Source organism: Saimiri boliviensis, chromosome 5 (genome assembly GCF_048565385.1).
Source record: "Saimiri boliviensis isolate mSaiBol1 chromosome 5, mSaiBol1.pri, whole genome shotgun sequence".
NCBI lineage: Eukaryota > Metazoa > Chordata > Mammalia > Primates > Cebidae > Saimiri > Saimiri boliviensis.
Window position 1 is genome coordinate 32413048 of NC_133453.1, and position 70897 is coordinate 32483944.

At 42.4% G+C, this 70897-nt stretch overlaps 5 protein-coding genes and 1 pseudogene across 6 annotated transcripts in view; 5 read left to right on the forward strand and 1 right to left on the reverse strand.

Moving 5' to 3' along the window:
• Nucleotides 1-16792: 16792 nt before the first annotated feature.
• Nucleotides 16793-17289, reverse strand: LOC104651010 (glutathione peroxidase 1-like; annotated as a pseudogene).
• A 2940-nt stretch (nt 17290-20229) lies between these two features.
• On the forward strand, nt 20230-41182 carry C5H2orf80 (chromosome 5 C2orf80 homolog). Its single transcript, XM_003925598.3, has 8 exons — nt 20230-20360; nt 22542-22623; nt 24754-24836; nt 26854-26941; nt 27466-27537; nt 34850-34937; nt 35866-35984; nt 40392-41182. The coding sequence occupies exons 1-8, from the start codon at nt 20320-20322 to the stop codon at nt 40398-40400; spliced, it is 582 nt and encodes a 193-aa protein (XP_003925647.1). The 5' UTR covers nt 20230-20319; the 3' UTR covers nt 40401-41182.
• A 2321-nt stretch (nt 41183-43503) lies between these two features.
• LOC101029658 (gamma-crystallin A) lies at nt 43504-47025 on the forward strand (the record flags this gene model as incomplete). Its single annotated transcript, XM_074400169.1, has 3 exons — nt 43504-43770; nt 44668-44670; nt 46631-47025. Coding segments are annotated over 3 exons (543 nt in total), but the record flags the coding sequence as incomplete, so codon positions are not given.
• A 7880-nt stretch (nt 47026-54905) lies between these two features.
• Nucleotides 54906-58338, forward strand: LOC101030918 (gamma-crystallin B). Of its 2 annotated transcripts, XM_003925602.1 has the most exons (4): nt 54944-54952; nt 55046-55288; nt 56710-56723; nt 58014-58269. In XM_003925602.1, exons 1-4 carry the CDS (start codon nt 54944-54946, stop codon nt 58267-58269), a joined length of 522 nt encoding a protein of 173 aa, XP_003925651.1. The 2 variants fall into 2 exon arrangements, with proteins under 2 accessions (XP_003925650.1, XP_003925651.1); XM_003925601.4 differs by lacking the exon at nt 56710-56723 and having other exon boundaries at nt 54906-54952; nt 57997-58338.
• Nucleotides 58339-66004: 7666 nt separating this feature from the next.
• On the forward strand, nt 66005-68228 carry LOC101035439 (replication factor C subunit 2-like). The gene is made up of 3 exons (XM_003925732.1): nt 66005-66098; nt 66158-66556; nt 68113-68228. The coding sequence occupies exons 1-3, from the start codon at nt 66005-66007 to the stop codon at nt 68226-68228; spliced, it is 609 nt and encodes a 202-aa protein (XP_003925781.1).
• Nucleotides 68229-69319: 1091 nt separating this feature from the next.
• Nucleotides 69320-70897, forward strand: part of CRYGC (crystallin gamma C) — a 1707-nt gene continuing 129 nt past the window's right edge. Inside the window, exons 1-3 of the mRNA XM_003925600.2 lie at nt 69320-69364; nt 69458-69700; nt 70687-70897. The exon at nt 70687-70897 is cut by the window's right edge and continues 129 nt beyond it. Coding sequence (XP_003925649.1) covers nt 69356-69364; nt 69458-69700; nt 70687-70897 — 463 coding nt within the window. The 5' untranslated portion in view covers nt 69320-69355. The remainder of the gene's footprint in view (nt 69365-69457; nt 69701-70686) is intronic.

The window sequence follows — 70897 nt, forward strand, 5'->3', positions numbered from 1 at the left end:
TAACTTAAAAGGAGTCTGGGGTAGAAGCCAAGGAAGGTAATAGGGCACTAGGGTTGTCACCACTTCCTGATCTTTTGGAAAGATGGGTATATTGACTTTCAAAGTTCTATTATTGAGACTAAATTATTGAGTCTACATGATGGACATTTAGGTAATAAATAATGGGAAAAGGGAAAGAGTATGATTGGGATACGCACATGAAGGACTTCTAAGGCAATGGCTGTGTTCATTCCTTGATATGGGTAATAATTACAAGAGTAACTTGTAATGGTTTACTACATTATACATTTGTTTTGTGTGGTTTACTGCATCCTTTTTTAATAATAAAAGATTTTTTAAAGTGTATTAGGAAACTTGTTTTTAATCCTTTGGACTAATTGCATAGGATCACATTCTTCTGGAACAAATTCAGAAACTTTCTCTGCAGTATCAGCTTACCCTCCTGACAAAGCCTCTTTGTTTCCCTTCAATAGATGAGACAATTTCAGTCAAACCGTCTTTTTTTTCTTTTCTTTCTTTCTTTCTTTTTTTTTTTTTTTTTTTTTTTTTTTTTGAGATGGAATTTCGCTCTTGTTGCCCAGGTTGGAATGAAATGGTGCAATCTGGCTCATGGCAACCTCCACCTCCCGGGTTCAAACGATTCTCCTGCCTCAGCCTCTCGAGTAGCTGGGATTACAGGCATGTGCCACCACACTCACCTAATTTTGTATTTTTAGTAGAGATGGGGTTTCTCTATGTTGGTCAGGCTGGCCTCAGGTGATCCACCTGCCTCAGACTCCCAAAGTGCTGGGAATACAAGCGTGAGCAGTCCAATCATCTTTTTAACCTTTCCAAATATAAGCTAGGAAGCCTCTCTCCAGGAAGGTGCTCTGCCCTGGAAATTTAATTGGACTATATACTAAGTATTATGAGTAAAGATATTTGAGGGTCTTTAGTGGACTTTTTGGGCCTGCATTCCTTTATCTGGATGAATTCATAACACTTTCTTAGTAGTATTTGGTTTTAAAGCATTTATTTGATTTCTACATGAGAATTATCCTTTTCCTAGTTGGTCTTGCTTTGTTCTATTTGGAAAATAATGCTTTGCACATTCTTTATATGTTCAGAGACTAAGCTCCAAGACATTCTAACCAAATCACATTTTCCTATGTTCAAGTCACTAAATTTTTACCAGTTTCAAATTTTTCTCCTCCTCTTTTTTCCACTTCAGGAGCTTTTCAGTCATTTCCTATAGGGTTTAACTCTGAATTTTTTGAGTAAACTCCAAAATGTTCAAAATATATGATTAAAAACTAACAAGTTAACTTTGACCTTGAAATATTATTCTAATATTCTAGAGCTAGTCTTATCTATTTAAAATGTTCCACACTACCTGGCTACAGCTACTTGCTTTGCTAGAATTACTCAGCAAGTTTACTTTTCTTTTGATCCTGTTTCTATTTTTATTGTTCGAAATAGCCTGCGTGTTGGTGACTTATTTTTTCCTGCAAATTAATTACCATGCTCTTGTACTATTCCATGAAGACTTACAACTTGGAGTTCAGCCAATGTTTTGAATCTGGCCTTTCCATCATCTACTTCCTTATAGAAGGGGTTTTTTCCTTTCTTCAATTTTTGAACCTAATTTATCCAACAAGTAGATTGAAGTATGTCCACTAATCCTGACACTATCTTGGTAAATCAATGTCTTATAGGACCCACAACCTCCAGGTGAGGGTACCTTTTATAGGTCAGGCTACTCCAATTGTATCATTGCTGAGTGTCAGACAGCTTAAGTTTTGAGTCATTGGTTTTGTTACAGTGTTTTAGTATGATTGTTTACTATTATAATGGGAATGCTTTTCAGAACTTATTTGCAGTTAACTTGGGTCTCATTTTCTCTGAGTACATTCTTCAAATATCCTAAAGCTATAGTATGATAAGCAACATCTTGATCTGTACAGTGAGTGTGTTAATTCTTGCTCTTTTCTACAGTTGTGATGTAGTTCAGTGGTATGATTGCCACATCGCTCGCATATACTATTTCCTCTGGCAATTAATGGGAAAGTATCAGGCCTGACGTGACTGCCTCACAAACTCCCTCTGAGCACAGGGGAGAATTTAACGCACATGGCACCTCTAGAATGACAGTATACTAGCTTCCATGTTATCCATTCAGTGGTCAGAGATTTCACTGATAATCTCCAAAATAAAATGAAGGAAATGTATTTTAAAGATCACTCTTTTTCAGTCTGGGTGAATGAATCAAGGGACTACTGTCAAAAATACAGAAGTTCCAAGAAGATTGCTGGTTCCAAAGCAATAAGCTCAGTTACGAACACAATCAGACTGAGATAGGTAGAACCCCCAATTGGAAGATTTCAAGTAGTATTTGAAGATGAAGGATTGAAGCCAGGGCCACAGATATGGACAGCAGTTGAAGTCTGAAAAAAGACAAGCTCTCTGACGAGAATAGCAAAACAAGAACAAAAGGTGTTCAGTGATTGGCTACACTTTAGAAATAGGAAGAATCAGGGAAGGACTCAGAGGGAACAACATGAAAGACAACCAGGGAAGATCAGTGTCAAACGAAGTCAGAGGAAAAGCCAATTCATGTAGGAAGGAGTAAACATCCAGCTTAAATATTAGAAGAGGGCTGAAGATGAAGGCAAACTGAAAAACTATCACCAGCAACTCTGGAGAATCATATTCTAAAAAGCATCTGAAGATATTTAAACAAATGAGGTTTATCACATTCCCATCTTCTGAACTGATTTTCTTTTCTCTTCTTTTTTTTTTTTTTTTTTTTTTTTTTTTTAGACGGAGTTTTGCTCTTGTTGCCCAGGCTGGAGTGCAATGGCGCGATCTCGGCTCACTGCAACCTCCGCCTCCTGGGTTCAGGCAATTCTCCTGCCTCAGCCTCCTGAGTAGCTGGGATTACAGGCACATGCCACCATGCCCAGCTAATTTTTAGTATTTTTAGTAGAGACAGGGTTTCACCATGTTGACCAGGATGGTCTCGATCTCTTGATCTCGTGATCCACCTGCCTCGGCCTCCCAAAGTGCTGGGATTACAGGCTTGAGCCACCGCACCCGGCCTCTTTTTTTTTTTTTTTTTAAGATGGGGTCTCACTCTGTTGCCCAGGCTGGAGTGCAGTGGTGCAGTCTCAGCTCACTGCAACCTCTGCCTCCTGAGTTCAAGCAAACTTCCTGCCTCAGCCTCCCAAGTAGCTGGAATTATAAGCACGTGCCACCATACCTGGCTAATTTTTGTATTTTTAGTAGAGATGGGGTTTCACCATGTTGGTGAAGAGGCTGCTCTCAAAATTCTGACTTCAAGTGATCTGCCCACCTTGGCCTCCCAAAGTGTTGGGATTACAGGCACGAGCCACCGCATCTGGTCTTCTGAACTGATTTTCTTTACCATCTGATCAGCAATCACTTTGAACAAAGGTCGTAAAATAATCAACAGTGAGGTAACAAAATATGGGGTATCACATAAATAATTGAATACACTTCTAAGATAAATTCAGCTCCTACTGAAATTCCAAACCCATGCATTTATTCAACAAATACTTTTTGAGGGTGCACTGTGTGCTAGGGACTGGCCTAGACAATGGACACAGCATGGTAAGTTAGACTTGAAGCTTGATACGGCACCATTTACATACTACCAAAAAGAGAGAGGAACTTATGCATCATTCTACACTGGCATTTGGGGACCATGTATGCAAACTATACAGGCAACTTTTTAAAACAAATATAAAACTTTATTATTTCAATAATTATGTGAATTGCTCATGGAAGATTCAGTTTTGTTGTTTATTCAGATACAAAGTAGGAAGGCAAAGGTACCTGCAGTGGCACATGGTGCATGCCCATAGTTCCAGCTCCTCTGGAGGCTGAGGTGGAAGTATCACTTGAGCCCAGGAGTTTGAGTCCAACCTGGCAACATAGTGAGACACCCTCTCCAAAAAAAACAAAAAGCAAGAAAAAACTTCAAAAGTAGCCATTTTTGAAGTTTAGTCTCAATGGGCAATGTCTAAAATATCGTTTCCTTAATCTGATCTATATAAACCCTATGAAAACATCAATTTCTTAAACAATGTTTTCTTAATCTAATCTGCATAAACCTTACGGAAAATAAATTATTTAATAACGTTTGTGGGGACTGAGTGGACTAGGAAAGCAATACAAAGGGAAAAAAAAGAGAGCCTGGCCAACATGATGAAACCATCTCTACTAAAAATACAAAAATTAGCCAGGCGGTGGTGGCTCACACCTGTAATCCCAGCTACTTAGGAGGCTGAAGCAGGAGAATCACTTCAGCCTGGGAGACAGAGGTTGCAGTGAGTTGAGATCATACCAGTGCACTCCAGCCTGGGCAACAGAGTGAGACCCCAGTGCTGCACTGCTCACGCTCAGGGCTCCTGCTAAGCTAGCCCGGCTATGCCTGGAGGAGGAGGAGAAGATGGCCACTAGGACAGAGAGTAGCATTGGCGACTCTCTCATTAGTGGAAATGCCTCAGCTGAAGGCCCAAAGGGCAACTGTAGGGAAACCACAGTAATCACTGGTGTTAAGGTTGTCATGAACCATCACTTGAAAGAAAGCAGCTTTATAAAAGGAGCATATAAGAAGTACATCCAAGATTACCTGCAATCAATCAAAGGCAAACTTGAAGAACAGAGACCAGAAAGAGTAAAACCTGTTATGACATAGGCTGCAGAACAAATCAAGCACACCCTTTGCAATTTAAATATATATATACCAGTTTTTATTAGTGAAAACATGAATCCAGATGGCGTGGTTGCTCTACCGTAAGGCTGGTGTTGTTACAGTAGGTAGCTAGTTAGGCATAAGCAGGGAAGGAGAGGCTCCCCCAACCCCTACCAGGAATGTCAGGCAACCGTCAGGTGATGGTCAAGCAGTTGTTAACTGTCTCTCTAAAATAATAATTTGTCACTGCCGGACATGATGATTCACACCTGTAACCTCTACCTCCCAGTCTCAAGCGATTCTCCTGCCTCAGCCTCCCAAGTAGCTGGGACTATAAGCACAAGCCACCAAGCCTGACTAATTTTTGTATTTTTTGTAGAGATGAAGTTTTGCTGTGTTGCCCAGGCTGGTCTCAAACTCCTGAGATCAAGCACTCTGTCTACCTTGGCCTCCCAGAGTGCTGGGATTATAGGCGTGAGTCACCATGCCCAGTGACTGTCTTTAAGGATGGCTTAGAAATGGAAAAATGTTAACAAATTTAGCAGTTACTTTGGATCTATCACCTGTTATCATAACTGGCTTCTGCCTGTCATCCACATAACACCAGGACTTCACACAAATGGGATTGATATCATCTTGAGCTCTTCGTTTATTTTGACTATAATTTATTTGGAGTAGAGACATTGTCTTTAAGAAAAGCATGTCATAGCCAGGTGCTCACGCCTGTAATCCCAGCACTTTGGGAGGCTGAGGCGGGTGGATCACGAGGTTAAGAGATCGAGACGATCCTGGTCAATATGGTGAAACCCCATCTCTACTAAAAATACGAAAAATTAGCTGGGCATGGTGGCGCATGCCTGTAATCCCAGCTACTCAGGAGACTGAGGCAGGAGAATTGCCTGAACCCAGGAAGGCGGAGGTTGCAGTGAGCCGAGATCATGCCATTGCACTCCAGCCTGGGTAACAAGAGCGAAACTCCGTCTCAAAAAAAAGAAAAGAAAAGCATGTCATGTAAGTTGTCTAAAAATTAAATGCTTTTAAACTTATTTGAAAAAATGCCTTTTAATTTAATACATATTTAAACTAAGTCCATCTTGTAGTGTTCCTGGAGAAGCTAGGTCTGATTGTAAGCCACTACTAGAAAGAATAAGACTGTCATGTGGTAACTTCTACAGTGGAAACTACTTATGAGACCGGAATATAAGAAGCATGAAACAGGCTGAGTATTGTGGCTCATGCCTGCAATCTTGGCACTTTGGCAGGCTGAGATGGAAGGATCGCTTCCGTTCAGGAGTTTGAGACCAACCTGGGTAACAGAGTGAGACCCCCATCTCTATATATATATATATATGTGTGTGTGTGTGTGTGTGTGTGTGTGTGTGTGTGTGTGTGTGTGTATGTGTGTGTGTGTATGTATATATGTAATAAAAATATATATGTATTTTAAAAGCTCCAAGAATCGAAAATGTTAACTCTGAGTTGCAATAAAGGGAAAGACCATGCTCATAGCAATGCCAGCATCTGAAGTGGAGCCTCATACATTTCATCACTTACAACGGAAGTAGTTAACTCTGAAAGAGACTACCAAGAGGGTAAAAGGAGACCAACTTAGCTGGGACAGAGAGAAAAAGAACTTTCAGTAGAGGGGTCAGGAGAGTGGCAAGGTCACCTGTGGCTCTTTGTAAAGCAGAATTATTTGTTAAGTCAGGATTTCCTGGTTCCATAGCTGCCGGAACATTTGCTCTACTTTACAGGCATCTCTACAATATTTTCCCCGACAATCTCCAGGGTGAAATGCATATTTGCATTACAAGTCACGCTGAATGGGAAAACCTTAATGAAAAAGGCCATTAATCACAGATACATCAGGAAATATACTATAACAATATTGTCACCACTGTAGCAGGAAGGCATGGTGAGCCTTCCTGGTTATTGTTTCCTGGTTATTGTTTAATGCTTTTTTGTGATAAATGAACAGAGTTAAAATTGGTAACGATGAAACTGTTTCATCATATTTCTCTTTCTCGTGTGTGTGTGTGTGTGTGTGTGTGTGTGTGTGTGTGTGTCTAGACCTCTTCTTTCCCCAGCATCCCTCTCTAATTCTCCTCCCATTCAACACATCGGTTTTCTCTCTCATTCATTTCAGTTATTTATTTATTTGTATTTTTAGTAGAGATGGAGTTTAACCATGTTCGTCAAGCTGCCCTTGAATCCTTGACCTCAAATGATTCACCTGCCTTGGCCTCTAAAAGTGCTGGGATTACAGGCATGAGCCACCCTGTCCGGCCTCTCTCATTTATTTCTGTCCAGGGATTAAGTATTACTAATGAGATGAACTAGGCTGAGTCAGCCATAGTGAATCCAGATCCTAAGATAACCTCAAAAAACAAGCAGATCAGGACAAGGACCAGAACCTAAGGGCTAATGATTTGACATTTTCCAAAGTCTGAAGTTCTAAGTATTTTTCCAAATGCTAACAGGATTTCTATTGCAATTGTGCATTGCTGCTCTGCCAGACAGCTGCAGTCAGCACCTTTGGGCTGACTTGGTTTCTGACCTCCCTTGGTTTTGGACCAGGCACTAGCCCTTGAGGAAAATCCAGATTCCTTGAAGGTGGTCTCACAGCCCCACACTCATTCTAATCAATGCTGCCTCCCCTTCTGCCTACTGTTTCTTCCAGACTTTGTCTGCTGTCCTTACCCATAAGGACACTGACAATAACTATGCTTTCAGGAGGAAAGGCTTGGTGGGAATTACAGGGTATTATTATTACACGGTATAGGGTAATTGTTGCTTTTATAACCTGCTTCAAATAATGTTTTTTATTCAACAAATGGCATAGTGAAAGGGGGTCCTTAAAGATACTTTGATTGAGCACACTTTGTGCTCAAACTGGAAGAAAACGGAGCAGCAAGGCCTTTTATAAGGCTGTGTATTATAATAATGGATTTCCAAAATAGCTCAAGTGTTGTTCAAGCAATAGATATTTTCCATGAAAGAGTGTTCTTTGACCCATAGAGGCAGATTAGCACCCACAAATACCTTTGGTTCTGAAGACTTTTATCCACATAGAAGAAAAAAGTTACTACCTCTGAAGTTGAAGGTATGGCGGAGGACAACTTAATAAAACCATCACTTACTTCTATTTGGAATGTATGTTTACCCCACAGGCAAATCAGAGAATAGAGGGCATCTCAGGAGGTACCCAAGATAGAAGCCATTCTATTGCCAAGTTCTAGAGGCTTAGTCTCAATCTCTGGGGATAAGAGGCAGAGTCATTCAGTGTCATTTTGAAATTGATCCCATCTATGTGGGCTATTCCATATCTTCTTTGCCCTTTTATTATAGTTTAGATACACAGTAGCCAACATTTATTTGCCTCATATAAACAGTAGACTTTTTTTTTTTTTTTTTTGAGATGGAGTCTCCCTCTATCACCAGGCTGGCATGCAGTGGCACAATATCGGCTCACTACAACCTCTGCCTCCCAGGTTCAAGCAATTCTCCTGCCTCAGCCTCTTGAGTAGCTGGGATTAGAGGTGTGTGCCACCAAGCCTGGCTAATGTTTTTTTTCTTATTTTAGTAGACAATAGTTTAACTGGTGTATGATATACACATACTGTTTGCTACTTTAGAACACCCCGAGCAGTTTTCTGCTTGTGAGGCCAGCTCGGTTTTCCTCGCTGTTGCTCTCAGCAATATAGTCCATCATACACTCAGCACTAGAAGAAACACCCTTTCACATATTAATATTAGCTGAACTGGCTGAATTAAATTTACTGAATAAAGATTTTTTTGCAAGCACTGGGCTACCTTTCCTACCTATTGTCTAAGGTGATCTGTATCCCCCACAAAACTGTTATTAATATTACACACAATGTGCAGTTTACCTTAAAACATTTAGCATATTGCTTTAATGCCCATGGCTAGAGAATGGCTTGTTACATGCTGCCAAGCATCTTATATCTTTTTTTTTGAGACGGAGTTTTGCTCCCATTACCCAGGCCAGAGTGCAATGGCGTGATCTTGGCTCACCGCAACCTCCGCCTCCTGGGTTCAAGCAATTCTCCTGCCTCAGCCTCCCGAGTAGCTGGGACTACAGGCATGCACCACCACGCCCAGCTAATTTTTGTATTTTTAGTAGAGATAGTGTTTCACCATATTGACCAGGATGGTCTCGATCTCTTAACCTCGCGATCCACCCGCCTCAGCCTCCCAAAGTGCTGGGATTATAGGCGTGAGCCACCACGCCCAGCCGTGTCTTATATTTTTTGTTGCAGTCTGAGTTGAAATGGTGAGTCAGGGAAGATGGCAGCTGGCATCCACCAAGAGAATATCACAAAGAGAGCTCCCACTGGCACCTCTCAAGGTCTGCTTGTTATCACACCTATTGATGATGCCAGGTGCCAAGCTGCTAATGTCTGCCTTCCTCTTCTGCTGCCACGGCTGGTAGCATTGTCTACCATCATGGAAGAAACTGTGGTACTATTGCTGTCAAATTGTCCACCCAGAGTCCCTTGGTGATTATTTCTGGTTTTTATTCACTCTTCTATTGCAGTCCCTTCTAGCAAGAATCCTGGGATGAGTTTTGAGGTTGGATTTAGAAGAGTGTATTACTTAGGGTGCCTTTGACTAAAGTTACCATCCCATCTTCAGCTACAACTGGCTTTTAAAATAATATATATATATTATTTTAAATAATAAAATTCATAAAAGCACATACATGGAATTCCTTGGACTCTGCTCTCCTCTATAAAGTAGCTTCATCTTCAGATAGTTCATTACCATAGCGCTGGGCATCATATCTAGTGTAACAATGGCCAGAGGAAAAAAGTGGTTCACCTCTTCCTCATGTCTTTTTTAGAAAGTGAGGAAAGGGCTGGGCGCAGTGGCTCACACCTGTAATCCCAGCACTTTGGGAGGCAAGGTGGGTGAATCACTTGAGGTCAAGAATTCAAGACCAGCCTGGCCAACATGGCAAAACACTATCTCTACTAAATATACAAAAAGTAGCAGGGTGTGGTCACACATGCCTGTAATCCCAGCTACTTGGGAGGCTGAGGCAGGAGAATTGCTTGAACCTGGGAGGCAGAGGTTGCAGTGAGCCGAGATCACACTATTGCACTCCAGCCTGGCAACAAAGCAAGACTCCATCTCAAAAAAAAAAAAAAGAAAAAAGAAAAGCTGATGCCATGGCTCACACCTGTAATCCCAACACTTTGGGAGGCCAAGATGGGAGGATCACTTGAGGCCAGAAGTTCAAGACCAGGCTAGGCAGTATACCAAGATCTTGTCTCTACAAAAAAACAAAATAAATATTTGCTGGGCATCGTGATGCACACCTGTAGCTCCAGCTACTTGGGAGGCTAAAGTGGGAGGATCCCTTGAGCCAGAGGTCAAGGCTGCAGTGAGCCAGGATCACACCACTGCAGCCCAGCCTGGGCTACAGAGCAAGACCCTGACTCAAAGAAAAAGCAAAGTGAAGAAAACTTTTCCCCAAGCTAGTCAGTGCAACTGCAATAATGGAGCACCACCTGGGATGTTCAGCTTTTCACATGTGTCAGTGGTTATCAACCTTATCTGCATATTAGAGCACCTGAAGAAATTTAAAGGTTAAGGAAGCCTGGGTCCTACTTCCAGATATTCCGAGTTAATTGTTCCAGGGAGTTTTCAAAGTTTCTCCAGTGATTCTAAAGTACAGCCAATGTTGAGAACCACTGATGCAAATAGAATCCTGATAATCTCACAATACCTGGACCTGCAGACTTGCCCAAAGGTCCCCAGACACGCTTAAATCCTAACGTGAGCATAGTCATAACCTCATTACCCTAGAACAGGCATCCCCAAACTACGGCCCGCGGGCCACCTGCGGCCCCCTGAAGCCATTTATCCAGCCCCCTGCCGCACTTCAGGAAAGGGCACCTCTTTCACTGGTGGTCAGTGAGAGGAGCACAGTATGTGGCGGCCCTCCAACGGTCTGAGGGGCAGTGAACTGGCCCCCTGTGTAGAAAGTTTGGGGATGCCTGCCCTAGAAGGTCTGGTCTCTTGTGTTCACAGAGAAGTTTACTAAATCACATCTTTTTTTCATGCAAAAACGCTATATTTATATATGTCGGTTCATTATACACTATCTGTATGTGCATGAAGTTTCATCTCCCCACAACAAATGCAAATGCTGAAGATACTACCATCCAGTTATAGAAGAGGAGAGCTATCTTTTTTTTTTCAGCCCATCATAGGCTCATGGCTGAGGCCCCTCTAACGAAAAGCAGATTAACAAGAGAAAAGCATACAAATTTATTTAATATAAGTTTTATGTGACATGGGAGCCTTAATAAGGAAATGAAGGCTGGGCACAGTGGCTCATGCCTGTAATTCCAGCACTTTGGGAGGCTGAAGCAGGCGGATCATGAGGTCAAGAGATAGAGACCATCCTGACCAACATGGTGAAACCCCATCCCTACTAAAAATACAAAATTAGCTGGATGTGGTGGTGAGTTCCTGTAGTCTCAGCTACTTGGGAGGCTAAGGCAGGAGAATCTCTTGACCCCTGGAGGTGGAGGTTGTAGTGAGAGGAGATTGCGCCACTGCATTCCAGCCTGACGACAAAGCAAGACTCCATTTCAAAAAAAAAAAAGGAAATGAAGACCCAAAAAAAGAGTTAAGTTTGTATAATTTTATGGTATGTTTGATCAATGGACAGTCATGGAGAAATATATTGGGGAAAGGGGGTATAATCTACTGGCAAAATACTGGGGGGAATTTAGCAAGGCCTGTTTGTTCAGATTCTTTTCTGTGACCCGGTGTCTTCAGAGATAAGGATGTTCCTTTCCTCCAGTTATACAGAGGGCACCTGTCACATGAAGGTCATATGATCTGCTTCAGACGTAAGTCAGAAAAATCTTTTCTAGGTTTTATGACCTGCTTCAGGGGAGAAATGGGGGGAAGATGAGAGTGACCTTCCTGCTTCTGCCATTTTCTCAAATTCCTTTATCTTAAAATATTCAGTATGCCAAGGTACCCTATTTTGGGGTAGAGAATTCTGAACCCCATTACGATCAACTCCTGCAGACTCCAATTATTCAACCAATAAGGCTAGAAAACTTCCACAAATGAGAAGGCAGAACTGTTAAGATGTTAAGATGATGATGCTCAGGACAGGACATGCTCACCCAAAATATAGAACTACAGGATCTGAGAAAACAGCAGAAGCAGGAAGTTCTCTCTGGCCTTCTCCTACCCTTCTCCCCAGAAGCAGGTCATGAACCCTAAGACCTTCTTTCTGGAGGAAAGTAGTGAAGACACAAAGAGGCCAGGAAGAATCTGAACAACAGTCCTTGCTGAGGTCCCCCGGTTTGTTACTGGTAGATCATACCCTTTTGTCCTCCAATCATACTTCTGCACAACTCTCCATAAAAATGCACAGCTTTTCCCATTTCTTTGGGTCTTCATTTATCAAAACCCTCACATCACATAAAACTGACATTAAATAAATGTGTTGGCTGTTTTGTTTTCATATTAATATATCATTGTTAGAGAGGTCTCAGCCATGACCCCAGAAGTTCAAGGTCAGCCTGGGCAACGTAGTGGGACCTTATCTCTACAAAAAAAAAAAAATTTAAATAGTAAAAAAATAGAAAATATGTAGTATTTGCCTTCACACTGGAAGGAATTTAAGAGCAAGCCAACAGAGTAAAGTGAAAATAAAGAATAAAAGAGTGGCTATTCCATAGGCAGAGCAGTCCTGAGGGCTGCTGGTTGGCTATTTTTATGTTTTATATTTTTGTGGGTTTTTTATGTTTACTTTTTTAAAAAATCATATGCTAAACAAGGAATAGATTATTCATTAGTTTTCTGGGAAAGGGGTGGGCAATTCCTGGAACTAAGGGAATTCCTCCTGCTTTCAGACCGTATAGGGTAGCTCCAGGAGTTGCTATGACATTTGTAAACTTTCTTGGTCCTGGTGAGCGTGTCTTTTAGCATGCTAATATATCATAATGAGCATATAATGAGCAGTGATGACAACTAGATGTCACTTTTATTGCCGTCTGGTTTGGGTGGGTTTTGACTGGCTTCTTTACTACATCTCATTTTATTAGCGGGGTCTTTGTGACCTGTACCTAGTAAAACCAGTCCTGCCGAACTCCTGACTCACTGGCATTGCAGCAAGGCAACGTCCTCACTACCTCCATCAATGTTGGGTCTTAGCAGTGACCAGCCCCTGATAGATCATTGCACATGTGGAGCTTCTCTTTGCCTCCAAGGACTGAAGAAGGGATGAACACTTGGCTGAGCTGGACCAGCTGTGGCAGCTTCAGCTGGGGACAGGAGTAAGGGAGTTAACAGGGATGAAAAAGCCAAGCAAGGTCAAGGTTAAAGTTCTCCAAGGTTGCCTTTGGGTGAGAAGCTCTCTTGAGCAAGAAACTGTGGAACACCTTTTAATGAAGGCATCAACAATAGGGAGTCAAAAGCTGAAAGATAACTCAGTTTATTTTCTATTTATTCTTTTTTTGAGGCAAGGTTTCATTCTGTCACCCAGGCTGGAGTGCAGGGGTGTAATAATAGCTTACTGCAGCCTCAACCTCCTGGGTTCAAGCGATTCCCCCCACCTCAGCCTCCTGAATACCTTGGACTACAGGCATACATCACCATGCCCAGCTAGTTTTTTTCATTTTTTGTAGAGACAGGGTTTTGCTATTCTGCCCAGGCTGATCTTGAACTCTTAGGTGCAAGCAATCTATCCATCCCGACTTCCTAAAGTGCTGGGATGATAGGCGTGAGCCACCACATCCAGCCTACAGTTTATTTTTAATTATAAACAAAATAATAGAACAAATTGAAAATGGCTGGGCATGGTGGCTTACACCTGCCACCTCAGCACTCTGGGAGGCCAAGGCAGAAGGATCACTTGAGCCCAGGTATTTGAGACCAGCCAGGACAACATAGTAAGACCTCATTGCTACAAAAAAATAAATTAATTAAAAAATAAATAAATTGTAAATAGTCACAGTAGAGGACAGACTGAATTATTTTTTAATTCTCTCTATTGAAAATATTATGAAATCTTGGTCCTATTAAGAGATAATCAAAGAGTATATAAGAAAAAAAGACATTTTAAAGTATGTTAGGCAGTTAGTAATGATAAAAATATTAATACTGATTTTTTGTTTGTGATATTTGTCACCTCTTTAAAATTTGTAACTTGTAATTAATAGTTCTAAATAAATATTCAATTTTGTACTAGTTTTATATTTACAATTCTGCATTCTTTTTATTCTAGAGGGTCCCTATATTGTATAAACTTTAGGCCCACAGAACCTGAAAGCATCTAGATACAATACAAACTAAATATGGAATGGAACAACTAGTTAGGAAAATTCCAAATCTAGAGGGTTTTTTAAGTGTCTTTCATAATCACACCTCAGGTAATCAAGTGCCTTAAATGGCCAGCGGAAAGGAGTGGAAATAAAGATTAAGAGGTGTCAACACCTTACACCAAAATTAACTCCAGATGGATTAAAGACTTAAACATCAGACCTAATACCATAAAAACCTTAGAAGAAAATCTAGGCAAAACCATTCAGGACATAGGTGTAGGCAAGGACTTCATGACCAAAACGCCAAAAGCAATGGCAACAAAAGCCAAAATAGACAAATGGGACCTAATCAAACTCCACAGCTTCTGCACGGCAAAAGAAACAGTCAGTAGAGTGAATCGGCAACCAACAGAATGGGAAAAAATTTTTGCAGTCTACCCATCTGACAAGGGGCTGATATCCAGAATTTACAAAGAACTAAAGCAGATCTACAAGAAAAAAACAAACAAGCCCATTCAAAAATGGGCAAAGGATATGAACAGATACTTTACAAAAGAAGACATACAGGAGGCCAACAAACATATGAAAAAATGCTCATCATCACTGGTCATCAGAGAAATGCAAATCAAAACCACATTGAGATACCATCTCACACCAGTTAGAATGGCGATCATTAAAAAATCGGGAAACAACAGATGCTGGAGAGGATGTGGAGAAATAGGAACACTTTTACACTGTTGGTGGGAATGTAAATTAATTCAACCATTGTGGAAGACAGTGTGGCGATTCCTCAAGGACCTAAAAATAGAAATCCCATTTGACCCAGCAATCCCATTACTGGGTATATATCCAAAGGATTATAAATCATTCTACTACAAGGACACGTGCACACGAATGTTCATTGCAGCACTGTTTACAATAGCAAAGACCTGGAACCAACCCAAATGCCCAACGATGATAGACTGGATAGGGAAAATGTGGTACATATACACCATGGAATATTATGCAGCCATCAAAAACGATGAGTTCACGTCCTTTATAGGGACATGGATGAACCTGGAAACCATCATTCTCAGCAAACTGACACAAGAGCAGAAAATCAAACACCGTATATTCTCGCTCATAGGCGGGTGTTGAACAATGAGAACACATGGACACAGGGAGGGGAGCACTACACACTGGGGTCTGTTGGGGGAAAATGGGGGAGGGGCGGGGGGTGGGGAGGTGGGAAGAGATAGCATGGGGAGAAATGACAGATACAGGTGAGGGGACGGAAGGCAGCAAAGCACACTGCCATGTGTGTACCTATGCAACAATCTTGCATGTTCATCACATGTACCCCAAAACCTAAAATGCAATAAAAAAAAAAAAAAAAAAAAAAAAAAAAAAGGTGTCAACAACAGACACCAAGCCGTAGATGGGCCAGAAGAACAAACTCTGCCCCCAGCCCAGTGGTATAGAGGAGACACAGACAAAAGCCTTAGCAATCTGGAGACAACAGATGCTGGAGAGGATGTGGAGAAATAGGAACACTTTCACACTGTTGGTGGGAGAGTAAATTAGTTCAACCATTGTGGAAGACAGTGCAGCGATTCCTCAAGGACCTAGAAATGGAAATTCCATTTGACCCAGCAATCCCATTACTGGGTATATATCCAAAGGATTATAGATCGTTCTACTATAAGGACACATGCACACAAATGTTCACTGCAGCACTGTTTACAATAGCAAAGACCTGGAACCAACCCAAATGCCCATCGATGCTAGACTGGACAGGGAAAATGTGGTACATATACACCACGGAATATTATGCAGCCATCACAAACTATGAGTTCGTGTCCTTTGTAGGGACATGGATGAACCTGGAAACCATCGTTCCCAGCAAACTGACACAAGAGCAGAAAATCAAACACTGCATGTTCTCACTCATAGGCGGATATTGAACAATGAGAACACATGGACACAGGGAGGGGAGCATCACACACTGGGATCTGTCCAGGGGACATAGGGGAGGGACAATGGGAGGTGGGGAGTTGGGGAGAGATAGCATGCGGAGAAATGCCAGATATAGGTGATGTGGAGGAAGGCAGCAAATCACATTGCCATGTGTGTACCTATGCAACAATCTTGCATGTTCTTCACATGTACCCCAAAACCTAAAATGCAATTTTAAAAAAAACCATTAGCAAGCTTTAAGCAAAGGAGCAAGTGTTTAAGACAAGGAGGCAGGTGTGTGAGCAGGGATATCACTTATCATTAGAGAGATGGTGACGGCTTGAACCCAGGTGATGCTTCTTCATGATTGCCACTGTTTTGTGTTGACATTCACCAAGCAGAATGACCTTCAGGTCTTTGAGGCACTCGAAGTACGTAGGAGCCAGAGTTTCACTAGCTTCCCCAGCAATCCTTGCTTGGTCAATTGATTCCTATGTCTGCAGCCAAATACTATAAAAAACTCTGGGGAAGTAAACTCCTCCCATCCTCTTGGCTTTTCAATGAATCATTTAGATGGGAAAAAGACACATGAACTTCAGGCCAGGATCACAGTCCTGTCCCAAATATATGACTTTCTGCCCTCCTTCAAATAACGGGGGTGGGCGTGCGGGAGTGTAATTTTTTTTTTCCTGCTAACACCTGGCACTTTATTAGTGGGGAAACTCGCCTTGGTCTGGCAGAGAGATGGGGATGGACAGGACCAGAGCCCATTCTCGAGGGGGTATTTTCTGGAAGATTAGGTGTTCCTCCTTGCAGGTTTAGAGGAAACACCCTCATAGATGAAAATCTCCCAGAGAGCAGCGCTGCAACTGCCAGGCAGCCAGGGTAGGAGGGGCGCCCTAGGCACATCTGGGCCCTTGGGACAGCAGGGCTTTGATGTCAGGCTCTTTGTCAATGGTCTGGAAGCGGCGGCTGTACCTGCGCACAGGAACACCGTCAGGGCCCACGAGGAACTTCTCGAAGTTCCATGCAACATCATTTCGGCATACCGGAGATCAGGTGATGAGCTTGGGGTCGGTCATGAGCGCAGTGGCATCGTCGCTGGGCGCTGGCAGGGCCTCCCGCAGGAAGGCGAAGAGAGGGTGCGACCCCGCACCCTTCACCTCGCACTTCTCGAAGAGCATGAAGTTGGGCTCGAACCCACCACCAGGTCAGACGTACTTGAGGGAATTCAAAATCTCTTCGTTCTTGGCGTTCTCCTGAGGTCCAAACGGGTTGCCCGGGAAGCTGAGCACCACCAGGCCCCGGGGCCCAAGGCGCCGCTGCAGCTCGTTCATCTGGGTGTAGGCCCGGACCGTGGGGCCTCAGAGGGACGCCACATTCTCGATAAGCAGCCCCTTGCCCCGCAGAGAACCGGGCTCACAGGCTCCCCGCCGGCCAGGGGCGCGCCGAGGAGGCGTACACCCACTGGGCAGCCGCGGCCGCCGCTAGCCAAGCAGCACACGTGGCGCAGCTATTCGAGAAGCTAAGGGAGCGCCCCGAACCAGCCGCGGGAGTGTATTTTTAAAACAAATGATTTTAATTCATTCACAGTTTCCTAGCAACAGGAAAAAGCAAGTTTTCCTGATGTCTGTGAGCACCAGCCTGAGATGCGCAGATGCTCCAGCATGCCTCCAGAAGCAAAGACCAAAAGCACTGGAATCGGTCTCCGGTAGGTGAGCGGTTCTCAAAGGGGAATTTGTTAAGGGCAGGCACCTGATAGTGCAGCCCCAGAGACCTGTACCACAACTGCAGGGGTGCAGCAGGGAACCTGCATGGAATGTGCAGATATTCTCCAGGGAATAATATTCCTATAGAATTTGGGGGCTCTGACTTCTAGGGAATTGTTTCTAGGAAACGGCTATAGCCTGAGACATGACATCTTTCCAGTACCTCTTTTGTGTGTGCTTTCAGCCAGCGGTCTTGTTTTCTTTAAAGCTTTATAGACAGAGAAGAGGGGTAACTGTCAGAATTCAAATCTACCTGAATTAGAGTCTGTGCTAATGGCCTTCTTTAAAACACGCATAGCTACTAAACGCATATAAATCACTGACTTCTACAGCTGTAAGGAACCTCTCTAATCATTCGATGCTTGTTTTACAGTGGAAGAAAGGAAACTAGAGAGGCGAATTAATTTGTTCAAGGTGCACAACTAGTTGGTGACCTCACAGGCTCTTCTGGCCTACAGCCTAGTAGTTTGGGAGTGGGACATACTCATATTTTAAAGATTTAAACCTTTGCATATTATACCACATTGAATGGCGGTGGTGGAGGCAGGGGATGGGGAGGATGAGGGATGATCTAAGAGGAAGCTGTTACAACAACTGAGCAATGCAGATATTATAACTTGTAAGTCTGAAGCTCAAAGGGCTTACTCAGAATTACAAGACAAGAATGGATTAAAGCACATGCTAAGTGTGCCCACTCCCTGTCAAGGAATTGAGCTAGGTCAAATAATCTAGCACCAAGTGTTTTTCCAAATTATTGAATCAGGAGCATTGTAATGCATGCCAGACCACATAGAGTCACAGAATGTTGGGGTAACAAGTGCTCTGGGCAGTGTTAACCAGGCCCGTCCTTTTTTGGATAACACCTGAGGCTGGGAAGCAGAAGATGCACAGCCACATCCATGAGTGTGGCTTTCCTGGGTCCAGGGCTCGCGCCTCTCCAGGCAATGGGGCTACCTCTATGGCTTGCTGTATCCTCTCCCAGTTGACCCTGTAGGGAGCAGTATCATTGTCTTGATACTTATTCAATTTCCTGTGAAATGCTCTTACTTTCTTCCCCACTTTCACCTTATCCACATCTCGTCCACTCCCCCAAAACTAAAGCAGATGTAGCAGCAGCAAGAATGATCCAAAATAATGAAGTTAGCCTAGGGAAGAATTCATTTGGATAAGTGGCATCCTGTTTGCTCTTTGCTTACTGTTAGTAGAGCTGAATCAAGTGAGGCTTAGTATTTATATGGTACCATTTTCAAAAAACCATGTCTAAAGTTTGTTTTCCAATCATCTTTAGAGTAGTGATTTTAAAACATACACAATTTTAAAAGTACAAAGGATAGTATAATGAATATCCATGGACTTAGAATTCCAGAGTCAACAGCTATTAACATTTTGATAGATTTGTCCACACAGAAACTGAACAGACAGGATGTATGGATACACACACACACACACACACACACACACACACACACACACACATACACACATTAGGTGCAGTACAGGCTTAACTCTCTTTCTCACTCAAATATTTTGATTTTACAGAGTTGGCTGACATGATTGTGGAGTCTCGGCCAGTCGAGAATCTGATAGTGGAGGCTGGCTAGCCGAGGATCAGGGAAGAGCTGCAATTTGAATCCAAAGGCTGCCTACCGGCAAATTCCTTCTTGCATGGAGGAGGTCAGTCTTTTGTTTTATTAAGGATTTTGACTGATGGAACAAGGCTCACTCAGATGGAGGGCAATCGGCTTTCAAAGTCCACTGATTTAAATGATAATCTCATCAAAAAACACCTTCTACAGAAACGTCCAGGATAATGTTTGAACAACTAGGGCATAGTGGTCCAGCCAGAAAATAAATTTAAAAATAAATAAAACGTCACAGATAGAGTTGATATCCTATTTATACCTCTCCCTGAGTACCTCATTCAATAGTGATGATTTTTGATAGCCTCCTTTTTGGTGACTTCAGACCCCTTGTGACCTCATCACCTGATCTTCAATTTCTGATTCAACGTCAGGGCGGGAATTGAAGACATATTTGCCATAACCACATGTTCTTTCAGGGACCTCCTGGCCGTCGGAGGTTATAGATGGATTCTATGGAAAACTCGATTATGAGCCACTGAACCAGGGTGAACTCATTGGGAGTTGAATGGTCACAAAAAAACCCAAATGCATTCAGATCTAGATGAATCACATCAATCTAGCTTAGATGGTTATTCCCGAATAGACTCATCAGCTATTACACGAACCATTTTGGTTTTACTTGCTAAATTATTGCAAGGAAGTGTAAATTAAGTAAATAAGTGTTGGAAAAATTTGGAAGGAACAAAAGGTGTCAAATAAACACAAAGTACAGTGCATGGGCCTCCAATCAGCTTTCTGACCCCGAACCTGCTGAATAAGAGGCCTGAATGAGGTGTTCCCTCGGATCCCTTCCAAAGCCTAGGACTCCATGACTGGTATTTGGAGTGATAGCATTCCTAACTCAAATTCTCTCTGATTTGCTGCTGCAGCCTCTAGGCTCAGAGAAGCTGGGTCTTCCCACAGGATATCAAGTGTAGTGTTAGCTGCGGATACCTGCTCAGCTGGCTAAGCCTTTAAGCATGGAAAGAAGGCTCATAAAGAAGGAGATGAAAAAGCTCTTGTAAGTATGATTGAGAATAACTTTCATTTATGACACTTGGCATTCAGTGGGTTTCATGTCATAGATGACTTGGGTATTGGCAGCAGGTAAAAATCTAAGGAAAGATCTATTGCTGCACGGTAGGAGAAAGCCAGAGGATGATATGGCCTCTCTTGGTCTCCTGCCAGGGAGGCCTCACATGTAGTGCAAGCCAGGATGCTGAAACTCTTGGGAGGATGTTTCTGCCGGCAGCCTGCACATCCGAGGCATCCCCATCCTAGAGCCCGAGAGCTGGGCCTGTGTCCCAGTCAGCCTGTGTAGGCAGGATGCCATTGAAAGGGGCTGGCCCTGCTGGTAAAAGGTATAGGAGAGATTCCTGAAAGGGCCCAGCATCTAAATTACAGCCTCTGCTCTGCCTCTTTTATTGTCAGCCTTATCAACTAAGAAATTCATCTCCTTTTTCTCGACATCTGAACATTCCTTTGAAAGAAATGTTTTCCTCCCATGGTAGTTTTTCTTTGACTTGTACTTAACAAATGTTGGTGAAAGATCACAAACCATATAGAAAGAAAAAAAATTGCAAACCATATAAAATTTCTGTCTCATATGTGTTATAGACACAACAGTAATACCCTTTTCATCAAAGGCCTTATCACAGTCCCCATCAAATATCTTTTCTCGGCCTATTAAGACCATTTTATTTTAATAAGTCCTTAAGAAATGCCGGAAGAGGCCGGGCGCGGTGGCTCAAGCCTGTAATCCCAGCACTTTGGGAGGCCGAGGCGGGTGGATCACGAGGTCAAGAGATCGAGACCATCCTGGTCAACATAGTGAAACCCCGTCTCTACTAAAAATACAAAAAATTAGCTGGGCATGGTGGCACGTGCCTGTAATCCCAGCTACTCAGGAGGCTGAGGCAGGAGAATTGCCTGAACCCAGGGGGCGGAGGTTGCGGTGAGCCGAGATCGCGCCATTGCACTCCAGCCTGGGTAACAGGAGCGAAACTCCGTCTCAAAAAAAAAAAAAAAAAAAAGAAATGCCGGAAGAAACATATATGTGTGTACACATATATGTAAATTCATATATAGTACCCACATACACATATATGTGTGCACATATATGTGAATTCATATTCATCTCTTGCTTTTAAGCAGATATTTTATTGGCATCAGAGTTCGGGAAAATGAATTTGACCCAAAAGGAAGAAGGCAACTTACTTTTCTAGATAATATGGTAAAAAAGGCATGCTGATGCAAGTCATATTTGTATTATATGTTAGAGGCCAATAGAATAGTAAAGAACAAACCATGATCAGGAATGTCAACTCTTCCACACATCTCACCCAAAGAATTGGAATGTCAAAAGTGATAGAAATACAATTTTATATCCAAAGAATACATTTAGGCTACTTCTAAGTATCCCGAAATTTCACAGCGAAATTTTAAGAATTTTTATCAATCTAGTTAAGCTTAATGACTCAGAAGAAAAGCTTTTAGAAGCCAGAAACAGACTTATTCTCCACTTTATGTAAAACTGTGAGCTGTGCCAAAATCAACCTGGGAGATGCCATAGTCCTTTTCCTGAGCCATTTCCTCTCTCTGACATTCCCAGGGTAGCACCTGTTTCTCTTCTCCCCTCGTGGTGCTCATTTTACCTGCTTTTATTAAAAGTCACTGTTAGGAAATTATCTGCTAAGGATAAACTAAAGTGGAATTGCTAATAAGTTTTTATGCATTCCTCCTCCTAAGGGTATTTGCATTCTAAAGAGAAAATGCCTTATGACTAAAGAATACTTATCTATAGAATTTGATATATCTGGAATTGATCAACTTTGGACATGCTGCATGAATTTAACATGGGAAGTAAATGATTATTTTAAACAGTGTTTCTCAATCCTTTCAGTCTTGTAAAACCATTTCTGTGTGTGGGTATTTGGCAGATTCTTTGCTTTCCTGTAAATTCTGTTCCAATTGAGTTTAATATTTAGATAAATGTGATTTCAGTTAATTATGGTTACACATTTTAAACTGCAGCATTGTTGAATTACCATGTAAACCCAAACTGAGTATTAACTCAGCTACCAGAGAATCAGCAACGTCTCTTGTATTTTGGTGGGGGAGGGAGGGATGGGGAAAAAAGCCTCTTTCTGCAGACTGAGCCCATGTCACTCCAATGGTTCAATGCTGCTCTCTTGCTTTTAAGGGGAGATTATATTGGCATCAGACTTCGGGAAAATGAATTTGACCCAAAAGGAAGAAGGCAACTCACCTTTCTAGATGATATGGTAAAGAAAGCCATGCTGATGCGGATCATATTTGTGGTATATGTGTATTAAAGAGAGAGAAAAAGATCTAATTTATACCATAAACAAAGCTAATTTTGACACCCATCCCCTGAATGTCCCCTTCCTCATCTTCTCCTTACCCTAAGATTGTTCTTATGGTCATTTCAACCCATTATCCAGAAAGCAAAAAGAGAATGAGAAAATAAAAATCATGAGAGTTATTTGCTATTTAGAAGATTTAAAAGCAAAATTAATGCAAGGTAAAATGTTATATCCATGGAGTTAAAATTTTGACAAAATTAGCGATCATGTAGTTCTCAAAATAATTTATCTACCACTTGCATTATTGGGGGAAAACCAAATAAATTAAGTGACCCCCAAAATCCTTGATGTTATTTATTTTGAAACCCAGACTCAGGATCTGAAAGTTCACATCACAGAAATTAAGGAAGAAACCATATAAAGATCGAATTCAAAAGAAATTAGAAAACTCAGTTTCTTCACTGCGCATTTACTATCCCTGCACTAATAAAAAAGACTCTCTCCCTCCACTCCCCTCTCCTCTCCTTCTCTGGCTAAAGTAGAGGGAGACTCACTGACTTTCAAACCACCCTGGAGCTCAGGAAACAGTTAAGCCTTATTCTCTCTGTACACATATTAAACAGAGAATTTAAGTAGATTAGAGCGGTGCTTCTCAAACTTTAATGAGATCGTATTACAAGGCTGTTTTGATTCAGGAGGTGAAGAGGGGGGCAGGAATTTGCATTTCAAATCCAAAAACAAGTGATGCCAAGGCATCAAACTTTGGATCAAGTTGCAACAATTGGTCATGGTCCAATTCTTCCTGTTTATTTATTCATTTAGGCTCACTATTCAGTTTGGTCCAGTCCCTGAAAGAAATAACTTCACTGTTTAGGAAATGTTAAAACTTTAGAACTCCCCTACAATAATTAAAAGCAAAACCAATCTTCCCTTTCCTGTGTGTGGAGACTGAAAGGAGAGAAGGAATATTTTGATAGACAAATGGTATATATGCTTATGGAACAAGAACTCTTAGGATTACTAGGAAAAGGTAGTCACTATGATAAAAATGAGCATCGAATTGGTTCTCAGCTTTTTACTATAGCAAGTCACTTACTCAGGACTACCCCCCTACCGCCCCATCCTTGCCTCATGCTAATTCCTCTACCTGCGATGTCCTTCCACATCTATAGACATTCTCATCCCACAAGCCCTAGCTCCAATGAAGCTTTCCTCTCTGAAGCTTCCTGGGATTCTAGCTATCTCCCAAGGTAGACATAAAACAGCCCATCCCTCCAAATTCCCACCACACTGCCCCTGTACTCCCGGAAGCACATTTCTGACATTCTACTCACAGAATCAGAAATTGTTCCCTGCGGCCCTCTTCCCCCAACCTTACCTCTTTCTATTTTAAAATTTAGAGAAGGCTCACGCCTATAATCCCAGCACTTTGGGAGGCCGAGACGGGTGGATCATGAGGTCAAGAGATTGAGACCATCCTGGTCAACCTGGTGAAACCCCGTCTCTACTAAAAATACAAAAATTAGCTGGGCATGGTGGCGCACGCCTATAGTCCCAGCTACTTGGGAGGCTGGGGCAGAATTGCTTGAACCCAGGAGGCGGAGGTTGTGGTGAGCCAAGATCGTGCCATTGCACTCCATCCTGGATAACAAGAGCGAAACTCCGTCTCAAAAAAAAGAAAAAGAAATTCAGGGAAACCGAGGCTCAGTGAGCATCAATTACTCATCTAAGGATATTCCGTGAGTTTTTGGCAATACCTAGATTTGAGCCAAGATTTCCTGATTCCCAGTTTAGTATTCTTTTCACTGATCTCTCCTTTCTTTTCCAAACCACAGAAACCAGAATAACTGCTCTAGTGGGAGATAAATGTAATATCTGAAAATCCCAAAATACTTCTGGCTGATTCACCCCTGTGAAGTCTGAGAAAAAAAAATTCTGGCTGAGCATCAGGTTATTAGAGCTAACGATCCTTCCCGTTTGGACTTGACAGACTAAAATAGGCTTAGCAGTGCCATCATCACTGTGTCCAGGGAGTACTTCAGCCAATGTCTAAGCCTGTTTCTTTGCTCTCTGGGCTTCTGCTCCCAGGCACACTATGACTTGGCCATCAACGTTGCTTTGCAATGGCTGGATCCCTCAGAAGACTTAGCTCGGCTGGAGTGGGAGGAAGTGTAAGTTGAAATAGGTTTGTGGCTTTCCTCTTAATTTGTGGCTATGATTAACAATAGAAGAAGTTCTAGCCCTAACATCTTCCATTATGAAGCACTCTGATTTGAAAATACTGCAGGGTGGGTGTATCTGCCTTCAACAAGACACCTGAGGAATCTCCACAGTTGCCAACTTGAAGAAGTTATATGTTTCCATGTTTTGCATCTCTGCTAATTGACTTATGTGAGATGAAAGACTTTCTTGCAAAGAATGTTGTGTCTCAAGGGGCCGGGCATGGTGTCTCCCACCTGTAATCACAGCACTCTGGGAGGCCAAGGCAGACTGATTACTTGAGGCCAAGAGTTCAAGACCAGCCTGTCCAATATGGTGAAACCTCATCTTTATTAAAAAATACAAAAATTCCCCCAGCGTGGTGGCACACACTTGTAGTCCCAGCTGAGGTAGAAGGCTGAGGTAGGAGAGGAGGCTGAGGTAGGAGAGGAGAATCACTTGAACCCAGGAGGCGAAGGTTGCAGTGAGCCAGCATTGTGTCACTGCACTCCAGCCTGGGCAACAGAGTGAGGCTCCATCTCAAAAATAAAGAATGCTCTGTCCTCAAAACATGACTGCTTTATTTGTTTTTTTGTTTTTTGTTTTTTGTTGGGAGACGAAGTCACCCTGTCACCCATGCTGGATAGTTGTGGTGTGATCTGGGCTCACTGCAAATGGGTTCAATCAGTTCTTCTGCCTCAGCTTCCTGAGTAGCTGGGATTATAGGCATGTGCCACCACACCCAGTTTTTGTATTTTTAGTAGAGACAGCATTTCACCATGTTGGCCAGGCTGGTCTCAAACTCCTGACCTCAAGTGCTCCGCCTCCCTCGGCCTCCCGGTGTGCTGGGATTACAGATGTGAGCCCCCACACCTGGCCAAAACAGTCAGTTCTATGGGTAAAAGTTGTGATCTCTTCCTAAGGACTACCGAACAAAATTCTTCAGCATTTAGGCAGGTAAGTACCTGAGCTGAGCTGCTCAAAGCACAGAATAATTTTGTTTCTGGGATTACCGGCATTTTCTCTCATGTGTAGGGAGTGTTCGGGCAGACTCACTCAACTGGTAAGAACACAGAACCAATGAGGACAGGATCAAATGGCTTATTCTGGAGGCCTGTTATTTTTTTCTACTCAGTGGCTGTGGACTACACACCTGATCCTGGAGAGGTGTAACAGTTAGGGTTTAGCTGTAATGAGAGAAAATCCAATTTGAACAGCCTTAAGCAAAAAAAAAAGAAGGAAAGAAAAAGTTGGGGGGTAGATTTTATTGCCCTTGTATCTGAAAAGTCCTTGGGTAGGACTGTGTTAGGCATGGTTTATTTCAAGACTCAAACAACGTCATCAGGATCTACCTCTTGACTCTGTTTCCTCAGGGTGGACACCATTCCTAGTTTCAGCCTATTTCACTCTCCAGGGAAGAGTGAAAAAAAAAAAATATATATATATATATATATATATATATATATATATATATATATATATATATTTTAGTCACATAATTGTGCCTCTGTGGCTGTTACCTGACTTGTCTAGGGGTAGACAGTGGCAGGGCAGGGGAAGTGGAATACACTGACAGCTTAATCCACAGTGTGTTTTTCATCTTTGGACTTTAGGGGTGTTGTCGGCTTCCCCAGAAGCATATAGGCTTACAGTGGGGTTAGGTTGTTCCCACAAAGCGAATTGCCACATGAAGGGGAAAGGATAAGGACTGGCAAAACCGTAAACACCCCCCACAGTGGCCAGTCTGCCAATCTTTGATTGCTGTGAAAGTGTGGATAGATGAGGCCAAGTTCACCACCATTATTGAAAGATTAAAAATTCGAAGTGTGGGTTTCACCAGTGAAGGAACAATCACATCAGTTTTATTAATATAAATAAACAGATAGCACACAGCTATTGCAAATTACTTACTGATTCTCATCACAACGTTAGCAGGCACCAAAAAGAATAAGAATAAATCCTCCACTTGTATTTCCTATTTCCCATTAGGAAAACACCATTCCATGGCAGACCCATCTATCCAAATCGTAGAGAACGAGAAGCTATGATTTTATCATCTTATGCTGGAATCTTAATGGTAAGGAAAAGAATACTATTTCACTTTATGAATATTTTATATCTACTTGGAGCGTTTTTATAGTAATGAATATTTACATTATTTTTCAACCAGTGTTTCTAAATGTTTAGGATTTACTAATAACAAATGTTTCATTTTTTAATGTAATAAAAAAACTTTCATTTTTACACTGTAGGTATAGGTGAAAACATTTATTTCAGAAGTAAAGAAAAAAGATACGCTGTTCAGTGTGGGCTTGCAATATATGGCCTTTTTTTGTGTATTCAGGAACACTTCTATACCTAATTCCCTTTTTTCTATGAAAAGATTTTAAAAAAGAAGAAGAAGAAAGAAAAGAATGAGAAACATAAATAATCGGTATCTGGGAAACTGACTCACCCATTAATCAGAAGTTATTTGCTGTATTTAGTACTCATGATACCCAAGCACAGTTTTAGACATACTGGAGCTATACTAGCTTTGTTTTGTAATAAAAGGAAGCCATGGTATGCTCATACTTTGTTATTGCTGTTTTCGTTTAACAGAACAGTATCCCAATTGAAGAAGTCTTTAAAATTTATGGGGCTGATTTTTCTGCCAATTCTGGTACCATCAAGGTAAGGGTGACCAGATTGTCAATATAAAAGATTTTTAGAGAGAATTTATTTAACATAAAAATGTATAATGTCATATTTTCAGACATCAATTATGAAATAACAGTTTTTATATCAAAAGGTACAAAACCAGACGTAACCATTTCTTACTTAAATAACATGTTTGTAAAATGCCTTTCATATGTAAAAGACCATGTGGTAATAACAAATGTATCTGTGTAAGGCTGAGAAGGGGAAGCAAAGAGAATACCAGGCTTGGGGGCCAAATTTTACTCCGTTGTGATTTTGGTTTTTTTTGAGACAGAGTCTCGCTCTGTCACCCAGGCTGGAGTGTAATGGCGCGATCTCGGCTCACCACACCTCTGTCTCCTGGCTTCAAGCAATTCTAGTGCCTCAGCCTCCCAAGTAGATGGGACTACTGGCGCGCACCACCAAACCCGGCTAATTTTGTATTTTTTGGTAAAGACAGGGTTTTGCCACATTGGCCAAGCTAGTCTCAAACTCTTGGCCTCAAGTGATCCACTTGCCTTGGCCTCCTAAATTACTAGGACTACAGGTGTGAGCCACCACACCAGACCTCTGCTCTGTTTCTAATTAATGTAATTTCTCACACTTTGTGTAATGTAGATCTGATATGTCCGCACTCTTCTCTTCTATGAGGTACTGTGTCTCCTAGAACTAGGACAAGATCCACAAGGCTCATTCTCGTGACAAATTCCCTATTTTATTGTTGATACATCTTCCTTTCCCACAACACTACTTTTTAAAAAGACTGGTCCACTACTGATCTCAAATTCCTGGGCTCCAGTAATCCTTGAAATCCTGGTCTTAGCCTCCTATGTAACTGGAACCCTACAGGTGTGAGCTCCACTCCCAGCTCCTCCCATGAAACTACTTTGAAATCACTAACAGTAGAAGCAGCAATGACCTGGGAGTTCAGAGAGCTGGGTTTGAGTTCTGACTCCACTACTATGAAGACCTAGATGTGTCCACCTCCCGCTTTGGGCCTCCATACGACTGATCTTAAAAAAAAAAAAAAAAAAAAAAAAAGTGTTCTGGATGATTTTAAGACCACTTTCATTTTTGCCATTTGTAAATATATGACCATTAAGCAAACATTTAAATATGAACTGCTATTTAGAGGTGAACTACTGATCCCTTCACCTTTGGATACCTCTAGAAGAGGGAAGAGGAAAGGGAAGGTGGGGTGGCAAGGGGCCTGCAGTGGGAGGAGGGAAGGGGGAACCAACATCCTCATGACCAGGTCTTCTACTCACGCTGTGGCCTTCCCTGCCTCCACCTGGATTCAGAAGGGAGGGCAGGGCAGGGGCAGCGCTGTGACCATGGGAATGCCTGCCTCCCTCGCTCCTTCACTGCAGATCACAGTGCAAGCAGTGAGGTCATGTAGAGGTCAAGAGCTTACCAGGTCCAACTTAGGAGTCAAGTGTTTACATTGAAACCAACCTTCCTATCACCTTAACCCACATGTTACCTGGCTATAGTCCTGAGACTCAAATGTCCTTGATCACTGTGAAAATCAGAACTTTCTCTTTGATCCCTCTAGTTTCAACTCACTTCATTCATTCATTCATCCATCCATTCATTCATTCATCTGTTCATTCAGTATAATTGTAGGTGCAGACAATGCAGTAGTGAGCAAGTCAGACAAGATTACTTTTTAAAGACTTTTTTTGTAGGCCGGGCACAGTGGTTCACGCCTGTAATCCCAGCACTTTGGGAGGCAGAGGCAGGTGGATCACCTGAGGTCAGGAGCTTGAGACCAGCCTGGCAAACATGGTGAAACTCCATCTCTACTACAAATACAAAAAATTAGCCAGGTGTGGTGGCAGTTGCCTGTAATCTCAACTACTGGGGAGGCTGAGGCAGGAGAATCACTTGAACCCAGAGGGCGGAGGTTGCAGTGAGCCCAGATTGTGCCATTGCACTCCAGACTGAGCAACAGAGCTAACCTCCATCTCAAAAAAAAACAAAAAACAAAACAAAAAAAAAAACATAAAGGTGCTAGAATAGAAGGGGAAGACAGGCCAGGCCATGCAGAGGTGGACCAACCAATCTCTACCTATCCATCTGATCACTCTTTTATTCATTGAAGAGCCTTTGTTCAGCACCTTCATTGAACATCATAGATGCTGACTTCTCTTTTTGGTTTTGGTGTTTTTTTTGAGAGAGAGTTTCCCTCTTGTTGCCCAGGCTGGAGTACAATGGCGTGATCTCGGCTCACTACAATCTACACCTCCTGAGTTCAAGCAATTCTCCTGCCTCAGCCTCCCAAATAGCTGGGATTGCAGGCATGTGCTACCACACCCTGCTAATTTTGTATATTTAGTAGAGATGGGCTTTCATCATGTTGGTCAGGCTGTTCTCGAACCCCTGATCTCAGGTGATCCACCCGCCTCAGCCACCCAAAGTGCTGGGATTACAAGCATGAGGCACCGCGCCTGGCCACTTGTATTGGTATTTGTTTATTGCATTTGTTTATTGCTATGTGATGTGAACAATGTCTCATTTATAAATATATATACATAATATTATATATATACATATATACAATATTATATATATATATATACACATATATATATATATGTATATGAAACCAAGAGGCAGGCTGTGTGATGTTAAGCACTAAGATTCCAAAGCCTGGCTTCCTGGGTTTGAATCCCAGCTCCACCATTTACAAGCAGAATAATCCTGGGCAAATGTTCTAACCTCTGTAATTCTCAATTGCATTTGTAAAAACAGGGATGAGAAGATGAGGGTTGTTGTGGGATGAAGTAAGTTAGAATCAATGAAGCCCTTTGTGTCTGGCACATAGTAACCTCCAAATAACAGCTTTAATTAAAGTTCTCTGGTACTCAGGGGATGGGTATCTGATTTATTCTGTGTTCCTCTAAATCAGGATTTCTCATTTAGGACCAGATAATCTTTTATTGTGTGTATAGGAGGTGGAGGTCTGGAGCTGTCCTGTGCATTGTGAGATGTTTCACAGCATCCTTGGCCTCTACCCATTAGATGCAAGTAGCGTCTCTCCCATCGTGACAATTAAAAATGTCAGCCAGGTGTGGGGCTCACGCCTGTAATCCCAGCACTTTGGGAGGCTGAGGTGGGAGGATTGCTTGAGGTCAGGAGTTTGAGACCGGCCTGCCCAACATGGTGAAAACCCCATCTCTACTAAAAATACAAAAACTAGCTAAGCGTGGTGGTGAGCACCTGTAATCCCAGCTACTTGGGACGCTGAGGTAGGAGAATTGCTTGAACCCTGGAGGCAGAGGTTGCAGGGAGTGGAGATGGTGCCCCTGCCCTCCAGTCTGGGAGACAGAGTAGGACTTTGTCTCAAAAAAAAAAAAAAAAAAAGGCTCTAGACTTTGCCAAATGTCTCCAGGAAGGCAAAATCACATGAGATAGAGAACTACTGCTCTAAATATTCAAACATTAAATAGCTAATCAAGCATCCACATGTATTATTAATACAATGTACACTCTGCCTCTTTTGGAAAACCAGTGATTACAGAGGGTGTCATTTGAGTTACCAACATCAGAACCTAAGAGCCTTCACAAGCTCCTCCCACCTCCAGAACACCAGCTCAGACTGTACTCTTGTAATTACACATCAGCTGCACGCAGGGACTTTTGCCACATCTTGAATAAGGAATTAGCAGGACCTCTCCATGGAAATATACCTATATCAAAGACTGAACTGTAAGCCTATTTTAAAAAAGTCTTTTTGGGATTTAACATAATTTTTTAAAAAATGGTTTTAACTAGAAAGAGGAGTTTTTAAAACAGATATTGCTTAAGATTCTTCTTTAATTGCTGCGTATATCTGAATGACCTTTGATTCCTTCTGATGAAATGTCTCCTAAGCAACAGCTGAAATCCTTCCCAGGCAAAAGCTTAAAACCCTGTTGAATGCTAATCAGATTTTTGAGGCAGAGTAGAATTTCCTGCCACTGGAATTGGCCGCATGACACAATATGGTTACTGTGCTAGGCTTGACGGCTAGCACAGGACTATGTGCTGCCACCTGATGGTAGAAAGGCGTCATAGGCGCGGGGTTGCTTACCAACTCTGTCAGCTGAGAGGGAGTTGGTTTTTGCTAGCTTTTTTCTGCTGAGGATTCTGGACTCACAGAAAAAATTCAACTAAGGGCCGATAAATATAAAATGTCTTACTCTTTTTTTCTGAACCCAGGCTGGAGTGCAGTGGTGTGATCTTGGCTCTCTGCAACCTCTGACCCCCGGGTTCAAGAGATTCTCCTGCCTCAAGCTTCCAAGTAGCTGGAATTACAGGTGCACACCACTGTGCATGGCTAATTTTTTGTATATTTAGTAGAGACGAGGTTTTGCAGTGTTGGCCAGGCTGGTCTTGAACTCCTGACCTCAAGTAATCCAACTGCCTCGGCCTCCCAAAGTGCTGGGATTACAGGGTGAGCCACTGTGCCAGACTGTCTTACTCAATTTTAAACTGAAGAAAAGAGAACATAAATCTTCCTTCAATAAATCAAACAAAAATAAAAATACTCTCCAGCTCCATTTGATGGAGAAAGAGGGAGACAGAGAGAGTGGAAATGAGCACATAAGAGAGGGAAGAGACAAAGGCAGGTACGCAGACAACACTAGAACCTCTGCTTGCTTGCTTTTCTTTTTTTCTTTCTTTTATTTTTTGGAAACGGAGCTTTGCTCTTGTTGCCCAGGCTGGAGTGTAATGGTGCAATCTTGGCTCACTGCAATCTCTGCCTCCCGGGTTCAAGCGATTCTCCTGCCAGCCTCCCAAGTAGCTGGGATTACAGGCATGCGCCACCACACCTGACTAATTTTGTATTTTTAGTAGAGATGGGATTTCTCCATGTTGGTCAGGCAGGTCTTGAACTGCCAACCTCAGGTGATCCACCCACCTCAGCCTCCTAAAGTGCTGGGATTACAGGCATGAGCCACCACGCCCGGCCTGCTTTCCTTCTTTCTTCATGAAGCTGGACCTTGGCATCTTACTGGCTGTCATTCAATTCCATCCTAACTGACATCCAAGTCCAGAGCATGTCACAGGCAAACAGACTGATGTCCAGTCCCAGCTTTGTCACTTGCTAGCTGTGTGTCTTCGGATAAGTTATTTCTTTCTGATTCCCAATTTCCCCATATGTAAACAGGCATGTCTAAACAGGCATAATTACACTTACCCACACACACTTGATCACTCTGAGGACTCAGTGAGACCAGAGGTGTAGAGCATATGATGGTGATACCAGGGGATCTTCCATATTAGTGCTGCTATTTCCAAGTTCACCCCCACTCAGAATGGCCAGCCTCCTTCCTCCTGATAGCAGCCTGGTCCCTTTGTGATAGGCCTGGCTTCCACCCTCTCTTAATTACTCCAATAATTTGCCAAGTGTAACTCTGACTGAATTGTGCAGAAATTTTAAAATGTTTTCATGGTAAGGGGAGGGACCTATGTTTTAAACAAATGTTCAGTATTAACAGATCTTAATCCTGAGGAATTGGCTAGGCACAGTACCTGTAATCCCAGCACTTTAAGAGGCTGAAGCAGGAGAATCACTTGAGCCCAGGCTAAGCAACATGGCAAAACCTATCTCTACCAAAAAATACAAAAATTAGCCAGGCATGGTATTGTGTCTGCAGTCCCCGCTTCTTCAGAGGCTGGGATGGGAGGATCATTTGAACCTGGGAGGTAGAGGTTGCAGGGAGCCATCATCTCACCACTGTACTCCAGCCGGAGTGACAGAGTGAGACCCTGTCTCAAAAATTAATAACAATAGTAAAAGAGGGATTAAAAACAAACTTTCAATATTATGTCCAAATGAACACTTAACAAAATATATTTAAAGGACAAAGACCAAGCCAACAAACAAATCCAAGTGTATAAAGGGAGCAGTATCAGCAGTTTTAAAGCTCTCTGTGTACCCTCTCCTGTCTCATACCCTTCCTTTCGCCATACGTTACCACTATTTTGAATCATGCGTTTATTATTGTCTTTTGCTTCTTTATAATTTTACCACATTTTCATCTCTAATCTATATATTGTTTAATTTGCACATTTTTTAGTTTCTTATAAATAGGATATTAGCAAATCTGTTATTTAATGGCTTCCTTTTTTCGTTCAACATTATATTTCAGAAGCATTCATATTGCTGCACATAGCTATAGTTTCTTTTCATTACATACAGTATTCCACTCTACGAATATACTACAGCGTTGTCATATATTTTTCCTTTTCAGGCACTTGAGTTTTTTTGTTCTTTTTTTTTTTTTTTTTTTTGAGACAAAGTTTCACTCTTGTTGCCCAGGCTGGAGTGCAGTGGCACAGTCTCAGCTCACTGCAACCTCTGCCTCCCAGGTTCAAGTGATTCTTCTGCCTCAGCCTCCCGAGTAGCTGGGATTACAGGCATCCGTCACCACACCCAGTTAATTTTTTGTATTTTTAGTAGAGACAGGGTTTTGCAATGTTGGCCATGTTGGCCTCAAACTCCTGACCTCACATGACCCACTGGCCTCGGCCTCCCAAAGTGTTGGGATTACTGGCATGAGCCACTGCACCTGGCTGAGTTATTTCTTGCAAAAGCAAGAAGAGTTGCACAGCAAATGAGTTTCTGAATGGTATATGCTTAGGAATGAAATTGCTAAGCCATGGATATAAGCATCTTCAACTCCCTACATAAAGCTAAATTGCTTTCCCAAAATGGTTGTAACAATTATACTTCTACCAGCAATGCGGGTTATCTACATTGATATTTTCAGGCTTTTACAGTTTCATCAGTCTGTTTCATGTATTGCGGTATTTCACGGTGGTTTACATTTGCATTCCCCTGATTACCAATGGACAACTATTCATATGTTTCTTCTTCTGTAAAGTGCCTATTAAAAAGACTTTTGGCCAGATGAGTGAACTAATAATAATGCACTGGGTGGGCAGGGGGAAACAGTGCCAGTAAGGGAGAGTGGGCATGGGAGGACATCAGGATACATTTCTCAGAAGGGGTAATATTTGAGTTACATGGTAAAGGAGAGGTAGGTGTCTCTAGGCAGAAAAGGAGGAAATGTCTAGAATGGAAACTAAGTGAAGAGTGTCAATGCATGACAGAGTATTCTAGGCAATGGGAACCAAACACAGGAACAAAAGGCCATGTGTGTAAGTTTGCGTTCATCTGCTTCACTTGCCCGGTCAATGGACCGTGAGGACCTAAGGATTCTCAGTTGATCAAACAGGCCAAATGCTGTAAATAGCAGGTGTTAATGATGCAGAGAATTAACAGATTTTTAAAGTAGGGCTGTCTTCCTTTCAGGTTCCCCGAGTTTCATCTCTCCACCTCTCCTTGCACCCCTTTGCCATGTTAACAGCACCCAAAGCAGCAGAATACGCCCGCAAACAGAGTAAGCCTGTTTACTTTCATCTGCTTAGAGAAATGTAAGTAAAATGAGGAAGTGGGCTCACAAGGTAAGGTCGAAGTTGTAATGGGAATTAGATTTCTGTGTCTGCTTGAATTTAAAAGAACCAGGAGCTCTGGGGCTTGATTTCCCTCCTTTACCTAAATCAAGGAAGTCTCATTTCTCAGATGCTCTTTGGTGATGGAAGCAAAGCACTCCCGACGCAAAGGACTAAGACTATGAGTGGGCTGGACAGGGCAGCTCACACTGGTAATCCCAGCACTTTGGGAGGCCAGGCTGAGAGGATCTCTTGCGCCCAGGAGTTTGAGACCAGCCTGGGAAATTTAGTGAAACTTCATCTCTACAAAAATAAGCCCAGAGTGGTGGCTCACGCCTGTAATCCCAGCACTTTGGGAGGCCGAGGCAGGTGGATCACCTGAGGTCAGGAGTTTGAGACCAACCTGACCAACATGGTAAAACCCCACCTCTACTAAAAATACAAAAATTAGCTGGGTGTGAGGTCGGGCACCTGTAATCCCAGCTACTCCGGAGGCTGAGGTGAGATAATCGATTGAATCTGGGAGGTGGAGGTTGCAGTAACCTGAACTCACCCCATTGCACTCCAGCCTGGGCAGCAAGAGCAAAACTCCATCTAAAAAAAAAAAAAAAAAAAAAAGCAAAGAAACAAAAATAAAATAGCTGGCCATGGTGGCACACTCCTCTAGTCCCACCTACTCAGGAGGCTGAGGTGGGAGGATTGTTAGAGGTCAGGAGGCGGAGGCTGCAATTGGCCGTAATGGAACCACTGCACTCCAGCCTGGGTGACAGAGTGAGACCCTGTCTCAAAAATAATTAATTAATGAAATGAAATGAAACTGTGGATGAACACATTTTAAAAAAAAATTTTATGTACAGTTACTGTATCTATCTGTAGGTGTCAAGTCAAGAAAGGGAACAACAAACAAAAATGCCACCAGCAGCTCTACGAAGGAAGCAAATGCCACAGAATGGAAATCATCGCAGAGGTTTTCAGACACACAGCCAAAGAACAAAGTAGGTGTGAAATTGTGAATTTGACCAAACTGATACTAGATATTTTGGAACTACTTTCCTGATAGTGTGGTTAAAAGTCTAGCCTTCGGAGTCATATGCTCTTGGTTTGAATCTAGAGCCCACCACTTACCAGCTGTGTGACTTCAGGCCAGCTACTTAAACTCTTCTGTGCCTTAGGTCCCTCCTCTGCAAAATGGGAAGAATAATGATACCTACCTCTTCAGGTTGTTGGGAAGATTAACTGAGATTATTCATGTTAAAAGGTTAGACGATGCTTAACACAGAGTAAACCCCAAATAAATACTAGCCATTATTATCTTTTCAGCATGTGAAATATATTATTCACAAGTTAATTGGCTGTTACTCTGTAGATGCAAATAGGTATGTTGAGGAGAAAGTTTGTATTAGTATCTGTATCCCAAATGTTCCTATCCTTGATCCTCTCTCAGTAATAATAACTTTCTTTTTTCTTGTTTAATGTCTCCCCTGCTTCTGCCCTGTCCATCTAATTCCTGATTTTTATGTGGTGGAATTCAGAGAATGGTCAGAGATGGAAAGGGCTGGAAAGAAAGGAGAAAGGGAAGAGGGCTCTTTGTTCTTCCAGCTCTGGGCTCTCAACTGTCAGAGAGACTTCTCTGATCAACATAATAAAAGCTGAGAAGGGAGAGAATCGGCAAAGTGGTACAGGGTGGGTGTCTGGGATATTTTAGAGTTTTGTTGAATGAGAGATGTCAGATATGCCGGAGAGCTGTAAGGTAGAAGAGCAGGAAGGGAGCTTGGAGAACTGATAGTCGACTTGTGATTGGGTTTGCATCCGGAAACAAGTGGCGTTTGAAAATTATTTAGTTTGGCTGTTGTACTATGCTTTTTTTTTTTTTTTTTTGTCTTTTTGTTTTTTTCCTTTTTGTGGAGAATGAGGTCTCGCTGTATCGCCCAGGCAGGTCTTAAACTCCTGGGCTCAAGCTATCCTCCTGCCTCTGCCTCCCTAAGAGCTGGGATTACAGGTGTGAGCCACAGCGCCAGACTGTACCATTCATTTTTAAACTGAATCTCTTAATAGACTGGACTACGTGAGGTTTAGGATTTATTCATATTTCAGAGGCAAACTATCTTCTCTGTCCCTTTTATCTGATTAATTAGAAATGCAACCCTATCATAGCAACTGCTTTAGGAACCAGTTGAATTCTTTGGTCACATCAGGGTCTTAATAAATGTTATTCTGATAACAAAACTATTGCAACTATTTGGAAGTTATCACAATATTCGATTTTCCTTTAAATGCATTTGCTGTAATAAGATTTGAAGGTATTAGATTTTCTAGAACCATGCCTTTGTTTCTGAAGAATTTTTTGAAGAATTTGAAAATGAGGGGTTTTTTTTATACATGTTTAGAAGTAGCAAGTTTTAGAAAGCAAAACAAAGCAACAATGAAAGAACAGTAACAACTCCAGAAAGTACACACACACACACACACACACACACACACACACACACACACACACACAATCTAGACTTTAAACTTAATCACACACAAGAAAAATCTCTGAAACAGGGCTTCATAGATCCCCAACAAGCCTCATCAATGGACCCCATGTAAGAAAAACATAGCTCTAAAGATTACTCATTGGTATCTTATTTTTAAATATAATTTTGTTCCATATATATTTTCTTCCACAACCACTGAAGATTGTTGGATTCTTATGGAAGCGTATCTTTTATTTCCTTAGTATTTCTCACACGTATATAAAGTACTTTGCAGGCAGCACAGATTCAGTAACTATTTTTGTTTAGTGAATTGTCAGTAGGTAGTAAGGAATAGTCCTTAGGTGACCATTCTCAAATCTCTGGGCCCTGTCTATAGTGATCTAAGGCTCAGTTCTGGGACCAGACCTTTCTATAAGCTGACTGATGCTTTCGAGCCCAGGAGTGTCAAAAGAACAAATGCCCATTTTGCAGTAGGGCCCCAGGTCCTGAGATGAATCCCTTCCAGAAAGGCCCTTTCTTAATAATCAAATGACAGAAAATCCATTTGTGTTTTTTTCTTTCATACTTTATTATTTGTGTACTTTAGGCATTTTTCCAGCTCCTGGGTAATGTGTCTTTTAAACTAATTTTAAAAATTATAATAGTGATACATGCTTATAAGTAAAATTTTCATGCCATACAGAAATATAAAATGAAAAGCAAAAGAATTCCCTCTTCTTCATACCCCTTTCCCACTTTTCAGAAATAACCACTGTTAATACTTCTTGTGATATTTAAATATTTGCTACACATATACATGTAAGTATACATATATGTATGTCTCACTGGTTTGTTAGAACTCTTTCTATATTAAAGGAATAAGTATTTCATTAAATGAATGAAAAATATGCTTTCACAGCTTGGTGTTTGAAGATTTTCTTTTTAAACATTTGAGCTTAACTTTTTTTTTATGAGCTTGTGGATATTACATGTCTTTAAGCTGAAGAACAATTTTTTTAACCTCAAGATAAAACAATGCCTTATTCAGAATTTTTTATTTATTTCCAGCCACCAAATTTCTTCAAAGAGTAAGAGAAGAATTTTTTATTTATTTCCAGCCACCAAATTTCTTCAAAGAGTAAGAGAAAAGAGGAAATTATTAAAAAAAAAAAAAAAATCTCAGCCGGACACAATAGCTCATGCCTGTAATCTCAGCACTTTGGGAGGCCAAGACAGGCAGATCACTTGAGGTCAGGAATTCAAGACCAGCCTGGCCAACATGGCAAAACCCTGTCTCTACTAAAAATACAAAAATTAGCTGGGTGTGATGGTGCATGCCTATAATACCAGTTACTAGGGAGGATGAGGTGCAAGAATTGCTTGAACCCGGGAGGCAGAGGTTGTAGTGAGCTGAGACAGCACCAGTGCATTCCAGCCTGGGCAACAGAGTGAGACTCTATGTCAAAACAAACAAGCAAACTCTCAGGTTTCTGGGAAATAGCTTAAACAATTTTTTTATTGCATTGGTATTAGTAGCTGATTTATTAGTGAAAATAGTGATGAACAACATTTCCTAGGAAAGTGTCAGTAGTGGGCACACTACTAGGAAGTAAATTTGGAAGGAACAGGACCATACTAAAGAGCTAGAAGACAGCATACTTCTTGAATCCAAGCTATCCACCTCATAACTTGAGAGTTACCTAATTTCTCTGTACCTTAGCTTTTCATCTCTTTAAAAAATCATAATAGTACCTACCTCATAGGGTTGACATAAGCACTAAAATAAGTTATAAGCATAAAGGCTTAGAAAAGTGTCAGGACAGTGGCAAGCAATAATATAGTCGCTCCCTTTATCACCACTCATGAAACAGTCACGCTATCATGGAAGGAAAGGAGACATAGAGAGTGGACAATTTAAATTTAAATCTAAAGCAATACATCAGAAATTCAAAATAATGTCCTAAAAGCATAATACATAACTGCTGAAAGGCCAAAAAATTATTTGCTTTGGGTAGGATTGGTTAAGAGAAGTACAACTTTTTAATGTGAAAATAATTTCAAACTTAGAGAAAATTTGCAAGAATAATATGAAAAGAACCCACATATTCTTTTTTTTTTTTTTATTTTGAGTTGGAGTCTCCCTCTGATGCCCAGCCTGGAGTGCAGTGGCACAATCTCAGCTCACTGCAACCTCCACCTCCTGGGTTCAAGTGATTCTCCTGCCTCAGCTTCTCGAGTTGCTGGGACTCGAGAATGTGCCACATGCCCAGCTAATTTTTGTATTTTTAGTAGAGATGGGTTTTCACCATATTGGCCAGGCTGGTCTCAAACTCCTGACCTTGTGATCCACCCACCTAAGTGCTGGGATTACAGGCGTGAGCCATGATGCCCAGCCACATATTCCTTTTATACAGAGTCACTAATTGTTAATGTTTTGTTTTATTAGCTTTATTATATTCTCTCTGTCTTTGTCTCTCTGTATATAGATAAATATATATAATTATCTTGCACCATTAGTAGAAGTTATACACGCTCTACCACTTTACCCCTATGTACCTCGATGTGTATTTCTTAAGAACAAAGTCATTCTCTTAGATAACTCAAGAATAGTTATCGATTTCAGAATATCTATTATTAGTACCTTTATTTAATCTACTCTCTATACACCAATTTTGTCAATTGACTCAATAATGTTATTTGTAAGCATTTTTTCCTTCTGCATAAGATCAAGTATGGGATCACAAATTGCATTTAGTTGGGAAATATAACTCAATTTCCAAATGTCAGAATAATTTCATGGAAATTCCTTTGTAATTAATCTAATCTCTTTGTCAATAAGTTAGTATCTGATATTTGAACTTAACTTCCTATAGATTTAAAGCTAATATCTGTGTCCATGTTAAATTGATGTGCTCGATACCAAAATCATCTTTTAATCTGTAGGTCACTTAGAAAATTGGAGTTGTACCATGGAACTTCATAGAGTCTCTGGGAGCAGACGAGAAGCATCATCTTAAAACTACGGTTCCTGCCAGTACATTTTTCTTTACAACTAGTTTTTGATACAACTGCATTGAAGTGTTATTTTTGATGTTGAGCTTTTTTCTTTTAGAAGCATATTGCATGGCTACATTTTGTTAAAAAAAAATAGGATCTTATGCTACTTCACTGTGACTAGAAGACTGTTGGAGAATTCAGAGAGTATATAGTATTTCTGTGACAGAGCAAGCTGGCTTTGTGGCACATTTTACAAATGTATGGCACTGAACATTGCACAGTGTTGGAGAAGGAGGCAATTTTCCAAAGAGTTAATCCAAAATAAAATTAATCTGTCATTGATTGCCTTTACTGTGCTCTCATATGAAAAAAAGTTTTAATTCATTTCAATAAAGCATTAAAAGAAAAATGAATACAGGCTCTCTCTCAGTAGACTATAATGACTTCTAGGAGGGAAAATGTTCTAGTCTTCCAGTACCTTTCCAAAGGCACATGGCTTAGCCTGTCAATGTATGTAATAACAACTTGAGCTCATGAATATCAGTATGCATGATACATTTCTTAAGGTTTTGGTGTGCCGTCTGTCTATAGAACAGTTTTCATCAACGTGTGCGAAAACATGGGTGGGGGTTGTAGACTTTTTTTTTGAGACAGACTCTCGCTCTGTCACCAGGCTGGAGTGAAGTGGTGCAGTCTCGCCTCACTGCAACCTTCACCTCCCGGGTTCAAGCAATTCTCCTGCCTCAGTCTCCTGAATAGCTGGGACTACAGTGCGTGCCACCACACCCAGCTAATTTTTGTATTTTTAATAGAGACAGGGTTTCACCATGCTGGCCAGAATGGTCTCGATCTCTTGACCTCGTGATCTGCCTGCCTTGGCCTCCCAAAGTGCTAGGATTGCAGGCGTGAGCCACTGCGCCCGACCGTGGTTTGTAGACTTTATGAAAATGGTGGTGTATTCTCACAGAGGGTTGTGGCTGGGAGACCAATGCAACCTTTTCCACACTAGGTTTGATTATGGCTGTAAATAAGATTTACCTGTAGGCCTGCAGATAATTAGTGGGGAGTCAGAGGAAATCTTGACATGATCCCTGCATGCACTGCCAGGTGTCTAATTCATAGGACTTCGCCCAGTTTTCTTTTGTCTAGCTCTGCTAGTAATGAGGAAACATTTTTTCCTTGGTAGCTATTGCTGTCTCTCCTTTTACCACCTGCACATTTGCCTTATATGCTGCCCGAGGATCTTCATAAGTGACATCGTGAATGTGTTTGCTAGCTGTGGTCAAATACTCTTTTAGAATCCCTCTGTGGGTCTAAAGCACAAAGGTGCTTGATTTCATCGTGCTACATACATGTGGAATAACAAAAGACAGTCTGGGGTTAGAGTCACCCTCCACCCTTGCACATCTGAGGAATGCTTCAAAATCAATAGGTTGGCAGCAATAGAGAATTCTCTTAGGTAGTCACTTGAATTCAATGAAACAGTGACACTATTGAAAGGAAAAACACAGGCAAATCATCATGCTAATTTTAAAAAACAAAAGCAGCCGGGCGCGGTGGCTCAAGCCTGTAATCCCAGCACTTTGGGAGGCTGAGGCGGATGGATCACGAGGTCAAGAGATCGAGACCATCCTGGTCAACATGGTGAAACCCCGTCTCTACTAAAAATACAAAAAATTAGCTGGGCATGGTGGCACGTGCCTGTAATCCCAGCTACTCAGGAGGCTGAGGCAGGAGAATTGCCTGAACCCAGGAGGCGGAGGTTGCGATGAGCCGAGATCGCGCCATTGCACTCCAGCCTGGGTAACAAGAGCAAAAACTCTGTCTCAAAAAAAAAAACAACAACAACAAAAAAAAAAAAAAAAAAAAAAAAAAGCAATGCTAGAAGCAGGGCAGCAGAGGGAGGTGGGAGGGAAGTGGAAGGATCCTGTGGATGTTTCTGCTCTTTCACCCTTTCACAGACTCTCAGGGTATCTTTTTATTTTTAGCTTAAGTAGTGTTTAATCTCTAGGCGAAATATGCCTATTTCCAGTATTTACTGATTTTCACCACCATACATTTAAACATTGATTTTATTATATTTTCATATCACGAAATTGTTTTATTTATAATAGAATTTTTTTTTCTGTCTGAAGACGGCAGATATAATAGAAATTAAGAAAATAGCAACAGCGGCCGGGCGTGGTGGCTCATGCCTGTAATCCAAGCACTTTGGAGGTCAAGGCGGGCAGATCACCTGAGGTCGGGAGTTCAAGACCAGCCTGACCAACATGGTGAAATCCCGTCTTTGAGAAAAAAAAAAAAAAAAAGAAAAAGAAAATAGCAACAAAAAACACGCAAAGCTAAGATCTATAATCTTGGCATTTATTGATTACCATGATGGATATGTTGGTATAGCACACTCTATTAATCTTATGTTTTCCCTACATAAACATATACAAAATATTTTTATCAAAACCATGTCATACTGATGAAGTCATTTAAGAAATATAACTGTCCTTCAATTAGAGGATTTTCTGTTTGGGATTTTTTTGTTGCCTCTTCACACTTCAAGTCCTTCTGGAACACACATACTTCTCCTAAGTGGCCTTGGATGGAACCACCAACCTCCATCTCAGCAGTTTCCACAGGCGAACACTGCAGAATGCTGGGCATGTAATGGATTTCTAGTGAGCTGCATGGAATGAGAAGTGTACCCTTTGTCTCCAAGGTCATAATGGCTCTGCTGACTTTAATACCTTTCACTGGAACCAGTGAGGACGACTGGAAAATGCCAGAGAGAGAGCATGAGAGAGCCCCCTGCCCCATGATCTCAAATGGAAAAAAAAAAAAGAGAGAACACAGAAATCCCCTATGCACTACCCGCCGGTCCCTTTTGTGTTGTTTTTGCCAACACAGAAGCTTTCCTGCTATATATAACAGCTGTCCCTTTGATCCCATCATTCTAGATGCTCATCACCCGCTGTCAACAACCATGGGGAAGGTGAGCCTGTGGAGGTGCTGTGCCATGTCTATTGGGGGTGTGGTGTGTGGGGATGTTTCTTCCAGCTGACTATCTACTGTCAACTTGTTTCTACCTCAGATCACCTTCTACGAGGACCGAGACTTTCAGGGCCGCTGCTACAACTGCATCGGGGACTGCCCCAACCTGCGGGTCTACTTCAGCCGCTGCAACTCTATCCGAGTGGACAGTGGCTGCTGGATGATCTATGAGCGCCCCAATTACCAGGGCCACCAGTACTTCCTGCGCCGAGGCGAGTACCCCGACTATCAGCACTGGATGGGCCTCAGTGACTCGGTCCGATCCTGCCGTATAATTCCTGATGTGAGTCTTGCTTCAACCTGACTGACGTGAAAGAATCAATGATCTATGGCCATCAATTCCTGCTTATAAAAGGCAGTTAGTTCCAAATCAGGATGAGTATTCACAGTAAGAAGAGGAAGACCTGACCCTCAAACATTAAAAAAAAGAAAAGTAACAATAATCTCTATTTTTCTTACTTAAGGACATCAATAATTGTTTCAGGGCATGAGAAATCACAACAGCGTTTAAATTAAACTTTGTAGCATCTAAGTCATCCTTAATTTCTATATAAAAGTCACCTTACTCAGTAGTAAAAAAAAAAAAGTCTGTCTAGTTTATCTAGATAATTATTGTTATTATTATTTATGAAATGGAGTCTTGCTCTGTCACCAGGCTGGAGTTCAGTGGCTCGATTTCTGCTCACTGCAACCTCCACCTCCCAGGTTCAATTGATTCTCCTGCCTCAGCCTCCAGAGCAGCTAGGACTACAGGCATGTACCACCACGCCTGGATTATTTTTGTAGTTTTAGTAGACATGGGGTTTCACCATATTGGCCAGGCTGGTCTCGAACTCCTGACCTCATGATCCACCCACCTCAGCCTCCCAAAGTGTTGAGATTACAGGCGTGAGCCATGGCAAACAGCTAGATAATTACTTTTTAATGATAAAAAAAACTTAACAGACTGTGGAAGAATAATATAGGTATAATGTGTTCTGACTGCATCGGGAATTTTTTTCACTACATTCTAGGACATACTAGAAACTAGGAAAATATGTTTCAATTTGTGTGGATTTATAATTTCCAGAAGTCATTAACAACTACTTTCTTACAAATATCAGAGACAGACAATTAATTAGGATTTCATAGAACATGGTCCTCACCAAAGTGTTGCTTAATGTTTTTTAATCACGTGCAGCATGTGTTTATACTGATGGCACCAAATTATGTGGTGTGACAAGGAGATTCAAGAACTGAAACCACAGCCAGGCTCGGTGGCTCACACCCATAATCCCAGCACTTTGAGAGGCTGAGCTGGGTAGATCATTCGAGGTCAGGAGTTCAAGACCAGCCTGGCCAACATGGTGAAACCCTGTCTCTACCAAAAATACAACAAAATTAGCCAGGCATGGTACTGTGTGCCTGTAGTCCCAGCTAAGTGGGAGGCTGAGACAGGAGAATTGCTTGAACCCGGGAAGTGGAGGCTGCAGTAAGCTGAGACTGTGCCACTGAAGTCCAGCCTGGGTGACAGAGCGAGACCTCATCTCATAAAAAGAGAAAAGAAAAAAAAAATTTAGGCTAGAAAAATTTGCAGATGCACAAAGATATAAATAAAATAGGTATTTCTTTGGGGCAAGAAACTCAAATGGCACAAATGACTTGTTAAAATATCACTTGAAAAGACATGTGGGGCCGGACAGGGTGACTCACGCCTGTAATCCTAGCACTTTGGGAAGCTGAGGCAGGCAGATCACCTGAGATCAGAAGTTCGAGACCAGCCTGACCAACATGGAGAAACCCTGTTTCTACTGAAATTACAAAATTAGCTGTAATCATAGCTACTCAGGAGGCTGAGACAAGACACTCACTTGAACCTGTGAAGCAGAGGTTCTAGTGAGCCAAGATCTTGCCATTGTACTCCAGCCTGGGCAACAAGAGCAAAACTCAGTCTCAAAAAAAAGAAAAAGAAAAAAAGAAGGCCAGGCGCAGTGGCTCACGCCTGTAATCCTAGCACTTTGGGAGGCCAAGGTGGGTGGATCACCTGAGGTCAGGAGTTCAAGACCAGCCTGGCCATCAGGGTGAAACCCCATCTTATTGAAAAAAAAAAAAAAAAAAAAAGACCTGTGGTCTCAGTGTAAATATAAATCACTGTAAATTGTAACTGCAAAAAGCGACTTAAAAACAAGCTTGATAAGACTCAATTGTATGGAGTCAAAATGGAAGCAAGAGTTGAAATCCTCTCTATAGTCTTATTGACCTCAATTGTGATGATGGTTGCTTACAAACAACACACTTTAATTCCCTGTATTTTAATGTTTGCTTCTTCCACAATGTCTCCAGTTTATTGATTAGGTCAGATATATTTTAATAGTTTTCCTAATTTTTTTGAATAACAACATAAAAAGTGGGATCGGGGAGAAACACTTTATCAACTGGTTTAAAAACCATGTTTCAACCAAGTACGGTGGCTCACACCTGTAATCACAACACTTTGGAAGGCCAAGGTGAGAAGATCACTTGAGTCCAGGGATTCAAGGCCAGCCTGGGCAACATAGTGAGACTCCATCTCTACAAAAAATTTTTAAAAATAAATTGGTCAGGTGCAGTGGTGCATACCTGTGATCCCAACTACTTGGGAGGCTGAGGTATGGAGGATCACTTAAGCCCAGGAGGTGGAGATTGTAGGGAACAGCAGTCCTGCCACTATACTCCAGCCTGGGCAATGTAGCAAGAACTTTATCTCAAAAATAAAATAAAAACCATGCTTTGGCTGGGCGCGGTGGCTCAAGCCTGTAATCCCAGCACTTTGGGAGGCCAAGGCGGGTGGATCACGAGGTCAAGAGATTGAAACCATCCTGGTCAACATGGTGAAACCCCGTCTCTACTAAAAATACAAAAAATTAGCTGGGCATGGTGGCACATGCCTGTAATTCCAGCTACTCAGGAGGCTGAGGCAGGAGAATTGCCTGAACCCAGGAGGCGGAGGTTGCAGTGAGCCGAGATCGTGCCATTGCACTCCAGCCTGGGTAAGAAAAGCGAAACTCCGTCTCAAAAAAAAAAAAAACCATGCTTCACGAAGATGCAGACTGATTACATCACTTTTCTTGACACCCAAGGATGCACGCTATTTATTTTTCTTCTTGTGTTTATTGCCATGACAGACCAGCTCTCACAAGTTAAGGCTGTATGAGAGAGATGACTACCGAGGCCTTATGTCTGAGCTCACTGACGACTGCGCCTGTGTCCCTGAACTCTTCCGTCTCCCTGAGATCTATTCCCTCCACGTGCTGGAGGGCTGCTGGGTCCTCTATGAAATGCCCAACTACCAGGGGCGGCAGTATCTGCTGAGGCCAGGGGACTACAGGAGGTACCACGACTGGGGTGGTGCTGATGCCAAGGTTGGCTCCTTGAGACGGGTCATTGATTTGCACTAAGCTGTGACTGCCTTGTATGATCCACACAGAAACCCAATAAATATACAAATTGTGCCCCCCGCACTCAGTGGCTCTTGTTTATTTATTTATTGTATAACTTGTTTGTTTTGTTTTGTTATGGAGTCTTGCTCTGCCACCCAGGCTAGGGTACAGTGGCATGATATCGGCTCACTGCACCGTCCACCTCCCAGCTTCAAGTGATTCTCCTGCCTCAGCCCCCTGAGTAGCTAGGGTTACAGGCATGTGCCACCATGCCTGGCTAATTTTTGTATTTTTGGTAGAGATGGGGTTTCACCGTTTTGGCCAGGCTGTTCTACAGCGCTTGACCTCAAGTAATCTGCCCGCCTCGGCCTCCCAAAGTGCTAGGGATTACAGGCGTGAGCCACCACGCCCGGCCCTTATTTTTAAATAATAACTGAATTCTAAAAGACGGCAACCGCTGGCAACTTACCTGACCCTGCAAGATGTTTTGAATGCCTACTCATTTCCTAGTCAGGCACTGGTATTTACAGAATATCCATTCCTGTCATGGAAAGGAGAGAGGAGTGACAATTTCTGCCTTTCATGAGCTACAATCTGAAGGAAAGTAGAAATATGAGCATAACACAAAATGCTTCAGAAGTCACACAAAGGAAAAAGTGTAGGACCCATAGTGGCTTGTGGCTGAAATGTCAAACACGAGGGATTGCTGGAGGGAGTAGGGAAGCTGAAGTCTCAGCTAAGATTAGTCAAAAGAAATGCAGGGAGAGGTACTGTGGCTTACACCTGTAATCCCAACACTTTGGGAGGCCAAGGCAGGCGGATCACCTGAGGTCAGGCGTTCAAGACCAGCCTGGCCAACACGGTGAAACCCTGTCTCTACCAAAAACACAAAAATCAGCTGGGTGTGGTGCCAGGTGCCTGTAATCCCAGCTTATTTGGCAGGCTGAGGCAGGAGAATCCCTTGAACCTGGGAGGCAGGGGTTGCAGTGAGCTGGGATGGTGCCACTGCACTCCAGCCTAGGCGATAGAGCCAGATTCCATCTTAAAAAAAAAAAAAGAGAGAGAGAGAGAGAGAATGCATAAAGAGAGGAGGTGTTTTTGTTTTGTTTTGTTTGTTTGAGACAGGGTCTCACTCTGTTGCTTAGACTAGAGTGCAGTGGCGTGATCTCAGCTAACTGGAACCTCTGCCTCCCAGGTTCAAGTGATTCTTCTGCCTCAGCCTCCCAAGTAACAGGGATAACAGGCATGCACCACCACACCTGGCTAATTTTTATATCTTTAGTAGAGATGGGGTTTCATCATCTTGGCTAGGCTGGTCTTGAACTCCTGACCTCAGGTGATCCACCCGCCTCGGCCTCCCAAAGTGTTGGGATTACAGGTGTGAGCCACGTTGCCTGGCTGAAGAGAGGAGTTTTAAAGAGAACTTTCAAGTAGAGAAGGGCAAGCCTGCTTCACTGGATAACCTGGTAAGAAAGGTGTTAAACCAAGAGTTAAACAGTCTGATTCCCTATCCTACCTCTGCTACTTATAAGTGGAGTAATCAACCCAGCCCGGTTTTCCAGGGACTCTCCCAGTTTTAGCACTTAAAGTCTTCCATCCTGGAAAGCTCCTCAGTGTCAGGTGAACCCAAATGGTTGGTTACCGCACTTCCTAGCTTATCTCTTTGAGCAAGTCACTTCTTACCTTCTCTGTGCCTAAATTACCTTACTGAAAACAAGTGATAACAAATTCCTGCTTCACTAAATCCCAGGATGATGACAATGAAATGATGGGAAAAGATTGTAAGCAAATTTCGTTACCTTTAAATCATTATGCAAATGTAAGAATTTAATATATCCGCAGCGTCTTCTCAAATTCAGTATCACAATGTGGTCATCTTCGTGTTGAACGTCATTATGAATTTTTACCAAGACTAAATTATTGAAGACTCTGGCTGGGCACAGTGGCTCACACCTATAATCCCAGCACTTTGGGAGACCAAAGCAGATGGATTGCTTTAGCCCAAGATATCAACACTACCAGCCTGGGTGACAAAGTGAGACTCCGTCTCTTAAAAAAAAAGCAAGAAAGAAAGAACTATATGCAGAGTGAGCAATTAATATTTGCTATCCTACATATCTCTGGGATTTTTTCCACTATAATAGAGCTGTACATTCTTTGTTTATGAATTTTACATCAGTGGAGTTCTTTATGAAACAAAAAGCAAGATGAGATACTACTTCACATTTACTAGGATGGCCATAATCAAAAAGAAAGTTAATCATGTGTTGGCGAGGATGTGAGAAAATGGAAAGTGGGAAAAAAATGTAATAAAAAACAAAGTAAAATTATGTCACTGCTTTGGAAAATAGTCTGAGGAAGTAGTTCCTCAGAAGGTTAAACATAGTTATCATATGTTTATATCATACTTTATATCACAGTTATCATATTACCTAGTAATTCTATTCCTAGGAATATACCCAAGAAAAATTAAAACATATGTTCAGCACAAATGCTCGTACACAAATGTATATAGCAGAATTATTCAGAATAACTAAAAAGCATAAGCAACCCAAATGTCCATCAACTGATGCATAAATGAAATGTGGTATATCCATAAAACAGAATACTATTTGGCCTTTAAAAGGAATTAAGTATCAACTCATCTCATGCCTGTAATCCCAGCGCTTTGGGAGGTTGAGGCGGGTGGATCACGAGGTCAGGAGTTCAAGACCTGCCTGACAAATGAGGTGAAACCCCGTCTCTACTAAAAATACAAAAATTAGTCAAGTGTGGTGGTATGCACCTGTAATCTCAGCCACTCAGGAGGCTGAGGCAGGAGAATCCCCCAAACCCAGGAGGTGGAAGTTGCAGTGAGCCAAGATTGTGCCATTGCACTTCAGCCTGGGTGACAGAGCAAGACTCCATCACACACAAAAAAAGGATTTAAGTATCAACTCATGTTACAATATGGTGAACTTTTAAAACATACTAACTGAAAGAAATCCATTGGAGATTACATATTTTATAATTCCATTTATATGAAATTTCCAAAATAAGCAAATAGACAATAAAAATTAGTGGTTGCCTACCTGCTGGGGTGGAAAAACGTAGTGATAACCAGGAAGAAATAGGGAATGGCTGCTAATGGGTACAGGGGCTTTTCTGGGGGGTGATGATAATGTTCTAAAACTGATTGTGGTGTTAGTTGAACAACTCTGTAAATTATATTGTAAATTATATCTCAAATAAAAAACATTCAATTGCAATTCCAGAATGTTAGTTTCTTTCCCAAATTTATATAAGCAAAAATAGGCCAGGTGCAGTGGCTCATGCCTGTAATCCCAGCACTTTGGGAGACCGAGGCAAGCAGATCACCTGCGGTCAGTTCAAGACCAGCCTGACCAACATAGAGAAACCCCATTTCTACTAAAAATACAAAACATTCGTTGGCTGTGGTGGCACATGTCTGTAATCCCAGCTACTTGGGAGGCTGAGGTAGGAGAATCACTTGAACTCAGGAGGTGGACGGTGCAGTGAGCCGAGATCATGCCACTGCACCCCAGCCTGGGCAACAAGAGCAAAACTTTACCTCAAAATAATAATAGTAACAATAAAGTAAAATAAAATAAATATGGTCTGTCCCAGTTGACTTTTTTGTAAAAATCAATAAGCTTATTTTAAAAACTATATGGAGTTGCAAGGGACCCAGAATAGCCAAAACAGCCTTGAGAAAGAACAAAAAGCAGGAACATTCACACTTCCCAGTTTCAAAATTGACCACAAAACAATGGTAATCAAGATAGCGAGGTACTAGCATAAGGACAGACATATAGATGGATGGAATAGAATTGTGAGTTTAGAAATAAACCTATTATATGTTTATGTTCAACTGATTTTTTTTTTATTTTACATATCCCTGGGTGGAGATTTATCAACTGATCTTTGACAAAGATGCTAAGATCATTTGATGGGGAATAAATAATCTTTTTAATGAATAGTGCTGGGACTACTGGATACCCACATGCAAAATGAAGCTGAACCCCATCTCATACCATATATGAAAATTAACTCAGGATAGGTTGCAGTGGCTCAAACCTGTAATCATAGCACTTTGGGAGGTTGAGGCCGGCAGATTGCTTGAACCCAGGAATTTGAGACCAGCCTGGGCAACATGGTGAAACCCTGTCTCTAACAAAAAATACAAAAAATTAGCAACTGTGGTGGTACACACCTGTAGTCCCAGCTACTCAGGAGACTGAGGTGGGAAGATCACTTGAGCCCAAGAAGTTGAGTTGCAGTGAGCTGTGGTCATGCCACTGCACTCCAGCCTGAATGACAGAGCAAGATCCTGTCTGAAAAAAAAAAAAAAAAAAAGGAAGAAATAAGCCTTCCACCAATTAATCAATTGGCCAATGCATTAGAATATATTGGAACTCTTGTTAAAGTGCAAGATATGTAGCACTAATAGGGTTATTCGGGTGCCAGAACTTGTGGTTAAAATTTAAAAATTAAAAAAATAAATAAATAAAAAAGCATGACATTGGACCTACTATGACAAGTGTATAATTTAGAGAAGATATAAGATCTGCACACCTGAAAAGATCACATCTGAAACAAACCATCAGTGCATGAAGAGACCATTAGTTAGGCCTTGAGTTCAATTCCCAGTTCTCTCACTCACTAGCTATGTGTACATTTCCAGATGTGTTTCTCCCTAGTGATCAGTACTGTGATTAGACTTCATGGACCAGGATCCCCCGACTGGACTGGATACTTCAGAGAACTTCACTCTGGCTTCCTCTAGCTGAACTCTTCCCAGTGGGGCAGGAGTCTGTGGGGCTATGGGACATGTCCACACTTCTCCTTCTAGACCACATTCTTCATACCTGGATCTTCAAAATTCCCTCCATTTAGACCCAAGCTCACTTCTGAGACCTAAGAGGGAGTTTTCACCAGGCCTAGCCTCCTGGGGACACTGGTAACCACAGGTAGCTGTTTGAGGAGGGGGCATATGGATAGAATTTGGAGATGTGAGAGAGTGGGAAGAAAGGAGGGTACTTCATAGAGTAGGGAGGAGCTCTATTATGCTTTAGGCATAATATCTCTCAAATATTTTGGGGAGTCCTGATGTTAATTGGACTGGGTTGGCTACATGATGCAGCTTGTATAAGATTCCTGGTACAATGTCTAGAATTTACTAGACACTCATGACACAGTAGGCTATTATTAAGTATTATTATTTTTATCATTGTGAGCCAAATTCGTGCTCCAAAGTTTGCTGCAGGTTCAGTCCTACCCATTTAAGCAAAAGCAGACATGGCATAGTTCAGCAGAGCCGTATCAGTGATGCAGTGATGTACTGATGAACTCAGCAGGTTTCATGTAGATGACATATAGCTGCTTACCAGAGAGCCAGGAAAAGAAGCCTGCAATAATCAGATTATAAGCTATAATAGTTGTGTTAGGGGAGGGGAGAGAGGGTAATGAATTTTCCACTGAGGCTTCTAAAAGACCTCAGTTAATTTTAATGGCTTTTAAATGAATGACTGTTTATGGAAAAAGGCAGGGTTTTGTGAGATCTATTCAAATATTTTGATATACAAGCTTATATTAACCATCTTAGAGGGCCTACATGAGTAAATTTTTCGATTTAAAGAAGCCCTGACTTTTTAAGAAAAAGTTTTACACTTATTTTTAAAGGAAAAAAGCTTGTGTATAACTTGAGAGTTAAACTCAGTATTCAAATACTCGTGATAAAAGGCTCAGGCACTGTCTTCTTTTTTTTTTTTCTTTTTTTTTTTTTTTTTTTTTTTTTTTTGAGACGGAGTTTCGCTCTTGTTACCCAGGCTGGAGTGCAATGGCGCGATCTCGGCTCACTGCAACCTCCGCCTCCTGGGTTCAGGCAATTCTCCTGCCTCAGCCTCCTGAGTAGCTGGGATTACAGGCACACGCCACCATGCCCAGCTAATTTTTTGTACTTTTAGTAGAGACGGGGTTTCACCATGTTGACCAGGATGGTCTCGATCTCTTGACCTCATGATCCACCCGCCTCAGCCTCCCAAAGTGCTGAGATTACAGGCTTGAGCCACCGCGCCCGGCTTTCTTTTTTTTTTTTTTTTTTTTTGAGACAGAGTTTCCCTCTTGTTACCCAGGCTGGAGTGCAATGGCACGATCTCGGCTCACCGCAACCTCTGCCTCCTGGGTTCAGGCAATTCTCCTGCCTCAGCCTCCTGAGTAGCTGGGATTACAGGCACGCACCACCATGCCAGCTAATTTTTTGTATTTTTAGTAGAGACGGGGTTTCACCATGTTGACCAGGATGGTCTCGTTCTCTTGACCTCGGGATCCACCCGCCTCGGCCTCCCAAAGTGCTGGGATTACAGGCTTGAGCCACCGCGCCCCGCCCTTTCCCCATTCTTATAACACAAAGAGATGTCATCAGCCAATACAGCATGTTTTGTTGCATTCAAGACCCAATGTCTCATTCTATGGATCCATCCATCTTCTAAAATACAAAGAAGTGGCTGAGAATCTCTTCCATTATTTCCTTTCACAAAGTCACCTTTTCTTTTTCATTTTCACACGCTTGGTCAGCCCACCTCTCCTGTCCCTCTTCGTTAGCCATGCGAGGTAAGTTCTGCAGCCTCACTCTGACAGCTCTGGTTGTGTGCTTGCCCATCCTAGATGCCCGCTCCCATCTCCCAGGGATGTCACCACATGGTCTGTCTACACCAGCTGGCAGAGGCTTCTGGGTCATTTTTATTTCCCTTCAGTCTTCCCAGGTCACCAGAGACTGGACAGAACAGAAGGGAGAGTATCAGAAGCAGTGGATGTAGTAGAGGAGTGAGCAGGAGAAAGCCCGTATCTGAACATATGTGGCTTCTGTGTCTTTGAACTTGACATGGGGTGACCTCATATGGGAGAACAATTGTTTTCCAGAATGGAATAGGAATCAACAGGGCTCTGTTTATCTGCCCAATTAATTAATAAGTCACTACAGGGAATAGAGAAGTGTGGCATGATCCTTATCCTTAAGCTTAAAACTCTTTTGAAGAGAAGAAACCTGGAAAAGAAGAAACTATGTGAAAGACAATATTTAAGAGAAGCTGGGCAGTAACGAGGTGATGCTGATGTTCAGAGAAGGGAGAGATGAATAGGAGCTGGATCTGAGATGAGATTTCCTAGGAAGAGGACCCTGGACGGCCTTGAAGATTGGGCAGAATTTCGCAAGCTTTGGGGAAGGGAAGGTGTTCTAGGCTTAGGGAACAGCTCCCATCCACATAGGCCCAAATTATCATGGGCACCCTGAATCTAGAAGACAAAATAAGAAAAAAGTTCTTTCTGGTTAGCTTTTCTTGGCTGCCAAAATTTAAATCAGATGTACCCACAGTTTTCAGGATGAATTTTGTCTACTGCCACTGGCTCAGTACTTAACCATAAGAGTTCAATACAACAGTGAGGATGAGGACATTTTTTTTCTGACTCGTTCTTTATACTTTGGCCTTCCTTTTCAAATGCTTCAAAGACCTCCAGAGCACTATGAAAGAAAGGATACACAGCTATAACACAATGAAGAATGAAAGTTAAACTATGCACACGCGCGCACACACACACACACACACACACACTCCCAAGTCTCCGTTACAGCTGATGAAAAACCCTGGCTTTTTTTTTTTTTTTTTTTAAATACCACAGTCCCTGAGCAGAATTCCTTACTTAGCTTAATGACCTTTGAGAAGTCAGCTAAGCAGAGTAAACAATAAAAATAAAAGCATAGAGACAGAATTTCTCCCATCCTTTTGCTCAACTAAAAGTGTACTCTATTCATTTCGATGGCAACAACAGCTTTAGTGAATTAGAACAACCCGAACCTACCAGAAAGAATGAGAGTAAACCATTCAGCCAACCCCAGTGACCAGGGGAGGGAGAGCAGCGAGCCTGCAAATCCCCTTACTCACCTAAATGGGCCCTTTTGTGTGATTTCCTGTGGAGGCAGCAGTCCGGGCTGCTATATATACAGCGACGCTCCCCCAGCCCCACACAGCACCGAGCGCACGTCTGCTTGCTGCCTTCAGAATGGGAAAGGTAAGTCCGGGGTACCGGCTGCTCGGTCTTGGCCCAGGTAGTGGTCTCCGTGGGGGCCCATCGCTCCTTGCTTCCACATCTTCCATTTTGCAGATCACCTTCTATGAGGACCGGGCCTTCCAGGGCCGCTGCCACGAATGCACCGCGGACTCCCCCAACCTGCAGCCGTGCATCAGCCGCTGCAACTCCATCCGGGTGGAGAGCGGCTGCTGGATGATCTATGAGCGCCCCAACTACCAAGGTCAGCAGTACTTCCTGCGGCGCGGGGAGTACCCAGATCACCAGCAATGGATGGGCCTCAGCGACTCCATCCGCTCCTGCCGCCTCATCCCCCCAGTGAGTGTGGCTCTGTCTTTGCCTTCCATCTTTTTGAAAATAAAAGCCATTTAATGATACTATTCTTTGTTGTTGTTGAGACAGAGTCTCACTCTGTCACCCAGGCTGGGCGCAGTGGCGCCATCTCGGCTCACTGCAGCCTCACTTCTTGGGTTCAAGAGATTCTCCTGCCTCAGACTCCCAAGTAGCTGGGATTCCAGGCATGCACCACCACGCCCAGCTAATTTTTGTGTTTGTGGTAGAAATGGGGTTCACCATGTTGCCCAGGCTGATCTCGAACTCCTGGCCTCAAGTGATCTGCCTGCCTCCACCTTCCAAAGTGCTGGGATTACAGGCATGAACCACCGCATCTGGCCTATTTAATCATATTATTCGTAAACCAAATAGTTCCAACTAGAGGACAGAAAGTGGAAGTGACAGTACAAGCCGGCCAGTCTAGAACGATGTCTCAGATGGGAAGTCATTCCTCATAAACTCTGTGTTGTTTTTTTTTAAATCACATGCTCCCAAATTTTATATTTTAAACGTAATCAAAAAGTTGAAAGATCACAGACTAATTAAGAAAAAGCAGGACATGGAGGAGACTAAATTTACCATCTGTTCAAGATAAAATGTATTAAATGTTTATTTCGAGCCATAGCAAGTCAGAAATCAAACATATCAAAATGTATAAATATAACCTGGGGCTGTTTAATTGATTAAAAGATACTTCTGTTTGCTTTGTCTTACTTTTCTACTTGATTATTCTTCCTAGAGAAGATAGGATTCTGTCTTCTGATTTATATTCTAATTTAATGGTCAGAACCTATTAGCTCAGTTAGAGATATAAATTAGAGAAAAGGCCAAATCTGAAACTAAAGTTTGAGATTCCACATTTTCTGGGGAGTGATGGCAGAGTTCTTAGAACTGTGGCATGTGGGAGGCATGGAATACAGTGTCATCAAAACAGAACTGAATGAAGGTGATCCTTGGTTCTGAGGGAAATGAGTAAGTTGAGAGCAGCAGGCTAGAAAGGAAACTTAAAAGTCAGACAGGTTGAAATTTGAACAGAAGACTAGGCACAGTGGCTCAAGCCTATAATCCCAGCACTTTGGGAAGCCAAGGCAGGCAGATCATGAGGTCAGGAGTTCAAGATGAGCCTGGCCAACATGGTGAAACCTTGTCTCTACTGAAAGTACAAAAATTAACTGGGCATGGTGGCATGCACCTGTAGTCCCAGCTACTCGAGAGGCTGAGGCAGAAGAATCACTTGAACTTGCAAGGTGGAGGTTGCAGTGAGCTGAGATTGAGCCACTGCACTCCAGCCTGGATGACAGAGTGAGATTCCGTCTCAATTAAAAAAAAAAAAATTGAACTGAAACTGGGGTTATGAAAGCAGAGATAAGGAAAACATGTCATTTTGTTTTACAATAGCTTAAGAGTCCTTGCTCCATAGGTGACATAAAAACAAATACATTAGTCTTACAGAAAATAGCTAAATGTTGCTATCTTTTAAACAATGGTAATACATCAAATGATCAGGGCTCAGTGGCTCAGGTCTGTAATCCTAACACTTTGAGAGGCTGAGGTGATTGGATCACTTGAGCCCAGGAGTTTGAGACAAGCCTGGCCAACATAACAAGACCCTGTGTCTACCAAAAAAGATACAAAAAATCAGCCAGATGTAATGGTGCACGCCTGTAATCCCGCCTACTAGGGATGCTAAGATGGGAGGGTCACTTGAGCTCAGGAGGCTGAGGGGGCTGTGAGTTATGATCATGCCACTGCACTTCAGCCTGGGTGACAGAGGGAGGCCCTGTCTCAACAAACAAGTAAGTGTGTGTGTGTGTGTGTGTGTGTGTGTGTGCACGTGCGCACACATGCACATGTTTGTGTGTGTTTGTGTATAATAGTGAATGCCAAATATCTGAGACAGATCTCAGTCAATTCAGAAAGTTTATTTTGCCACAGTTAAGGACACACCCATGACAGCCTCAGAAAGTCCTGAGACATGTGCCCAAGGTGGTTGGGGGCACAGTTTGCTTGTATACATTTTAGGGAGACTTGAGACATCAATCAATATGTATAGGATGTAAATAGGTTTAGTCTGCTAAGGCAGGAAGTAGGGGCTTCCTGGGTAGAAGTAGATAAGAGAAAAAAGGTTCTTTTGAGTCCTTGATCAGCTTTCCACTGAATACACAATTTAGTCTGACTCAGTGAATCTGCATCTTTACATAAACAGTCGGGGAGAGGAAGCAATCAGATATGCATTTGTCTCAGGTGAGCCTCGGAGGGATGACTTTGAATGGGAGGCAGCTTTGCCCTAAGCAGTTCCCAGCTTCACTTTTCCCTTTAGCTGAGTGATTCTGAGGTCCCAAGATTTATTTCCCTTTCGCTATTTGTATATAATATGACGCTTAGCTTTCCAATGATTCTCAGTTTTCTCCTTTGAGAAAGGCTTTCTCAAATAACAGGCACTAAAGTGATGTGATAAATTTTATTGTAAGCAAATCTTAACTCCCAAAGACCTCGATCTGCCCATGAATCATTAGACTCAGAGGTGAGTGACTCGGGGTGGGACAGCCCCTTCACTTTGCAACATGGTTGTTCTAGAAGCAAATTGGCCTGGGAGAACTTTCTAGGCAGCTGTAGCAGGGGAGGTGTAGGGACTGGAACTTGAATTTCAATCTATTTTTGTTCGTTTCTTGCTTTTCTGTCTGCTACTCCAGCACTCTGGCACTTACAGAATGAAGATCTACGAGAGAGATGAATTGAGAGGACAAATGTCAGAGCTCACAGATGACTGTCTCTCTGTTCAGGACCGCTTCCACCTCGCTGAAATTCACTCCCTCAATGTGCTGGAGGGCAGCTGGATCCTCTATGAGATGCCCAACTACAGGGGGAGGCAGTATCTGCTGAGGCCGGGGGAGTACAGGAGATTTCTTGACTGGGGGGCTACAAACGCCAAAGTTGGCTCTCTTAGACGAGCCATGGATTTGTAACTGACGTATTTAGATTCTCCACTTTTCTCCTGTAAAATCTAATAAAATATTTAGCTTGTGTTTCTGGCACTAGTAGAGTCCTGTCTTTCTTTCAACCTATGAAGCATTTATAAGCGATTATGGCACTCGGCTAACCATAATAACATGTTTTCAAGATGGGAAGCAATCTTTCACAAGGGGAATAATCCAGAGATACTATTGCCAGAACTCTTCTAATGACTAACATGTGTAGGCTCAAATAAAAGCTCATTTCACTTGGGCTCAGGCCATTTGTAGTTAGTCTCCCAAGGCTAGTTTTGCAGCTACAGTGGTGAGTTCCCACTTTTTGAAACAGCGCCAAGTTACCCTCCAGGTTAGCCCTATTGTCTTCCCTAATCACCCAAGCCTTAGCTGATGAGGAAACTTGTTCTCAGCATCTGGACTCTTACTTCAACTCCATAAACAAACATGTAAATGAACTGGTCCGCTCTTACCTATGGTACTCCTATCCTCCTAACACCATGCCTTTCCTCTCACTTCCATTGCCAATACCTCATTCCACGATGAGATTTCCAGTCCAAATATAATTCACTGTGTTTTACTATATGTGCTTTGTGAAAGAATTTCAGGACATTTACAAAAGCCACATGCATGTGGGGAAACTCAGCCTCATGTCATTTCAATAGAGAGTAAAGTATGATGACACATAGAAAATAATACTAAGTGGAAAATAAGGAATTGAAATTTTCTGGAGAAATTTGTTTGACTGTATGTTTGTTTTCTTTGGTTTTTAAAAATACATTAAGCTTAGCCAGGCACACTGGCATGCACCTATAGTCTCAGCTACTCGGGAGGCCAAGGCAGGAAGATTGCTTGAGCCCAGGAGTTCAAGTCTAGCCTGAGGAACAGAGCAAAAGTTCCTCTCTTAAAAAATAAATAAATAAAAATTAATTAATTAATTAATTAATTAAGGTTGCTAATAAAAAGTGTGCTACAATAAATTTTTAAAATTAAAAAAATTATGGCACAATACATTTTTAAAATTCATAATAAGTGGCCAGGTGTGGTGGCTTATGCCTATAAGCCCAGCACTTTGGGAGGCTGAGGCAGGTGGATCACCTGAGGTCGGGAGTTCGAGACCAGCCTGACCAACATGACGAAACCCCATCTCTACTATGAATACAAAAATTAGCTGAGCATGATGGCACATGCCTGTAATCCCAGCTACTCAGGAGGCTGAGGCAGGAGAACTGCTTGAACCTGGGAGGCGGAGATTGCGGTGAGCTAAGATTGTGCCATTGCATTCCAGCCTGGGCAACAAGAGCGAAACTCCATCTCAAATTAAATAAATAAATGCATAAGGAAATTGGGTCTGAGGAAAAACCAGAGTAGGAGAGACAAGACAGAGCCAAGAGTAAGGTTCGAACCCGAGCTGTGTGCTGTGAGGTGCTTTGTTCAGTGTAGACAGATCCAGATTTGGATCCAGCAGCCATCAAGGCAGAGAAGGAAACAAGATTCGACAAATCAGTTAACTATTCAAGAAAAGCCTAACCATCGTCAGTAACAAAACCCAAAAGAAAATTCTCTTGTGGGTCCTCATAAAGGAAGCACCATCCTCAAAAACATCCTGCAGAAATTAAATAAGGTTTCGTGGATGTTTCATGTAAGGTTCATCACTAAAACAAACTAATGGCTTCAGATCAAAATTTATCAGAAGTACTCCATCCTTTGAGATTCTAATGAATTGCCTCAAATCCCATCTTACGTGGGGGTGGGAGCTTTGTGTATCCACTTCCACCAACATATCCATAACCCGATGTCTTTTGTAATTCTGGAGAAGAAATGAGTGGCTTATGCTTCCCTCAGGAGCCCTTCACTCTGAACTCCTGTCTTGGCATTGGGTGGATCATCTTGCTTCCCACATGTGCTACTCTTCTGTCCTCACGTACCACACTGACCCACGTAGGGGACAGAGCTCCTTTTCCTCTAACTTCTGAACCAACTTTCACATGAGGCACTGATGTGTGCAGCTGCCTTTATTACAAAGAGTATGGGAGCACACCACAAGTTTACATCATAACAGTACATTGACATAATTTTAATATTAGGTTGCCTGCTTTATATGGCCTATAGGCTTCAACCTACTGCTGGGTGATCAGTCTTCTCTCCCTTTCTTGTTCCTTTCTTCTTGGCTGTTAGCCACACCCACAGGGCTGTTCGCCTTTCTTTTCTTTCTTTTTTTTTTTGTTTTGTTTTGTTTTGTTTTGTTTTGAGACGGAGTTTTGCTCTTGTTGCCCAAGTTGGAGTGCAGCGGTGTGATCTCAGGTCACTGCAATGTCCACCTTCCGGGTTCAAGTGAGTCTCCTGCCTCAGTCTCCTGAGTAACTGGGATTACAGTCGTGTGTCACCATGCCCAGGTGATTTTTTCTTATTTTTAGTGGAAACAGGTTTCGCCATGTTAGCCAGACTGGTCTTAAACTCCTGACTTCAGGTGATCCACCTGCCTCGGCCTCCCAAAGTACTGGGATTTCAGGCGTGATCCACCATGCCCAGCTGAAGGGCTGTTTATTTTTATTTTTATTTTTGATGGTTTCTCGCTTTGTCACCCAGGCTGGAGTGCAATGGTGTGATCTCAGCTGACTGCAACCTCTGCCTCCCAGGTTCAAGCTATTCTCCTGCCTCAGCCTCCTGAGTAGCTGGGACTACAGGTGTGTGTCACTATGCCCTGATACTTTTTGCATTTTTTTTTTTTTTTTTTTTTTTTTTTTTTTTTTTTTTTTTTTAGTATAGACAGATTTCACCAAGTTGGTCAGGCTGTTCTCGAATTCCTGACCCCATGATCTGCCCACCTCAACCTCCCAAGTGCTGGGATTACAAGCGTGAGCCACTTCGCCCAGTCCTGGGCTGTTCATTTCTTATAGAAACTTCTTCCATCTCATGTGCTCAAGGTCTCTATATCCAACACCCAAGGGGCATCTAAACAGACTGGCATATAATTTGTTTCTTAAATTTGATTGATTTATTTATTTTAGACAAGAGCTCATTCTGTCACCCAGGTTGGAGTACAGTGGCATAATCACAGCCCATTGCAGCCTCCCTCTTAAGGGCTCAAGTTATCCTCCTATCTCAGCCTCCCAAATAGCTGAGATTACAGGTACACACCACCATGCTCAGCTAATTTATTTTATTTCTAGTAGAGACAGGGTCTTGTCATGTTGCCCAGGCTGGTCTCAAACTCCTGAGCTCAAGCAATCCTCTTGCCTGGGCCTCCCAAAGTGCCAGAATTACAGGTGTGAACCACCAAACCCACCCATAAACGTGATCATTTGTTTTAGTTTTAGGTTTGGTTTTGTTTGTTTGTTTTTTGAGATAGAGTCTTACTTTGTCACCCAGGCTGGAGTTCAGTGGGGCGATCTCGGCTCACTGCAACCTCTGACTCCTGGTTCAAGCAATTCTCTTGCCCAGCCTCCCAAGTAGCCAGGACTACAGGCATGCACCACCATGCCCAGCTAATTTTTGTATTTTTAGTAGGGATGGGGTTTCACCAGGTTGGCCAGGCTGGTTTCAAACTCCTGACATCAAGTAATCTACCCACCTCTGCCTCCCAAAGTGTTGGGATTACAGGCATGAGCCACTATGCCTGGCCTGCACTGGGTCATTTTTGAGAGTGAAAGTATATACTATTCATAATTACAGAGGCATGAACCAGAACTGTTCTAGGCAAACTAGGATGCATGTTTAGTCCACTGTATGTGTGTATATATAGAAAGTACAAACATATATAAAGATTTATTTCCTGGAAAAAAAATCAGAATCTAGAATTATTTAGTGTTAACTCTTCCTAAATCTCAGCTTTTTAACCTTTAAACTCGCAACAATAGTGATGGCTTCCTGGAGATATTAATCAGAGTCCTCTGTTTGTCAACAGTAATATGTCAAACATAATTTTAAAAACCAAAAGCTTGGAGTGCTAAATTTCACGCTATTTTCCTAGAAGACATAAAATCACATATTTTGGCCGGGTGCAGTGGCTCACACCTATAATCCCAACACTTTGGGAGGCCAAGGCAGGCAGATCACTTGAGGCCAGGAGTTTGAGATCACCCTGACCAACATGCCAAAAACTCATCTCTACTAAATTTAAATACAAATTAGCTGGCATGGTGGCACAAGCCTATAATCCCAGCTACTAGGGAAGCTGAAGCACAAGAATCGCTTGAACCTGGTAGGCAGAGGTTGCAGTGAGCTGAGGTAGTACCACTGCACTCCAGCCTGGGCAACAGAGACTCTGTCTTAAAAAATAAAAATAAAAGTAAATCGCAGTCTTTAGGCAAGGAAATTATTCTAAAACATCTGAACTGGAAGAGATTAGAGTTCCTAAATCTCTTTGATCAAGTCATTATTCTTAGAAATTGGCTACTCCTGGCTGGGCGCTCATGCCTGTAATCCCAGAATTCTGGGAGGCTGAGGTGGATGGATCACCTGAGGTCAGAAGTTCAAGACCAGCCTGGTCAACATGGCGAAACCCCATCTCTACTAAAAATACAAAAATTAACCGGGCGTGGTGGTACACACTTGTAATTCCGGCTACTCTGGAAGCCAAGGCAAGAGAATTGCTCCAACCCAGGAAGCAGAGGTTGCAGTGAGCCAAGATTGCACCACTGCACTCCAGCCTGGGAGACAGAGTGAGACTGCATCTCAGGGAAAAAAAAAAAAAGAGAGAGAGAGAGAGAGAAAACAAATTGGTTACTCCTATTCCTGGGATATAGGCAAAGAAAAAGATGTCCTCCTCCTAATTCCAACATAAAGAGAAAGTCAATACTGGGGAATGGCCTGGGGAAGAGATTATGCCCAAAATAACTCCTAATTCTACCCTTCACTTCTTCCTTTCCTCCTCTGTTTAAAGTAAATCCTGGGACCTCAAAGAGAGGAATGGAAGAAAAGATACCCCACAGAATCCCACCAATCTTTTCCCTATTGAGATGAACCAACAATCTGAGATAATTCCAGTGTCAGCCTTCGTAGTCGACACTCAGACACCCTACACAGTGTTTCCTGCGTATCCTAGTTTGTAATACTAAGTCTGGATTTAAGCCTTTTTCTTCCTTTTTTCACTCTTTCCTCCCTTTGAATTTATGATGTCGTCTTGCCTATTTAATCTTATAAATGCCCACCAAGCAAAGATACTAAAGAAGCAGCTACTACATAAAGAACTGCCAAGAACTGTCATGCTGAGTTATGCCCTCAGAGGGTTCCCTTCATTAGGGGCTGCTTCTGCAGTTTTCCTGCCCTGCTACCTTGGGGTTGGGTCCTGATGTTAATATGTTTCCCATTCTCACCTTTTCAGTCCTTGGAAGTTCAATTATTTTCTTCTTTCTGGGTTTGTCCAGGCAAAAGTGTCCATCACAACCACCTGTTGCTTAAACAAGAAGAAATGCACTGTCAATTTTTTCCAAGAGGAATATTATTTGGACTCAAGCAAAGGTGGGTCAGTGATTACTCCCTGTCTTCTTGTCCTTTACTGCACAGTCACCAAAGACACATCGAGAGAGTCAACCAGAGCTAGGGCCTCTGTTACAGTGATCCTTGGTCCCTTATTCAGTCTCTGTTTGGGACACTTTGGTCTACATGGTTATCACCTAAATGACCTCTGCTCATTTAACCAAGCACACACAGTCAAGCACACACTGCGTAACTATGTTTGGTCATTATGACATATACAACGATGGACCACATCTATAATAGTAGTCCCACAAGATTATAATAGAGTTGTAAAATGCCTACCGTCTAGTGATGTCATAGTGTAACATCTTAGTGCAACACATCACTCACGTATCCGGTGATGCTGGTATAAATAAACCGCCTGTGCAGTCAGCAGTATAAAAGCATAGTATATACAGTTATGGACAATAGTACATAATATTTGATCATAATAAGCAACTATGTTACTGGTTTGTGCATTTACTATGCTATACTATTTCTTTCTTTCTTTCTTTCTTTTTTTGTGATGGAGTTTGGCTCTTGCTGCCCAGGCTGGAGTGCAATGGCGTGATCTCAGCTCACTACAACCTCCAGCTCCCGATTCAAGTAATTCTCCTGCCTCAATCTCCTGGGTAGCTGGGATTACAGGTGTACACCACCATGCCCAACTAATTTTGTATTTTTAATTGAGACAGGTTTAATAGAGATGAGATTTCACCACCTTGGCCAGGCTGGTCTCAAACTCCTGACCTCAGGTGATCTGCCCGCCTCAGCCTCCCAAAGTGCTGGGATTATAGGTGTGAGCCACCACCACTGGCTTACTGTATGTTTTATTGTCACTTTAGAGTATTCTCCTTCTACTTATATTTAAAAAGAATAGTTAACTGTAAACAGCCTCAGGCAGGCCCTTCAGGAGGTATTACAGAAGAAACATCGTTATCATAGGTGACAGCTCCATGTGTGTTTTTGCCTGTGAAGATCTTTCAATGGAACAAGATGTGGAAACGGAAGACAGTAATGCTGATGATCCTCACCCTGTGTATGCCTAGACTCATGTGTGTGTTGGTGTCTTAGATTTTCACAAAAAAACTTAAGTAAAAGAATAGGCCAGGTACGGTAGTTCATGCCTATAATCCCAACAAGTTGAGAGGCCAAGGCGGGCAGATCACTTGAGCCCAGGAGTTTGAGACCAGCCTGGGCAACACAGCAAAACCCCATCTCTACTAAAAAAAAAAAAAAGAAAGAAAAGAAAAAAGTTTATGTAATAAGGATAAAAAAAGAAAATATTTTTGTGCAGCTATACAATGTTTGTGGGGTTTGTTTGTTTTTTTTCTTTTTTTTTTTTTTTTTTTCTAGTCAAGTGAAGCAGTGGAAATGGAAAAGGAACAAAGAAATCTGTAACTGGTTGTGATCAGTTGGTTGTAAGCACCACCGCACTCAGACCAGCATGTTCGTGTTTTAAGCTAAATATTACTACAAGGGTCAAAAAGTTTAAAAATGTTAGAAAGTTTCTAAAGTCAAAAAGTTATAGTACACTACTGTTAGTTTATTACTGAAGAAAGAAACGCATTTTTAAATCAAGGTAGTGTAGCCTCAGTGCACAGTGGTTTTGAAGCCTACGGTAGTGTACAGTAATGTCCTGGGCCTTCACATTCATTCGCCCTCACCCTTGCTCACTGACTCACCCAGAGCAACTTCCAGTTCTGCAAGCTCCATTCATGGTCAGTGTCCTCTACAGGTGTAGAATTTTTTATCGTTTATACCGTATTTCCATATTTCTACTGTACATCTTCTATGTTTAGATTTGTTTAGATATACAAATACTTACTAGCGTGGTAGGCCGATCCATCTAGGTCTGTGTAAGTACACTCTCTGATGTTCACACAACAACGAAATTTCTCAGAATGTACCCCATTCATAAGAGATGCATGGGGGGAGAGGAGACTAGACAATGGAGGCATGGGCCGGGCTCAGTGACTCTCTCCTGTAATTCCAGCACTTTGGGAGGCTGAGGCAGGAGGATCGCTTGAGCCCAGGAGTTCAAGACCAGCCTGGGCAGTATAGTGAGACCTTGTCTCTGTAAAAAATAAATAAAGTTAGCCAGGCATTGTAGCAGGCACCTGTGGTCCCAAATTCTCGGGAAGCTGAGGTGGGAGAATCCCCTGAGCCAGAGAGGCAGAGGCTGCGTGATCCGAGATCATGCTACTCTCTCTGCTCCAACCTGGGCAAGCAGAACAAGATGTTATCTCAAAAAAAGAAAAAAATTAAAAAGAGAATGGAGGTGCAAGCGAGCAGTGGTGATACAGGCGAGCATGCAGCCCAGGACCCTGACTCTGCTTCCAGTAAGGCTCCTGGCAGGGCCGACCACTGCAAGCCACATGGTGAGGGCCCAGGTTGTAAGAAATGGGCACATCTGGACGTAAGGGTGGGGTTGAAAAATACAGGCAAGTAAAGCTGAAGGAAATTATCAGGAACGAAGACACTGTGGGCAGGCTGGAGGTCTTTGCAAGAGAAGGGAATATGCCTCACATCATCTTTGCTGCCCCCCTGGGAAATGACAAAGTTATAAGCATCTTGGGCCCAACACTGAAGAATGCTACATTGGAACTCAATGCTTCAAATGGCAAGGGCATTGACATTGCGAGGAATCAAATCAAAATGTTTGCCCGACAAAAAGTCATCCTTCCCAAAGGTCAGCATACGATCATCATCCTGGATGAAGCAGACAGTGTAACTGATGGGATCCAGCAAGCCTTGAGGGGAACCATGAAAATCTGCTCTAAAATGACTCACTGTATTCTTGCTTTTAATTCTTCAGGTAAGATCAATGGAAGGCCAGTGTGATAGCGGCACAGATGAAGGATCAGAGAGAGGCCAAATTGGGGCTTGGACATCATGACGAAGCTGTCGGAGTAGTCTAAGGAGAAGGTAAAGGAGAGTTTTAGAATTCTGCATTTGTCTGTCTGGTGGTTCTTAGCTCCAGCTGCAGGTCGGCATCTCTGGTGGAGCTTTAAAGAAACTGAGAACGGGCCGAGTGTGGTGGCTCATGCTTGTAATACCAGCAATTTGGGAGGCCGAGGCAGGCAGATCACCTGAGGTCAGGAGTTTGAGAGCAGCCTGGCCAACATGGTGAAACCCCGTCTCTACTAAAAATACACAAATAAATAATTAATTAGCTGGGCGTGGTGGCATGCACCTGCAGTCCCAGCTACTCGGGAGGCTGAGGCAGGAGAATCACTTGAACCCGGGAGGCGGAGGTTGCAGTGAGCCATCTCGCCACTGCACTGAAGCCTGGCAACAGAGCAAGATCCCATCTCAAAAAAAAAAAAAAGAAAGAAAGAAACAGCGAGTGTCCTGTTCCTACCCCAGCCAGACCTAATTGTCATCTGCCCAGAAGGGCCCAACATTCAGCACACTTTGTGATTTCAGAGTCTTCCTGGGCCTGGGCTGAGTCATCTCAGGGCTTACGGTACGTGGATGTCTGCCTTGGAGGGCCCTCTCCCCTGCATGGCCAGCCAAGGCCATGTCAGGGCAGTGCCAGCCAAGGCTATGCCAGGGCAGTGCCAGCCAAGGCCTCTGTCTTATTTGCACTTCAGTCGGGTGATTTGGGGAAGGAGCTAAAAAAGCTGGGACTCACTCTAGATTAGATGTTAGCAGAAAGCAAGATTAATTTTGCGATTAGTTATCTCAAGAAATCTTACCCGTAGGGAGGGGACACTGGGACACGGATAAACCCGTAATTCATAAAGAAGTAGCAGTTAGTCATTTTGGCTGAGAGAGTGGGGGCTTGGGATTTTGAGAGTGAAGCATTGACTTTGTTTTGGTCTGCTCTTAGACAAAGTTAGGAAGTGGCTTTATTTTATCTCATTTCATCTCTCGGAGTAGCCTTGTCTGAAGCTGTTACTCTGTGAGGCTGTTTATGCCTAACAATGGAATAACATGTCCTGTGAGTGCCAGGCAGCATCTGAATGTCAGAGGCTGCTCTTTTTTCTCACTTTTTTTTTTCTTGTTATTCAGACTATAGTCCACGAGATAACTCATGATCTGAGTAGTCATGTTATTTGCCATGCAGCTAAGCAGTGGGCCTTCTGAGTGCAAGCAGCCTGAGTCCAAAGCTCACACTCTTGCCTGTGAAGCTTTATGGCCTCCCTCATGTTTGGAAAAGGAAAAGCAATCTATAAAGCAATACTTTATACTTTAGTTAATACTTTGACATTTAGCCCTGTTTTTACCACATTTCTCTTAAGCACCTGCTGCCCAGGAAGAGTGGTGCCACCAGCATGGCTGGGCTGTGTGGATTATGCAGCTGCATCCTCGTAACCAAAGAGTTAATAGGGTGATGCCAGCCTCTGAAGGAAACCTCACTACCTTCCCCGCTCTATTCAGAGCCCGCTGGATCCCAGTGTACAGTCCTCTGCTACACAAAGCTGACTGATGCCCAGACCAGTGCCAGGCTGATGAATGCTAGAGAGAAGGGTACAGTGCTGTACACTGACTGAGAGAGTGGGGGCTTGGGATTTTGAGAGTGGAGCATTGACTTTGTTTTGGTCTGCACTTAGACAAAGTTAAGAAGTGGCTTTACTTTATCTCATTTCATCATGGTCTCAGAGTAGTCTTGTCTGAAGTTGCTATGCTGTGAGACTGCTTATGTCTAATAGGGGCATAACAGGTCCTCGCTGTGAGTGCCAGGCTGCATCTGAATGTCAGAGGCTGCTCTTTTTTCTCACTTTTTTTTTTCTTGTTAATCAGACTATAGTCCATGAGATAACTCAAGCTCTGAGTGGTTATGCCATTTGCCATGCAGCTAATCAGTGGACCTTCTGAGTGCAGGCAGCCCGAATCCAAAGCTCACACTCTTGCCTGTGAAGCTTTATGGCCTCCCACAAGCTTGAAAAAGGGAAAGCGATCTATAAAGCAGTATACGGTACTTCTCAGTCTTGGGCGCAGTGACCACAGAAACCTTTGCCTTGCGTGTTATTACAAATTCACTACCAGGGCCTGATTTCTAGTTACATGATATGCACCCATTAAAGGCAAAGTTAAGAGCTGTCTTAAAGCATTGGGTTAACAAAGTCAAAACTAGCCAAGATAAGAATCTAGATTTATGTCCTGCACTGGACTGGAAAATTGTGTAAAGACAAAAATATAAGCTATAGTAGTCTCTGCCATCCAGCGAAATGAGTCAGTGCTTGTGGCGTTCTACCTCAACAACCTCCCTGGAATCCTGGAGAAATTCTACAATGGCATAGATCTTCCCCAGAAAATTCACAGAGAATAACTCAATCACATAGGGAGAGTCACGAATTTCAGGTCGAAAGTGCAGACTGATGCGCAGATACATTTAGAAAACACTAAGAATCCAAATAAAAGCAACACAGAGCAGTAATATACAGGACAGCGTTAGAATATGCCAGAGAACAAGGACACAATCTACAATCATTTCCAGTGAATGCAGCATGTTAAAGGGATGCATAAAATCCCCTTACTGCCGAGGGCCCCTTTTGTGTTGTTCTTGCCAACGCAGCAGCCGCCCTGCTATATAGACCGGCTGCGCAGCCACAGACACCATCACACTGAACTCTGCGGCCCCATCGCACTGAGCTCGCATCATCTGTCTCCACCAGCCATGGGGAAGGTGAGCAGAACACAAATAAAATGGAAAAAACTGCCTTTATATAATACCTGTTAGGAGCAAATAACGTAACTCGGAATGATTCTTCCTTTGCAGATCACCTTCTTTGAAGACAGGGCCTTCCAGGGCCGCTGCTACGAGTGCACCACCGACTGCCCCAACCTGCAGACCTATTTCAGCCGCTGCAACTCCATCCGGGTGGAGAGCGGCTGCTGGATGCTTTATGAGCGCCCCAACTACCAAGGTCAGCAGTACTTGCTGCGGCGCGGGGAGTATCCTGACTACCAGCAATGGATGGGCCTCAGCGACTCCATCCGCTCCTGTTGTCTCATCCCCCAAGTGAGTTTTCTAGATTTCGATCCTGCTGCCGGAGTGTCCGCACTGCATTGTCAATGTGGGTTAGAGGGAGGAAGGTTTGCATTAAAAAATATCTAAGGGTTAGAAGGACATTAAACACCTTCAGAAGCCAGATAGAGAACACGCACAAAAACAGCAGAGAATGTAAGAGAGAACGCACTTAGAGGAAGGATCTGTTTTCCTTTAAATTTTTGCTACCGATAAGTCAATCAAAAGTGGCCTGTAACAAACGTAATATCATAATGGGATATAAAACAAAACTTGCAAATGGGAAGCTGGTTGGGCATACAAAGACAATATTTTTAACAAATTATTTTGCCTATAGTAAAGGAATTTCTGATAAATGAATTAGATAGGTTCCACTGTGGACCAGTAAGTAAACCTTCAAAACTGTATTGTTAATATAGGCTAGCCAAAGGTTGTGTCCCACTTTGGAAAAGGTAATTTTTCTTAATTTGGAAAATCAGTTAAATTCTCTTTTCAAATGACTATTTAAATTAACTTTACACCGAAGTACAAGATTTTTTAAATTTAACTTTAGAGGTAAATTTATATGTTTATAAATTTGAGAGGTAATACTCTTACTAAAAGAATGCTAGTCAAAATAATTTCTATTTTCCCCCAAATGTAGTTTGAATTAACACAGGTAATTAGGAATCAAGATATTTGAGTTCTTGATGGTTTCTAATTTAGAGTTTGTACCTCTTAAAAATTCCGTCTCCTGAATTAAGAATGAATTTCAGGTCCAAAGTGCAGGTCAAATAGAAAATGAGCATGCCAGTATTTAAGTGCTAGCAGAAGATAGATCCACGCACAACATCACAGCAATCTTCTATGTTTTACATTGTCTAAATTTTACATGGACAATTCCATGCCCCAACCTATCAAGTTCATCTGTTCTTTGGTTGAACAAATTCTAAAAGAGACTCGTTTGCTTTTTTCCATCCTTCTTTCTGTGGACTGAGTAGACAGGCTCCCACAGGCTGCGGCTGTACGAGAGAGAAGACCACAAAGGCCTCATGATGGAGCTGAGTGAGGACTGCCCCAGCATCCAGGACCGCTTCCACCTCAGCGAGATCCGTTCCCTAAACGTGCTGGAGGGCTGCTGGGTCCTCTACGAGCTGCCCAACTACCGGGGGCGGCAGTTCCTGCTGAAGCCCCAAGAGTATAGGCGGTGCC

What these genes read in the sequence shown, in the direction of transcription:
- C5H2orf80 (XM_003925598.3), top strand. Translation starts at nt 20,320, where the DNA reads ATGGAAAGAAGGCTCATAAAGAAGGAGATGAAAAAGCTCTT. An exon ending in TCACCTTTCTAGATGATATG is followed by an intron (nt 22,624 to 24,753) that starts GTAAAGAAAGCC and finishes TTCTGCTCCCAG; the next exon opens with GCACACTATGACTTGGCCAT. An exon ending in CTTATGCTGGAATCTTAATG is followed by an intron (nt 26,942 to 27,465) that starts GTAAGGAAAAGA and finishes TTCGTTTAACAG; the next exon opens with AACAGTATCCCAATTGAAGA.
- LOC101030918 (XM_003925601.4), top strand. An exon ending in CCTGCCGCCTCATCCCCCCA is followed by an intron (nt 55,289 to 57,996) that starts GTGAGTGTGGCT and finishes CTGCTACTCCAG; the next exon opens with CACTCTGGCACTTACAGAAT.
- LOC101035439 (XM_003925732.1), top strand. Translation starts at nt 66,005, where the DNA reads ATGGAGGTGCAAGCGAGCAGTGGTGATACAGGCGAGCATGCAGCCCAG. An exon ending in TCCTGGCAGGGCCGACCACT is followed by an intron (nt 66,099 to 66,157) that starts GCAAGCCACATG and finishes GACGTAAGGGTG; the next exon opens with GGGTTGAAAAATACAGGCAA. An exon ending in TAATTCTTCAGGTAAGATCA is followed by an intron (nt 66,557 to 68,112) that starts ATGGAAGGCCAG and finishes CCCCGCTCTATT; the next exon opens with CAGAGCCCGCTGGATCCCAG.